The sequence below is a fragment of the Blennius ocellaris genome (assembly GCF_963422515.1).
Source record: "Blennius ocellaris genome assembly, chromosome: 4".
Classification (NCBI taxonomy): domain Eukaryota; kingdom Metazoa; phylum Chordata; class Actinopteri; order Blenniiformes; family Blenniidae; genus Blennius; species Blennius ocellaris.
The window spans coordinates 18,740,211-18,805,550 of NC_137653.1; the positions used below are offsets into that span (position 1 = coordinate 18,740,211).

Below are 65,340 nucleotides of genomic sequence, written 5' to 3' on the forward strand. Positions count from 1 at the left end.
GGTAATGGGTCTTTGCCCACAGCACTGACATTTGTGTTATTGTGGGGGATGTATCTGTTCCATTGGTGGGAGGAGATGGAGGAAAAAAACAACAGAGAGAGAGAGAGAGAGAGAGAGAGAGAGAGAGAGAGAGAGAGTGAAAGAAATAACAGTGAGGCCATTTTTTTTCTTTTATTGACATCAGCTGTTTCGCATTGTCTTGTCTGTTTTGTGAGATTTTCCCCGAAATACAGACGCTTGTGACGAGTTATTCAATGTGCCGATTGTCGAAAACTATTCGAGAGATGATTTCAAATGAAACCCAGATGGAAACCAAGCTGGTTTCAGGTCTTTGCATCGTTTTCAGTAAGCAGGGGATTCTGTTGACGCTCCGTGCCAGAAGGGAGACCCAGTCAGGACTCTCGATAAGCCCACTTCACCTTTCCATGTCTCTTTCAGGTGTGAGTCACACTCAAACACACCTGCATAGGCTTCCCTGTCTTAGTCATACAGGGGTTCTCCAATCTGAAATCTGCGAGTGTGTGTGAGTGTGTGTGTGTCGTGGGTGACCAGGGGGAAGCCAATGAGAAAACAAATATCGTGTACTGTTAAATTCCACAGCTTGACACCAAAAGGCAGTCACAGGACATGTTCTTATAACAGGAAAAAACAGCATTCTGACGACTTGTAAATCAGGAGGAGTGCTAATTCACGTTTTCCACCTGGCCACGATACGGGCCGTTTCAGGCATTATGGGATATGGAGTTGTAACATGGAAGCCAAGAACATCGAGACGGGTAAGTAAAATGAAGAGATCAGTAATGGAGGGGCTGAAGAGCCATTTTCTTTTTACATGTGAAACCTTATTACGTTTCATTAGGTGACATTTTGTAATTGCGTGCACTTCCGTGTGTGTGTGTGTGTGCGTGTGTTTTATCACATTAACTAATGACTTCAAAAGAAATATTAAAAATATAGTGATTCCTTTCAAATTCCTGTTCTTTACAAGATTTACAGTACCGTCATAAACACATGAACATGATAAGGTACCCTCATGAAAAACAAGTGGAGGAATCCGTGTCGTTTTCCCCCTTTTGTTCATGTAACTTGCCGTGAGATGACGATGTTGTAAACGGTGCAATGCAAGTGATACTCAACTGAATATTTATGTGTAATCCAATGTAATATATGATACAAACTCAATTTGTAGGTGTCCACATAATGCAGGGGAATTAACTCTGTATCAATTGTATTCATTAATTTTTTTAGAACCGAAAGATCAAAATAAAATCTTTATGGATACATAGTTGAACGCTGTCCATTATTGCTTTATTAAGCACATAAAATGTTTCTTGTACGTTCAACATAAAAGAAGATTCTATAACATATCAAGCATTGTATTTCTCTGAAGGGATCGGGTGTGCTGATTGCTGTGTATGAGAAACAAAGCAGGCAGACGTATCAGGTGTTATTCATTTTGTATACTTTTCATTTGGTAAAACTGAATTTACCAGTGTTAACTCACTTTACAGCTTGTATGTGTCTCTATCTTGCATTATTACTGCTATAGTTAGGAACTTATACAGAAAATCCACTTTTTTATCGTACAATAAAGCACAAAAATATATTGATATATTTCATCGTGTCCACTGTATATTTTCATGAATTTGTAATGAACAATATCCAATAAAACTCACTGCAATTCAAGCCTTTAAGAGTTTCATTGAATTTTTTTTATTCACTAATGTCCTCATTTCGCAGCACGACGACCAGGCTGTTTCTCCTTTTCTGTCCTTTCTTTTACCAACATGTCAGTGCTTGTGGTTCAGCCTGTGGTACATTTTGTGGTCTTTTTGTTTCAGAGACTCGATGGAGAGCTCAAAGCTACGCGAAGCGATAGCATCTCAGTATACACGGTTCCTTCTCTCCAGAACACAGGAAAGAGCTGCACACACTCCCTGAGAAACCAATAAACCTCCAACTCAGTCTTGCCTTCGCACTTCTCAGTCACACAGGTGTGAGCATGTGTGTGCGTGTGTGTGTGTGTGTGCAGTGCATAACCTTGTGTGTATGAAAAAGTGCCACAGTGAGTTTTTTCATAAAATGAGCCTGTTAGTTAGACTTAGAAAAGAAAAGATGACTTAGAGCGGCTGTGCAGAAACTGAATTTGATGCATGTTTACATATCAAAAGTGAAGTAAAAAAACCTAAACCCTGTTGCTCACCTACTCAACTTCCGCCAAACGATATTGACGATGGAAGTACAACACCCACTCCAGAGTCGTTCTTCCACCTCTTCAAACACAAACACGTACATCTTCAGATGTAGATTTTATTTCCTAAAAACCTCATGAACGAGTCACGATACAGACATCTGACACATGCACAGCGTGTTACCCATTGATTCAACTATTCGGTTTATCTGGGAGGTAGCGATGAGGTTTGGCAGTTTGATTTATGAATCATTAAGCACTGCAACCGATGAGAAATCCAAACATTTATTGAGCCAACAGAAATATCAACATGACCAAACTTTCTTCTTCAAGATGGGAAGATAAGCAATATACTGCAATACTAAAATAAACAACAACAAATAACAAAATACAACAGAAAACAAGCACAATATGTTGAAATAAATCAGTTCTGTATTTGTTTTAAACATTTTGATTGTAACTGTCAGCTGAATAAATTAATTGTTTAGTTACGTGACAAAATGTTTCTTTTGATGCATCCATGAGGAACAATATTTATACTTCTGAGTCTTTTTGATCCATTTTGATTTGTAATCAATCAAACTTTCACAAATGAGAAGTTACTGCAGGGGGGCTTTGAACTGAACTTAGTTTTACAAAAAAAGAAAAAAAAAGTCATAAAATTCTCTCAGTATATCACAATATCTTACAAAGTTCCTTCTGCTTGTAGCATAAAATTGCAATGTGGACGAGGACACAGTTCACTGCAATAGAAAGACGCCTTGCTGTTGCTGGAAGTGTCTTCACTGTGAGTTGTGTCCTTCAAAGTCGCTGAAATTACAAGAGCAGAACAGATTTCCTTCTAATAACTCATAAATTATGCAAATGAAATGAATCAATCTTTATTTGTAGAGCATTAAAGATAACACAGTACAAATTGCTTTCGTCAACAACAAGCAAAAACTGCAACACAAGCAAAGTAAATGATGTACTTACTATAAATGAGACACGAGTAAGTAAAGTAAATAACACTTTAGGTCATCGGCCGCTTCCTGAAGAAGAGAAGCAAAAGATAGATATGAATATATATTGCTTAAAATATGCTTTTTTTTTTATTTCTTCAAAAGCGCTTATTGACTCACTTCACAAAGTGGTGCCGACATTTCTTAGGAAGCCCTGTAAGGAGGAACACGTTCAAACTCAGGAGATAGACTTTGGAACAGTTTTTCATACTCTTAATACTAAAAAATGTTAAGTTTTACAATCAGTATGAGCATACTTTAAATAATTACTTATCTAATTTACTATAAAGTGTTTATGGCATCAAACAGGAAGAGTACTTACGACTAAAGTAGTACAGCACACAGAATAGAGCAAGAGTCAAGGCCGCAGCAAGTCCAACCAATGGCCACAGAACCAGTGATCCACAGCCATCTGGAGAGAAAAAAAACATGTCTTTTATCTTAATATATTGTGGCACGTTTCGTTGATACTATTGAAGGTGATCGGCATCTTTTGCCAGCGTCATTCATTACTTCGACATTTCTTCCATTGCATTTAAATCACTGCGATCTGCTTCAATGTTCGAGAGTTACACCAGCAACAACATCGACATGAAAACTAAAGAAAACTCTTAAACATTATAAGAAGCAGACGTCAGCGAGAGCGTCTTATGAGCTCCATGCTGCCGCAAGTTCATGATAGTTCTAATAGGACAAACCCTGCTGACGTTTGGTCCCAGAGCATGGACAGACTGGTTTGACTGGCGGCTTTGGTTTTATCTTCGGGGGTTCAGTTGGAGGCGTCACTGGAAAAGAAACACCAGACAACCTTGTATAAAAGAGGCAAACATGCATCAAACATCTATGATGACCATTTTTACAAACAGTTCCGAGGATTAAATCTTATTGTAGAAACACAATAAATTCACTTGTTGCAATTGTATCTAATTAATAACCTATGAAATTATTGTTCAGACCAACATTAACTTGTTACTCATAAACCCAACGTATCATAGGGCAGGCAGGAAAATTAGTGTGAAAACGGCATTTGTCGTTTACACGTTACAAGTCTTTAAACCGCAGCTGATCAGTTTCATACTTTTTTGTTTAAGTGAAGTGTCTCAAAAGTCTCTGAGGTCAAACTTTAACAACAGGTCAACAAGACAAGTGATATTTGTTTTGCTCAAATGCAAAGTAGAATTGTTTGTAAATGTATTCGTTTTTATTTTTGACAACCAGGAAACCATGAAGTGTTATGTAATGAAAAAAAAAAAAAAAGTTAACAAGCATTTGTACAAATATATAATAAGCTGATTAAAAGTGACCAGAGTGAAAGGTTAACTTCTGAAATCAAGCGGCGACCTGCCGTTCCGTGTGTTTGAAGTGTTTCGGGTATCAGCATACAAACCTCCTGGTCGGAGAAATGTCCCGGGCTTCCACATCTCATTGTTAGTCCTGTTCTTTAGGACACAAGAATAAATGCCTGCGTCTGCCTCTGTCAGCCCGGAGATGCGCAGCTGAAAAGAGTTGCTGCCCTTTTTGCCCAACGAAAACCGACTTTGGTCCACTTTCCCATAGACGACACGGTCAGCGTTGGTGCACTTGCCTATGAATTCTACTTTGTTAAAAACACTGCGGAACCAGAAGACAGTGTCACAGGCGAAGTTACCACAGTCGCATTCAACAGTTTCACCGCTGTTTAGTTTAGGATAAAGAACTTTGGCGCTTTCTTGGAGAAGTATCTGGCCCGAACCTGGAAGGACAAAAAAAAAAAAGAAGACATCATCTTCATACATCAATAGAACAGAACAATCATTTTTGAGTTGTAGATTAATAGCAGTTGTGAATTTGTTGAAGTCAAGCTTAACGTGATAAAGTCCTTCCCCATGAATTACAGACCATCATTATACTGTCGCAAGCCAACATGTTCATTTGGTGTCAAGACAGGTTTTATGAAGCACAATTTTCAACAACACGCGAGGCAACTTGTTTAAACCTTTTTACACTTATTGTGTGAAGAAGCACAAAAAAGTTCACGTAAGTTGGGAGAGTGTGCAGATGCAACTTTGGAAACGCAAAAATATGTCGTAAGACCAGAAATGAAGTCAAAATAGGTCTTAAATCGTTTTAACTCTGTGAAACTGACATTTAAATAATTTTTCAAAGACAGACAGAAGGCATTGACATCATGTTGAAAAAGGCCTTCAATGAATCTGAGAGCTTTTTTATCTAATTTTAGACAGAAAAAGATACATTTATTTAGAAAACACATTTTGTGTTTTTTCAAGACATCTATACTGACATGTTGCAATCACTAGTGTTATGAAATATGTGAATGTAAAAAGGTTAAAAATGATTTTGACAGTGAAATGCTCACATTGTGACATTTTACAGTACGAATCATCGCCAAACCTTCATCTGATGAGGTGCACTATTCAGTACATTTTTTTAAGGCCTGATGGAGCTTTGCAATAAATCAAAAATTAAGCAGATATGAATAATATGAAACAGACACATAAAACTAAGTCAACTGTACAGGGATGATAATGACATAATCGTTAAAAGTCGAGGGCAGATTGATTGTATTTAACATGGGAACAATATCGTAACAGTATCTGCACTAAATGACGGCAACATAGACTTTTTAAAAAGTTTGGGATGACCTTTCAAAAAAATCACCTTTTACCTTTTAGCACAAAGTATGGCAGACATTCTTGATTGTTGTAGAAATATTATCTAATGTATTCAGACTAAATCACTGACGACACAAGAGCACATCCCTCGCTATCGGCCCGTCATCGAGTTATGATGCAGAGTAAATTACAAGTTTTAAAAACAAGAGAAAGTGTAATCTTCTTACCACATGTCCAGACTGATACTGCCAACAGTGTCCATGTCAGGGGGATCATTTGTCCAGTTTCAAGTGTAAGTACGCGTATATGAGTAGTCGCTGAGGGAGAGTAATGTTGCTTTCTGTTCCTGCTGTCTGTCTTTCCGTCAAGAGAAGATGGGAGGAACTGCACGGCACGGCCCTGAGTCTTCAAGGTAACTCCCCGATGTGACACACAGGACCTGTCAGATTGGCCCAGCCTCCAGCCAACATAAAACAAAGACTAATATCAGCTTGGAGGAGAAAAAAATAAATACGCTGAAAAGTGTGTAACTCAAATATGACCATTTACAGACTGTTCTTCTAAAATACAGCGTAAGATTAATAGATGTTTTCACCACCGAGATCCAGGTCAAAGAAAAAACATGCAAACATATAATGTCTTTCTACTCGGGGATCATACAGAGAATTTGATGTTCATGTGAAAGCAGACATGGGACAATAAATTAAACAATAGAGGGTTGTGTGTTCTCAGAGAAGCAGGTTGCAGTGCTGTGGTCTCTGCCCAGGTGCATGATCTACAGCTGAGTCCTACATACATCACTTCTCTCCAAACTGCAAAGCACAAAGGGAATACAGCACCAACACAGAGGCTAAAAACCATGTTGAAATAACAGCTGGAAACAAGGTGAGATATGAAAATTGTGCCAGAAATTTCTCAATTAGTGTTAAATATTTCCACGGGGAGTGGGGTGCTACAGTTCTATCTCATGACTTCACGGGGTTCTGAACAAGGTGCATTCGGATACCACTTGAGAGAGCATGACGACAAAGTGAGGTTTGCTTCATGCATACAATCACGTTTTAGCTCCAAATATACATTTCCTCTTAACTCCCGTCAGTCAAAATAAAAGGCAATAAGAAATGTTGTATAACCGGTGATAAAATGTCAGTAAAGATGATCAGCAGTACCTTAAGTTCAGCTTGTATTCAAAATAATTGGCCTTACTTTCGTCTGCAAGAGACATTTGCTCTTGCTCAATCCTTTCTCCGTCTGTAATATTGATGATCAAACCACTGAAATAGCATGTGATCAGATCAGATCTTTTTTTTTTTTTAAATAAACAACTGAAGGTACGACAAAAACTAACTATATATACTGTCTAAATTCTGTCCAGTGTGAAACTCCTGGCATACTGGTTAAATTGTAGACTGACAAGTATAAAAAATGCTTCATTTCCATTCATGACCAATGTGTCAAATGATCAATATGATTCATAAAATAGAAGATTCTCCAGAGCTCCTGAAATTAAAGCATAAAATAATTGCCATCTATATATCACAATTAATCCAAAAGATAAACTAAAAAAAAATAAGCTACAAATTTACAAACCAAACCAATCTCTACTCGAGGGGCTACATTATAACTACATCTTGCAATGTTTTGGTACGACACATACAGGACACGCTAACGAACTTTGTCACACTCAGATCTGTTCTTGGAACATTGTATGAATAAATATACTTTATATATATATATACACAAAAATATGACAACTTCACAATTAGCATGACCTTTTTTCCCTTTTAAAACCAGTAAACTGTTTAAACGTCCATTAAACCACAGAACCTTTATTCTTCCTTAGAGTGCCGACTGCTCATCAGCTTTTCAACATGTATTTTGTGGATTTCTGTATGTCGTACATTGTTGAAGGTTTAGGGTGGAGCAAGAGCCTGGCGGGGGTCTGAAAGCGAGAGGATGTGGGAACCCGACAGCTTTACGGGGGTCGAACATTCATGCAAGACAAGGAAGGAGACCACAGGATTCTTTGAAAACAGGAGATCTCGGGGGGGCTTCGGAGCTGCACTCTACGCTCGCCGAGCTGAGGAGCCTTTGTTGGTTTCTCAGCTTCATCGCATCAAGTCGAATTTCTGTACAGTTGAAAAGTTCTTTGATTCTATTTGTCTGCTCTTCTCAGCCCTTTGTATCATTTTGTGACTTCGTCTGTGCATTCAAGAGAGCCGCGTTAGTTCTAGAGGATTATTTAGTGACAAAGTCAAGAATTTATTTTATCGTAATACTTCCAAGACTCCTGTGAGGCAATTAATGTTTGTACTTTTATTCAGACTTCTCCACCAGTAACATCACTTGTGTCAAAGTGATTTCAAAACACAGCAAGCTACTCATTGTCTTGATTTATATTTGAAATAAAGCATGGAAGTAATTCAAAGTATCTGTCCAGTGTCATAACCGACTCACCGATAACATATTGTAATGTGGGTCACAACCAGCAGGTTAACTTTCTAAAACACAATTCGAGGAATCTTATCATTGGATTCTATATTTTGATAGTAAATAAAGCATTGCTGACTTTGTGTCTTGATCCCAGATCAGAAGCTTTTTATTCAACTCATCCAACATGTAAGTCGAAACTTGAACTCTTGAGGTTTTGTGAAGAACTGTGCTCATTTTAACCTTCGCACCTGCATGACCCCAAATGTTTATTGTGCTCTGTGTAATACAATCATGGCACACGTGTGTGTCGACGCTTCTGATGTGCAAACTGAAAGCATTGGTACAAGTCTGTGTTTAATGTTCACCGTGCTGTTACGTCTGTCCACCTCCAGAACAGCCTTCTGCCAGAATCAGAACACCTGCAGACTGTTATCGGCCTCACTGGCGTTCTGAATGGAGCTCCACAGCATCAACCACAGGTTAGTGGAGGAATCACAGTCCACGTCTGCTGAGAAAAATCCATTGATAATCCAATTCTTTTCTTCACTGACGTGCCAACAGGTCAAGAAGACTTAAACATAGGTCTGTATGACATTTAGGAACATCAGAGCTCCAACATCACAGTGAGTGAATTACCTGAATACACAAGGTCAATTGAAAAGTAAACACACTGACTTCACGGTCAGATAAATATCAATTCTTTACAAATACTGACTAAACTCGGCTAGCCAGCTAGCGCGCCTCCAGAGGAACCCACTCCTCGGTCGTTTGGGGTGATTAATGAAAGCTTTAAATATTTTCCATGTTGACAATTTACAGCAGGTAGGAAAACTGAGTTTAACATCCCAAAATGGAGTCATCCCACAGCTTCTCCTCTTCTGTCCTGGTGTCCATCTTCTCTTTTGTCTTCTTCTTATCTCTCCTATATTTGGCTTTGGATGGCTCCTCCCTCTGCTCAACATCTGTTTCAGTCTGAATATGCACTGGAGTTTCTCTTCTGCCCTCCATTGTGTCTCCTGGTTTTGATTTGTCTGCCACCCTTTGAGGTTTTTCCAGGTCAAGGTTTTCTTCCTGGAATTTATTTTCTTTTCTTCTGTGTTTTCCATGTCTTGGTTTTTTTCTTCTCCTCTCCTCAGCTGACTCTACAGATTGCTCCCTCTTCCTCTCTGACTCACCCTCTCTCTCCCTCTTCTGATGCTTTCTGAACCTCTCTCTATCTGGCCCCGCATGTCTTTTGCCCCTACCTCTCTCTCTTCTCGCCCTTACAGTCTTCCTCTTTTCTCTGCGCCGTTTTCCACTGTCATCACTTTCACTGGTGCTACTGCTATCGGACGAATATGATGAAGATGAAGAGGTATACGAGGAGGAACTCGAGTCATTTGTTAGCATCTTCCTTTTTGCTGGCCGGTTTCCGAAATGTGGCGAGCTTGCGGATGCCAGACGTGACGGAGGGTAGGTGTATTCCCAGCCACACGTTGGCCAAGGTGGACCCTGATATGAAGGTTGCCAGGTTTCAGCAGGATAATAACAACCCGGGTGGGGCTGATAAAAAGGGTTGGAGATGGGAGGCTGTGTGCCCGACGGAATTTTCAACTCTGTTACATCTCTCTCATCTAAGCCTTGTTGATGTTCCTCTTCAGCTTCTCCGTCGTCTTTTAATACACCACCCCCAGGCAGGACGTCATTGGTCTTGACGGCGATACCTCGAGCCTTCTGAACCTGAATATAATCCGCCAGCTCATCTGCAAATGTGTCGTAGACTTTTTGTTGCGAGTTGCACAAGTCAACCACCTTCTTCTCTCTGGTGGAGGACATAGAAAGTGGAATTACTTCAATATTCAAGTTGCTAAATGAAATAACATGAGTTGGAATTTGGTCCATGTTGCAAACAGAAACATTTAGCCGGTGAGATCTATGATTGAAAGTGCCTGTTAGAAAATACTCGACCTTACCGGATCTGGTGTTTGTTTCCCTCCATGTGTGCCTGGTACATCTCCACTGAGTCAAATTGCAAATTACACGTCCGACACATCAGGGAACCGGCTGAAAATAATGGACATAATAATAAAGTCAATTTGGCCTGCGCCTAACTCGTGTCCAAATCGACCTGAACTTGAAATGTGTTTCTACATGCTGGTGCCAAAGAGCAAAGGACAAATTCACATTTTTAATATGGACAAAGTGAAGACCGTTTCAAATTTAAATACACTTTACTATGCCATTACTCAAAACACCTACTACTTATTAGGACCAACTGAAACACAAGTTTATAGTAACAATACATTCTACACAGAACTACCTCTCTACTGCGCTACAGACTTCAGGTGATATAAAATCTTATTGACAGAGGGGATTATCTGCTTGGAGCACCAGCGATGTTTTACAATGAATAGCAAATTTCTTAAGTGTTTGTCTTTGTGTCTCTGACGATACGGTGGATGAATGGGTTCTTTTTCTGTGAAATGTTCACATGAACTTGATTATTTTGGGGGGAGGTGACCTACAATATGCCCAACAGGGCAGTGGGGAAAAAAGGAGCAGCTCAAGACTAACGAAACGCATGATTAAATCTTGATTTACGTCATGAGATATCAGACATCTTTTGTAACGCTTTTCCACTGTAAAAAAAAAAAAAAAGAGACTGTGTGTTACCTTGTTGTGTCTCATCGCCTAACTCTTTGAGCAGCTCCTGTCTGGCCTGCTTCCTCTGGTGTTTGCGTCCATTGTAGTGCTGCAAGGCCATTAGTGGGTTGTTGAAGACCGCAGCACACAGGGCACAGTACTTGTTTCGGTCTTTCAGATCAACGTCAGTGAGCGGGGAAATTGTGGGAGCTGCAGGCTGTGTGGGATGCCCTGCGCCGGCTTCTGAGAGTGTTTTCGGGTCAGAATCTGGATCTTGAGTGACAGTTGGTAAAGCGTGTACTTCTGCACACTTCTCTGTAAAAGCAAAGACATTTGATTAATAACTGTGTTCATTCCCATGAGAATACACGATAAAACTGCATTTTGGTTTGTTAAGATACTTTTCCATTGCAAAGTCCACACTTGCCTGGTGGGTGAAGGCCTTGTTTGCGGCGATTTTTTGAATGGACTTTGCCTTCATAGTGTGATCTTGCCACCACGCTGGAGCTAAACACCATATTACACAACTCACAAAAATGGTCTTTATCACTAACCATGGCACACTGTGGAAAATAAACAAACACACACACACACACAAGAGATGGACTGATGAAGAAAGATATGTATAATTCTTGACAGAGCGCAAGAGAAAAATGGTTTGCAAAGAATACAAAAATCAATTTATGGAAATAGTTAAAGGTGACATCTTTAAATAAATAAATACTGACTTGGGGATTCTTGGAGTCTCTGTTCCTTTCTGCTCTCTTAGCCTGCAGGTACACCTTTAGTTTCTGAGCGTGTCTCTTTCCCTGTGGACAGCGGGGATTTCGGGCATCAAGGTAAAGGGTCATTTGAGATCAATGGAACGTTATTAAGGGTAGTAAAAAGCAAGGCACACACCTCATAGTGAGACACACGCTGAGATTCAAAACACAGCACAGCTTCACACAGATGACAATAACCGTCAGTGAGGATGCCCTTAAGAAGCTCCTCCTCATTCACATCTCCTGTGTAACACAACAAGACAACACATTTAAGATTCAAGCCAGATGCAACAAGGAAGCTTGTTTGTTAACCTGCTCCAATTCACACATTTGACCTTTTATTTGTGTAATCTATTGCAAATGTGAGCAAGAGCTGTACTTTCTTATTGTATGTTACTTTTGTAAACCATCATCGTTGTTTGGGATAGTGAATAATATCAAGATTTGTTTTTTTTTGGGGGGTGGGGTTTGTAATCCGTTTAAATACCATGAAAAAGGCACACAAAACAAGCCAGCAGCACACAACCAAACTCTCTCTGCTACACAAAGATCATTGGGTGAAAAAAAAGGTGACGTGCTTGACTCCTGATGCATCCTGTACCGATTCACTGGAACTGACTCATGCCGCCTCAGAAACCAGGAACATTCGTCACTTTGTACAGAAATTACATTTTGAGAAATGCACTGCCGAAAAATACTATTCTAACAAACAAAACTCTGCCCAAGTTGTTCAAATTATTTGATTAATAATTTTTTTGGGAAAGTATTTGGTGTTTTAAGAAAAATAAATGGAGTGGACAATAGCTGGAGTCTGTTATGTATTTCAAATCAAGACATGAGGCTGCCCTAAAAAAAATAAAAAAGAATTTAAGAATTTTTTTTCAACAAGTTCAAACCCATCAATAAGAATATAAAAACTATGGTGTTTATTCCAGATTATTATAATAAATACATTACACGTGTAGTTTAATGTATTTTATCCAGATACTACATATTGCGGTTTTGTGACTGATTATTAAAAAAAAAAAAAAAGTCTTTCAAAGCCTGAAGTGGTCACCATTGTTTGATCAAACTAGGTTTTAAGATAAATAATCAAGGGGTAAAAAAGTTAGAGCACTGTGTTCCAAATATTTTGAATCCCAAAACACACACTTCAGATGTTGTACTTACCAAATAAGTCACAGTAGCACTTAACAAGATGAGATTGTTTTGGTGTCGTGTTCAAAACTGTGTTAAGTTTAAATAATAATAAAATAAACAAAGAAAAGGTGACAGTTGAGCTGCTGTGATATTTCAAACGGCTCAGCTTTGTGTCTTTACTAAAACTTTGCATAGCTACAGGATCAGATTTAAATGGATGTAAAGAATGGCTCAGAAGTAGTCAGGCAGATTTAAAAAAAAAAAAATGTCAACAGCTATATTGTGACCTATACTAAAGAACTCTGTATCGGCAAAACGGCTGATCTGAAGAAACGTGAGCATATTTAATGTTTTGCAAACGCCCTTAGCTAAAATGCTATCATTAGCTCGGCAATGAGGGCGACGCACGACTGAATTTCTCACGCTCTAGACACAACTCACCTTTAACCTGGGTACTATCTGATTTAGTGTTTATTACTTTGTCAGGATCTGAGACAGAGGCCTCGTGAGGGGAACTAAAAGTATAGTTTGAAGCGTCTGACTCCGCGTTGAGCGGAGAGCAGACGTTCCTGTCGTCCATGTTTTCCCTAGCTCTGCGGTGCCTACGTGATGACGTCAGAGACCCGACGTCGTTCGCGCTGCAGCGCTGTGCAGATACTTTTAGAAAGTATATGTTTGTTTTATTTGAGTTTGTTGCTGCATCACGATACATACACCCTATTTGAAAGAGAGCACTTATTATTATTTTATGGAATATAAAGGGTATTATTTTGTTGGTCTAAGCCGCTTGAGGTCAAATTGGGACGTATGTGGCTCTGGATTATGAGATGGACTTTTCTACTCTTTACCGTTATGATGAATAGGACTGATCTTTGAATCATGACTTTTGATCTCTTAAAATAACATTGCATTCCATAAATCTGATGATTTATCTTATTTGTTTGCTATACTCTGTCTTCTTTTTGTTTTTTCAAGAGACACAAAAGGGCGTCTGAGTTGTTGGATCTAAAAAAAAATCATTCATCCATCTGCTATATGGCTTTTCCCAATCCAGGGTGAAGGCAGGATACACCCTGCACAGGTCACCAGTCCATCACAGGGTAAAGACAGAGAGACACCCAAACCTAAAAAGCATTTTTTTTGGAGTCTTATCTGATTTACACAAACATTACAGAGAAACCAAAAGATGCTGCACACATGCACTGTCTTTCTGTTTGTGTATGAACAATTTATTTTCTATTTGTGTAGGTTGATCATCCTTTTGCTTTTAATGCTGCCATTATAGTCAGGTCTTGCTTGCAAAAGATCATTTGATCTCAAACTCTCATCAACATGGCCTATCCTGTGATTTCTAGCACCACCTAAGGGCATCCTGCCGCTTCACTAGATTCACCCACCAGGAACTGTGGCGCTGGACATATTCAAATGTGGGATTCTAAATACTGTGAATCATCTCCACTCTGACCAAGAGCAAGCAGCAGCCCCTCCTCAAGAGACGGGCTACACACTCTGGCTTGCATCCTTGTAGTTACATATTCGTACTGCAGCATGAACATGAGCCTATCAGCCACATGCCCTCACACAGTGGATATTTCTGGAGGCTCTGGCTGATGTGAAGGCCAAACATTCCTCGCATATCACAGGAAGTGCTTTTGTACATAGCCAGACTGTGCTGGCAACGTATGACTCATCTGGTTTTGGAGGCTTTAGTGAACACAGCCATCGAAGTGAAAGGGCAAAGCTTTTTTTACATTTTTTTTAACCTTTCTCTCTGCTTGAGAGTATTTAAAGAAATAGAAAAAAATAAAAATCACTGTTAATGCAGTCGTTGCATCCTCCCTCCCTCCCTGCCTCCCTCCTTCTCTTGTGACCTCTTCTTACACACACACACACACACACACACACACACACACACACACACACACACACACACACACACACACACACACACACACACACACACACACACACACACACACACACAACACACGCACACACACACACCCTACCTCTGTGTGTATCTGTATTCACTGCAGAGCATATAGACTCTATATGCTGTATATTATAGAGCATGATATGTGTTCCCCCTCCTCCCCTTCTCCTGGGAGAGAAAGCGTGACTCCTCATGTCACCCCTTTCCACTGGGGGAAGAAAAAATAAAAACCCATCTGTGATGTAGCTGTATGTTGTGGTCAGTCTCTTTGATCGGTGGCGGTAATGATCGCTGAGAAGATGTTCAGCCGTTGTTTCTATGTGATGTGTTAAAAATTTCACACTGTTTTCTTCTGCTGCTTTTGAAATGGCTGTGATGTCGTCTCCCGCTGACGTTTTCCAAGTTGACAAATGATTTAATTAAACCAAGTGTCCAAAAAGAAGCATTTTTAGTCCTTATATATTTTTACTGTAAAGTATTGTAGTGGTTTTACTGTTCCCCTTCTCTGCAGTACTAAACACAAGCCTCATAGATATATCACATGTAACGCTTCCACACATTCAATCTCATTGCACCTTTGAACACAGTCTGAGTGTCAATGGAGGCAATTGTGACTCAGTAGGAGAGTTGATTGTCCAATAACCAAAGGGTTGGCAGTTTGAATCTCACTCTATCCAAGTCATTGTGTCATTGGGCAAGGCACTTCACCTACATTTTCTCTTATGAATGTTGGTGGTCGTCGGAGGGGCCATTGGTGCAATGTCAGCCTGCCCCAGGGCACCAGTGATAAGTTACAATGTCGATTATCACTGGTGTGAATGAATAATGGTTTTTGTACATTATTTGAGTCAGCCTGAAAAAAGCGCTGTATAATCTAAGCCATATATTATTACCGTATTATTATTATCAACAACAACAACAACAACAACAATAATAATAATAATAATGACATGGCCCACAAAGAACCGGTTCCAGACTGTGAGGTGGCACAATGTATACACATGAAATGTGTCACATGAAAAGTGGAAATTCTGAATCATGAAAAAAAATATTTTGAAAACGCTTTTTAACACTCCAGTACACAAAAAAAGAACCTTGAACATGAGCAAAAAAGCTTCGATATAGGTGCAATTAATTACCTGTGTCAGGTCTCTGTCTGCCTCTGTGTGTTTCACCTTGTGTTTCCAATTAACCAATGGCCTTCTCCTTCTGTGTGCTCCAATTGTTGTGTTCCACCTGTGTGCTTCCCTTGTGTATTTAAACCCTCTATCTCAGTTGTCTTTGACGGTTCGTCTCGTCAACGTGTCTCGCCTCTTGTCATTACGTCACCCCTCTCGTTGTGTTGCTCCTGTGTTCTGCTTGTGTTCCATGGACTTTTGCTGCAAGAAACCTGGTTTTTATGGAACTTCCCGATTCTGTGCTTGGGTCCATCCACACTCCACATGCATTCCCTGACCGAATGAACTGACCATCATGGACCGAGCGTACTCACCAGATCCACATCACCATTACTTCAAAGATCCCCATGTCCTGCTCCAGTCCGGCCTGTGTTCGCCTGTGACCCGTTTCCTTAGTTTCCCGTGTCCTTCTCTCGTCTCCTGTGTTGAAGCTCAGGTGTAATGTGCTCCAATACACACCTTTACAATAATCCAGCTCACTGAAAATCAATGCATAAACAAAGTTTCTCTGAGTTTTGTTTGGTCAGAAATCCTTTAATTCTTGCAATGTTTTTCAGATGGCATTAAGCTGATTCTGTTATTGTCTCAATGTGGTTTTTGAATTTCATGTTTGAGTCCATAATTACACCCATTATACATTTTTTGTTGTCTTGAGTGGGATGGAGTCAGTATTGGTGCTGACCTTTAACCTTTCCTCTTTGGGGCCAAAACAATTACATTGAGGACCGGCTGGGCCTTTTCACTGTGGACTTTGCATGTTGCGACTGAATGTCACTTTGTGATTGACTGGCGACCTCTTCAGGGTGTACCTTGTCTTTACTCATTCTTAGCGCCTCTGAAATCAGATAACAGGAATAACTCCCATTTAAGAGTTTCTATCACTGTATTTGGTGGTGCCTTCCTGCAACCTGGGAACTAAAATACCAATAGAAGCTGATAATTTCATGACATTTCACATCCCAAATATATTTCTTCCGAATGCTGCAGATAATTTTTTATGCCAAAAACATAAAGTGGTAATATCAAAATAGATACTTTATTTTGGAACATGAACATCTCCACAATGGATTTCCACAGAGGACAACAATGCAATGCTGGGAAAACAAGTTTACAAACATAACACACAAACACACACACACAAAAAAAAATTACATAACAAAAATCCCCCAAGAAGTTGGGATCAAAGAATCACAACAAATTTCCAGATAGTAAATCAAAGCGGGGTGAAGAACTGTCACTTTCTCTTCTGGAGTTCTCTTGCCAAGGCATCGAGCTGAGGAAAGAGTTATTTTGTTCAGGATTAGATGGCAGCACGTCATTTCAGTTAACATGCAATCGTAACACGTTTGAATATGTGGGAGGAAAATGTTATATTAACTGTTAAAACATTCTATTTATTTGGCTTTTAAACAATTTTACACACCTCACTGTTGATTTTGGTGTTCTTCTACTTACGAGAATGTTTCTCAGGATGCCCCTCCTCTGGGGTCTCAAATAGCTACACTCCCCTGCCTCGCACAGCTTTATCTCCTCTGAAATCTGATTTGGGGGGGTTGGGGGGGGGGGGGGGTGGGGGGGGGGGTGGGAAGAAAAGGAGTTCGGTGTGAAATCTTTACCCTCTCAAAATGTCACTAACTGATTAACATGGGCACACAAACGCTGAGGCCCACCTCTGATGTGCCAAAGGAGTCCAGCTCCCTCTTTCCTCCGGGGTACCAACCATGGGACCAATGCTGAGCATGAGCCACCTGAGCCCCCACACAGAGAAGCACGCCCAGCAGCAAAACCAGCCGGAATGCACACATGATAGTCCCACCTAAGAGTTAACATGGGCCCACATTCACTTTGATTTAGTCGTGAAATACTCGAATGCAAGTTATTTTGAACAGATGACTTATGTCAATAGAAAAACACATGTACCAGCCAAACATTTGAACGTGTTTTTTTGTACCGACTTACAAAAGAAAAAAAGAAAACAGTAAAGGATGAAGAATGTCTTGTAACTACATAGATACACAGTATAATAACTTATATAAATGGAACATATGATAAAGGAAAAAAAACATACTCTCCACTTGACTTTCCCTTCCCAGAAATGTATAAAAGCAAACTATTATTCTTTGGGGGTTTTTTGTTTTTATGTACATGCATGCATGTGATGACAAAAAAAAAACTTGCAATAAAAATAAAGTAAAAAATAAAGGACATGTAATTTTTACATCATAATAATTGGGATATTCTCAACAACATTCAACTTCCAATTTCCATATACAGCTCTCGTAGTTAAAACTTCTCCGATAAACACTACTAGCTAAAGTCAGATTGCACTGATTCGCAAAAAGGATTAATACAGACTTTGTAGTGTAAATTTTGTTTATGCAAAGGCTCAGCAGTAAAGTGAAGTAGTTTTTATAATAAGGCATCCTTACCGTAGTCACAGCGATCAAAACTTTGGCGGTAAAGGTGTCCTGTGATGGCCACTCAGAAGCTGACTCTTCTTCTCCTTTAGTGTATCAGGAGCTTTTCTATTCTCATCAGCGTTTCACTGCAGAACTCCTCCGAGTTTTCTTTCTCCTCCTCATTATAAGTGCTGGTCTAAAAGCTCCACCCAATGTACAGTTGCATCATGATTCCCTTTGGGCCCTGCCAATATTGATCCCTCTTGAAATGACTGTTCCCCTGGGACAAGAGGTGTAGAAGCCCCATCCAATTCCAATTACCAACTGTAAACAGTAGCGATGTTCCTGAGATTTCCCTCAGCTCACATCCGTCACTTAGATCCACTCACTAACACTGCCACACTGGTGCAATAATCAATTCAAGCATTTATTTCACTCAATATACTAAATGTTCTAAAAGAGGTAAAAATTCTAAAGAGGGTTAATTTGCATCAAATTCTGGCTTATTGAGCGGTCTGCTGTATTAAAGTCACCACATTGACCCATCACACATCCTCCCTCAGCCTCTCTTGACCTCTCAGGGGGAAATTAGGTGCATCTGATGACACGGTGACCAAACATAGATTCCTGACCAGGTCACCGATAAATATTGCTCTCAATTAGAGGGGCAAAAAAGGAATATCCTTTTTCAAATTTAAAATGTGTAAACTGGTCTGACCCAGGAAATGACACGTTGTCACATGGTGTTTAGAACAAGTTGAGCCGCTTCCTCGAACCACTCGGTACAGCACTTTTCAGAACGAGGCACTGGGCCTTCCCTGATCGTTACTTAATCATCCACTTGGAATCTTATCGTGGTCATAATGTTAATCTTCTTACATGTCCAAATACAATAATTGTTTGAGCTATTTACGCGCCAGTCAAAATGATATACCTTGCAAAACAAATTAAAAGTATATACATGTTTTTTTTTTATACATTTCCAGTCAAAGTAGCTTTATTGTTGAGAAGATATGCTCCAAAGTTGATTGCCCTTTGAGTAGCCAATGGTGCGATGCGCAGGACCCAAACCAACCCGTTTGAGCCATTATGAGTAGATATGCATCAATGGTTGTAATAAATTCAAACAAATGTTAAAATCTCAAGCACTTTATTAGGTTTGAACAGTATCTTGCTTAGAAAGGCCATTTCGCATGATATAATTATATATAATTTGATCATATATAATTATATATACATATATTCAAATATTGAATAACAAAAACACTAGAAATAAACATAGGCAAATTAAAAAATAGGATTTGCTTAAGACAATGATACCAAATTAAAAATGGCCAAAACAGAACATCTCTAGTACATTTCAAAATGGTCCCGATACAGTTCAATATACATCCTTTTTATTCTTTTTTTGTTTTTTGAGAAAAAAGGAGGGGAGAAAAAAAAAAGGGGGGGGGGGGGGGAGGGGTGGAATATAAATAACCTTACATTATGTACAAAATAAGAGCGGACACTGACAAGTGGGGAAAGTTATTTCAAGACAAAGTGAAGCAAGGATAGAAAGAATTAAGTGGGCAGTAATGAACGGAGCTGGATTAGAGACACGAAAGACACCCAGGTGGCAAGAGGAGGGGAAAAGTTAACCTCGAATGCTTTACTTTCGATGGATTTTCTGTGTGTGAAACTTTTCAAAATGGCCAATTGTGACCAAACGTGTCTTTCTTGATGCTGGAAATGTCTGAATGTTTGCTCAATATTCAGGAATCCACGAATGATTACTTGTCGTGCATCCCTCATTCGGCTGATATGGAATGAGAAGAAGCTGTAAAAGTACAAAATGGAATTAATCTAAAATGCAAAGGAGGGCTTTTCGTGTTAGTTTGACCTGCATGACTGAGGAACTGGAGAGATGTGAACAAAAGGATGACTGATGCAGTCGTGGTTCCTTCAAAAAGTGAACCGTCATTGGTCTGAGTGAGATGCGAGGTAAATGCTGAGGGCAAAAAAAACCAAACCAAAACATGTTGAGTATTAAGTTTGGAGAATTCATTTGCTCTGAACACCTTCCAGTGAGGCACTTTCTTTAGTTGTATTTTTTCCTTTTTTTCTTTAAAGAGGACTAAAAACAGCGGGTCTCATGGGTTGGCACAGGGTTGTGTTTTGCCGGCTGATTTCAGCGAGACGTTGTGACATAATTCAAATGAAAAACAACAAAGCTGCTAGATTGAAGCACATTCAGAACAACTTTGCATCCACTCCTCGAACACCCGACATATGACAATGTAAATTCAGAACGCAATGGCACCTAAACTCATAGTGTGGGCACTTGTGACGCTTTGGAACGAAAGCGAACCTGAAATGAAGACGGGGATGCGTGGATGATTTCAGTGAGCGGTCGATCAAACTATCTGCTACTTCAAGCCTGCGTCGGAGGCCTGACAGATGGCTTCACTTGGGGGACTCAGAGAGAAAGAGCTTCTCAAGAGTTCAGATAAAATTCCGATTCTCTAAAATAAAGGCTGTATTGTCTCTCTGGCCTCTCCTTTCATTTGGTTCAGATTTTGTTTTTGTTTTTTGTTTGTAAGGGCTTTGCTTTTGGTGCAAATAGTGCATGAGTGTTCAAGCAATCGACATTGATGCAATCACCCTTACTCAAAAATTCAGCGTGAACTTTTTAAATCAATAAATTAAATTTGATTGTGCTCCTTTCGTCAATGAAAGCAAGTACACATGCGTGTTGCTGTAAAGAAGGTTATGCACAAATCTGAGGCTGTGTACAGTTTATGTAAAACACTTTAAAATAATCAGCAACAGTTTTTACAGTTTCTATATTTCTACACTGAATCATTGTTAACAAAAAAAAAGATCTAGCTGAAGAAAAGAAACTCCTCCACTTTGGTGGGAACTAAGCCGATCAGCTGTGGAGACCAGCTCAGATTGTACGCGTTTCATTTGTAAATTTAAACAATCGTGGTAGAAGTAATTTCCTGAGCTGACCAAGCTGAAGTCAACCTAAAGCCACACGGTTAGCTGACATCATTCATCTTTCATTACAATCACTGAAGGCCACGGCCTCAATAGTAACCTCGGATAAAACAAGTACACTGTAATTCAAGTCTGTGTGTCCTCACAGGACCTTCCTTATTAAAAAAAAAAAAAAAGTTCTGAGCAAATATCCCGTGGCACACCTCTTCTAACAAAGTAACAAGGCATCCATATCCATTTCTGATGAATATGTTTGCAACAGCATTCGAAAAACCAAAAAAACCCCCAAAACATTCTTCTGCATCATTAATGAAAAACAACAAAGACGTCTTCATCCTTTTAAAATGAGCGATGGTACGGTGCAATGACTCCAAAAATAAAAGGTAAATGACAGTTAAACTGAGCAGATTAAAAGGAAACCAATTAAGGAATGAATCGCTGAATACAATTTATAAGAAATACTGACATGTGTCTGTAAACAAGCATTGGGATAGAAACTAAACATACTGGACACATGGGATGTGAAAATAAAAATAAAAAATCATCATCATAAATACAAGTGTTAAAAAAAAAAAATCCCAAAGTTTGGTCAGTTATTACAAGACTCATAATATCATAAAGATTGTGATGATTATGGAATCAATTAAAAAAACAACCCAAGTCAAATCTGATCTTAAGAAATATGCCAATATTATAGAAGCTGTATTTTTAGATTTCAATGACTTCAACAAAACAATTCAGTTGATGTGGAATTGATCTAGAATACACTTAAGCTTCACTGTTTAAATCAAATTGGGGGATAAAAATAATTTCAGATGTACCCGACTGCTGCTGATACTGTAACAGACCATGACTATTGTAAAATATATTTAGAGAAGCCAAACAGTGGAAGGCATGGGGTGCAAAAGAAGAGAACATTTTGGGCTGCAGTCCAATTCCTGACGATTGGCCAATGAAACAGCTTTTTAATCTGATGGTCCAAACAGAATTGGTGTTTTTGACTGCAGAGCTAATAAACCAAATGACTGAATGTCTTTGGCACCGAGCGAGTGAACACAGACGGTCTCATTTGCCAGTTTCCTCTCCAGTTCAAACACGTGCACATAGATGCTCCAGAATAATTAATGGCTCCTGGTATTTAGTGTGTGTGATAAATCCTGAGGCAATGAGCTACATCACAGAAGTTCTGATCGACAATCAAATATTCCCTCTGAACCTGTGAAAATGAATTACTTCGAAAATAAAACCTTTTGACTGTGAAATGCGTGTGAAGGTGTGTGTGTGAATGTATTTAAGCATGATGAGGGTACTGAAATGTGAGGGTTAGTGTAGAAACTTGTCCAAACACACATGTTGCTACAGCATGGCTCAGGCAAAATCAGAAATGTTGCAAGCCTCAGTCCCCAACAACAAGGATTAAAATAAAAAAAAAAACTACAAAAAAAAAACCCAACCAAACAAAGATAAAAGAAATCCAAAGATCATTACTTGAATCCGAATGTTGTACATTTGCCAACCAAAGAATTTGATTTATATTCATATATATATTTTTTTATATTTATATATTTATATATATATATATATATATATATACCAATAAAATACATTACAGGTGCCACCCGAAAATGCAGCCAAACTCAAAACTGTGTTGAAAACCAAAGTAATAAAATGCAACACAGTAAGTATATATATACATATTGGGAGTGAAGATAAAAAGCAAAATTGGGGTGAGGGGCCGTATTAACAACATTACAAAATATTCAAGAAGGCATCTCAGTTATTTTACGCATCCCGACTGCGCTGTCCCGTCCTTCGGGCGGAGACCTCTGTTCCCTTTTCCTGTGGGCAGTTCCTCCCGTCCACAGATCGAGTCGTGAAGAGTCTTTCCGAAAGAAAGAAAAAAAAAAAAAAAATCCCCCCCCGATGGGGAGAACGCAGCTCTCTGCATGGCAACATTATGTGTGTGTTCTGGTGCGTGCATATGCTTGTATGACGTGTATGCAGAAATCCTTTCAACCATTGCCCCCCGCCCCCCCCCCCCCCATCCAGCCACGACCAGGTCCCTACTTGAAGTTGGCGTAGTCAGAAAACGCGTCGATGTATTCCTGCACCACTTTGTAGCAGAACTCGTACTGCTCCTGAACAAGAGAACGGAGACCACAGATATTGACTGTTACATCATTTCACTCATTCCAAGAATAAACACCATCAAACAGCAGTCCTTTGTGCATCAATATTTTAGAAAACTTCCTGTCAAACACACAAAAAAAAAGCCTTTATGATATCTAAACAACTAATCAAGGGGGTGAAAAAAAACAACTTCGTCAACTATCCCAATTTTAACTTTCGATGAGGAATGAGAGATAAAACTTAGATCCATCTTATAAAACAACATTATAGATGTTTAGATTTAAACTATAAAATAGGCTTTAATGTAACAGGTAAGACAATCGCACCTTGATACACAGGTCTGAATATAAGACTTTTTTTTTTTTTTTTAAACAATGAAAAGCACTGAAAATGTGGGATTGTCTGATATTTGACTCTCGGTATGAGCGCCTCTGAATCGAGAGGAACGGGCTGGATGTTATCGAAACGTCAGGTATGAGTGACGCCACGGATATGAACGGTAACTTCAGGATCCTACTGGAGGTGAAAAGTCCGTTCCAGGTGCTGGATGTTGTGAACAAGCCGTTCACAGGCTTTAACTTGCCGCATCTCAAATGTTTTGGAAGGAGAGGTTCAGTGACAGCATGAGACACTGGAGTCTGTTGGAAAACTATATTTAACAAGGAAACATCCCTTGTGTGCGTGTCCCTGTGTGCACCCATATTCCACTTACCAGTATCTAAAACGGTTTAATTCAATGCGCTTTTATCTTTATCTTAAGCACATTTGCTTCATACCGTTAAACCAGAGGACTTTATGTCAGGATATATAATACGATTATTGTATAAGGCAAGTTCCCAGTAGCAAAAGTGAGCGTCAAACAAATCCTGTCAGCTTTAGATGTGCTTGTATTTGGATTTAGTCGACTGTGAACAAGAAAAAGTGAGCCATCTTCTGATATAATTATGCACAGATCAGCAACCAGGAAAATGGAGAGAAAGAAAATGGGAACAACATGACAATATTAGGATTGACTCGCTTAAGCAAAATAAGCAACCTGTGTTTGTTTGTGAAATTGGTTTGATGGATCCTCACCAGTGTCTGCACCATGTGGGGTCTCTGCAGTCTGAGGCTCTTCACTGTCTGAAAGACATCCAGGATGCCCTCTGCCTTCACCCGCTCTAGGACTGTACTCAACGCACAGAAGGTCCCCGTTCGGCCGGCACCGGCACTGTGGACGCACAGGCACAACATTGCAGCTTCAATGCACCTGGTGCATAGTTTCAATGAGAGTTCCTGGGAGATATGGAACATAACGTATGTCCATAAAGACTCATTATTGTCGCTATGTTGTATTGACTGGTTGCCAGGGAGGAAGGGGGAGCCCATCCGGTCCAAGATGATGCCAGGGAAGGTTGGCTGGTGGTCAGGAAATAACGCTACGGAGAATGGAACCTTTATGTACAATACATACTTCTATAAACATAGGAGATTGAAAGAATAAGCCCTCCAATTAAGGAAAGGCCTCCTCCCATAGTGTTGGGAGGAATTGTCTAGTGCTCTCCCCTGGGCCTGTGTGGAAAGACATTTCCATCCTAACCTTAAAGAGGGAAAGAAGAAAATATAAAGAATCCTGCTCTTATTTTGACAAGCCAACCTTTACACAGGGTATTGTGCTTCATTTGTGGTTATTAATCACTCCAATGATGCGTGACTTTGGGTATTTTGATTTGGGAATATTAATTAATACATATTCAGTTTGATCTACTACTACTACTAGTACTACTACTACTAATAATAATAATAATCACGGTGGATAAATTAAGTCAGAAAAGAATAAAACATCACGAGGAAGAAAAACATTCTATACAACTGCTGTTTCTTATGATTTAACACAACGTTCTCACATGTAGCTTCAACCCAGAGTATTTTTATGGCATTCATTTTCTTAGATTTATTTTAATTGACACATACACTAAAAATGTATGTGCGTGTGTGTGCGTGTTACCTGCAGTGAACCGTGATGGGATGGTTGCCAGACTGCTGCTGCTGTTTCTGCACTGCAGCAATAATGTTGATCATGCCTTTCCCATCGGTGGGGATGCCCACCTCTGGCCAGCCGTGGAAATGGAACTGACGCACCGCTCGAGCCTTGTTCTCCTGAAAAAAAAAAAAAAAAAAAAAAAACACAGAATGAACGGGAGGTGTCAGTTGTTACTCTGGCTTATAACCCCAACCCTGCAGGAAGAACTGAAGTTTCTATGGCCTGCTCAAACGGAGCAACACAGAGGCTCTTACCCTGTTGTTGGTGACCAGGAGGTCACGCACAGTGTAGCTCTCGCTCTCCTCCTCCCGTTTGATCTCGATGGAGATATCTCCAGAGACCACCACTCCATCACTCGGCCAGTACTGAGCACACTTCTCCTGGAGGCCAAAAGGCGAGAACAGTAAACGTTCAATAAGTGAAGTCAAGAAAATCCCCTAAAACAATGTGTCATTGATGTGCTACATCTCGAGTTATTTCTATTGTGTGTGTTCAGGTCAAGTATCTAAATGTGTAAACAGTGATTGTGCTCCTCAATCATTGATTTTATGAGCTAATTTAGGAATCAAAATCATCATCAAATTAGTCATACAAACTTCCAGCTCTGGTCATTATAAAACTTTACCGTCATTGTTTCCGAGCATTATTAAACCATCAACAATCGTTCCACTGATATTCCATCGTATCTGAATGAGGATAGTGACTCTAATGAAACACTACATCAAGATCAAGTTGTTTTGTTCTGACAGTCAACAGGTTATACTCGACTGTTTGCATCAAGTTAGCATTGACCCCAAACATCAATGTGCTTATTTTGGCCTCCAGTCATCAAACTGATATTTAATACTGGTGTTGGTGTATGTGTACGCGGTGGCGCACACACCTGCCCTCTCTCCTCCAGCTCAGTGAGCATGACTATAGAGCAGCTTCTCCACTCCCAGATCATCCTCCAGAAGTCCTCTATGGTGTGCTGCAGGGGCCCCTGGCTTGCCATGTACGCATCCTTCTGACGGTAGCCCTGTGTGGAGGGGAGGCAGGGTCCGAAAAGGAAGGGACGGCAGATCCGATGTTACAGGATAAAAAAGAAAGGAAAGGAGCAAAGCAGACTTTTAAAAACCTGATCGATGGCTGGCATTAATAAAATGATTCACTGAAACCAAGCCACCGTTGCACTCACATCAATGAAAGAGGCATTGACGTAGTCGGTGTTTTCCTCTCCCCTTTTGACTGGAATGATCACTCTGTTGAACTCATCTGTCACAAGTGAGGGGAAACATTTCGTCATGTATGGAAAAAGCTTCTCAAGTTGACATTAGGAGTCATACATCAACAATTTGCACTCCGACACCGTTACAAAAAGAAGCACGCACACCTCCGGCTGCATTACTCACATGGAATGATCTGTAGGACTCTGTTCTTCTTCATGTTAACAGGCAGGTTACCTGTTCTCATCTTGTCATTCTGAATCTTGATTGACGTCAGTTTCTGAAAGTCAGTGGATAATAAATAAAAACTTAGTTTGTCTGCAAATAATAATAATAAAAAATGATTTTAATGACCTTCTGGTCACACTTCATATATGAAGGGTTTGAAGATTGATGGGAAAACACAGTGAATAATGAAAGAGACACAAACAGACCTTGAATTCAGCCTCCAGCCCACTGCAGCCAGCTCCAGGTGACGGGGCGTACAGCTTGGCCAAGTGAGACTCCAGAGAGGTCACTTCAAGCTCTGTGTCTCCGTACAAGTAGTGCTCTAACAACGCCTGGAAGATGAATACATACTGCATCTATGGGAGAGAGAGAGAGAGAGAAATGTGAAGAGAAATATAATAAATAACTGATCAATTTGTCCATCAAAAAAAAAAAAAAAAAAAAATCAGTGTTGGACTTTTAAAACGACTTTACATGAACACTTTCATCACCACTGTGTTCTGTGACTTACATCTGTTTGAACCATCTGACTGCGCTGGGCTCTTATCCTGGTGACGAAGCCGAACACGTCAACCTTCCTCTCCGCGATCATCATGTCCAACATGGCATCGATCACGATGAAGGTCCCCGTCCTGCCCACACCCGCACTGACACACACACAACGGAGAGGTGAGTGGAAACCTAATGAGGATGTTGAAGATGAGAGAGAACGGCCAACACTATTACCTGCAGTGAACAACAATGGGCCCAGCGTACTGCGGGTTGCAGGCCTTCACTTTCTTAAGAAACTTCAGCATGCCGATCGGGGTGAAGGGAACCCCAAAATCAGGCCAGCTGGTGAAGTGGAACTGGGTAATGAGCCTTTGAGGTTTCTTCCCCGAGACATCCCCCACCTGGCACACAAACGAGCCCGACCATGAGTTAGTTCCGCATAATCCGACAAGTGGCTCTTTTGTACCATTTCTAACATGATGCTCGTGGTACCTGCTGAATGCAGAACTTGCGGATGGTGTAGTCCACCAAAACCATCGTGTCCTCTACAGACACGCGGATGTTCCCATATGTCCAACAGCCCTGGTCCGGCCAGTACTGGGCACACTTGCACTACAAATAAACAAATACACGGATTTGAAATCAAATATTCTTAAAAACACTCTTTATCAACATTGGAGTATCTATGACAGACTGGCTACTACAATATTCATACTAAATGAAGATTTTTAAAAGGTGCCTTTAAAGTGATTATTTCAACTGTGCATTAAAGTACAAAATGTGAGCCTTTCAATAGATGAAGCAAGTTTTTACGAACCCTGCCTCAAAGCAATATCCAGCTCCTTTACCTCTTTTCTCTCCTTTAGATTCGTCACCATGACAATGGTGGCTGTGTTCTGCTCCCAGATCATCCGCCAGTAGTCGTTTACCGTCTCCTCCTTTGGCCCTGAGAAAAACAATTAAGAGCTTCAATAATCCTGCTTCTTTTTTTGGACAACTAAGTTTATTACTGTTACGATTAAGGCTGCTACTTTACCTTGAGCTGCGATAAACTTATTCTTCTCTTGGTAGCCCTGCGGAAGAACAGAGTGAGCGAAAGTGAGACATGAGGATGACTCTAAAAAGAAAACAACATTAAAGCACAACAATTGTTGTAAAGAGGATTTGAGGCAAATACAAACATTTATGAAGGAAGCGTTGATGAAGTCTGAGTCAGGGACTCCCTCCAAGGATGAGAGGTGAACCCGGGAGTGATCATCTGAGAGAGAAACGGGGGACAATGCAGACTCATGACAAGATGGACGCTGAACTACTCACCCAGATTGTAACCGGCCTTTAAGTATCAAAGGTCTGATGTTACAATCAACCCAGTGGAAGGTTTGCCATGTGCTGCGATGTTTGCATGAGCAGAGCATAACTTGGCTACATTCAGAGCAGTTGAGGGTTTAATCATCACTCACATGGTAGGATGTTAACATATCTGTTCTTTTCTTTATTCTCCTCCTTGGATGCAGCGTCACACGATGCCTGAATGGGGCAGACCGGCAGCGCCTAAATAGGAGGAAAAAAAAATGCATTGAGGCAACAAGGCAGATGTGCGTCATGTATGCATGTGTCCCGCTACAGAAAAAATTTGTTTGGGCTTAATTTTTGTTGCCTCCTGTATGTCACATCAATCGCTATGAATGAGCGATGGCAATAACTGTGCAATTCATTTCACAATCATTAAAAACTGTTTTTTTCTTACTTTAACTTGGTAGAACCAATAAATCTTGTTCAGACGGTTGTTTTTCTAAAATATCAGCACAACTATACATGTGATTGAAACAAACCCTCTGAAGTTTCTATGACATACGTTGGACTTGAGTCATTCTACGTGTGCCACCATGAACTGAGGCCACAGAGATGCAGAGTGGAAGTACGTTTTAGGCCCAGTGTGCTATCCTGAGTGTGCCATACATTAAACTCCTCTCTGAAGAGCTTGTTGTCATCAGCCATGCGACGGTTCATTTCTTCCTCAAGTTTGTCGACAGGAAGGGGCGGGTACTTCCTGTTTGTGCTGGGCGAACGGGCCAATAGCGGCACACTCTGGAGTTCTGGGCCGACGAGCAGGAAGGGAGGAGGCAAGAGCAAAGAGGGAAGGAATGGGAGGGGAACAGGTAGAGATTTAAAAAAAACCCAAACCAAAACAACACAAGGGATTCAGGGAAAGAACATGAGAGTGGAACAACTTTACATCACGCAACGCTGACTTTATCTGTCATTACGATGAACTCCCAGCAGAGGGCAATGTGTGTCAACACTATAAAATGAGGTTGGTGACTGCAGCTCTGTTTGATTAGGTAATCACAATGAACAAATGTGGTCTGCTAACAATCAACCAGTGAAATTTTATCACTTAGTGAAGCATAATCAATGCAGTGTTATCGGGAAAAATACTCAGAGGACCAAGTTTGTCTCAGCAGTCTGAGTATATTTGACCGTAGAACTAAAAGGAAATGCATTTAGAAAGCTGCTGTATCTGCTGACAAATCCCAAGTGAATGCAAATACCCAGAATAATGCACGCTTGGGCATTTTACCTGTATCGTCTGATCTGCCGTTGGTCAGTCTGAAGGAGTTTGAGTGGCTTCCTGCCTGTTTGTACTTCTTAAACCTGTCAATCAGCAGAGATCAAAGTGCATATTAAAACAGAGTTGAACACGCGCCGTCTTGCACAAAACCACGTGCGCTACTTTTTCTCTCACTGCAGAATGCCAATCGGGCTTCGTCATGGCAACAGCAGTTTCACTGACCTGAGCATGTAGAGGACAATGATGATGAAGATGATGACCAGCAGGGAGGACAGGGCCACCATCACAGCGATGATTGGCATGTCATCAGATTGGCTGTCGCCTACACGAGAGACAGAAAACAGAGACGGATTGGAAAGGTACATCAATGGCTGGTTTGACATGGAGTCGAACATCCTGCACATCATAGAGATCCTTGATATCCTGCAAAAACAACTTCAAGAATTTAAGCTTAAAACATTTTGCTTATTTATTACTTATGACGTCATTTACAGCCCCAAATATGGTTCAAATTTGAGTGTCTGCGAAAGTTTTGTACGCCATAGTTTATGAAACTCACTTATCTCAAACTCGATGATGAGATGATGTTACATTCATACCAGCGCATAAACAGCTAGTGTGGTTCCATTGAGAAGGTCATTCCCTCTCCCTGCACCCTTGTTTGAAAGAGGTACAGGCCGTGGTGGCAGAGAGGTGAGGGAAAGCAAGTTTCTATCCGCGAGTTCAATGGTTTGAAACTGTGGGCTCTCAACTGCTGGCTGCTCAAGTTGTGTCATGAAAAGCATCTGGCATGAAACGTGCGCCAAATCAAACATGCGCATCACGTGATGATCACCAGAAGAGAGCAGCCAACGCACAAAACGGATCTTTCTCGGGGGAAATACTACAATGAAACTAGTGTGAAATACATTTCTTGTTGTTTTATCTTTTGCAGGCGTCATCGTTTTCAATAAACTCAAAAGATTTGATCATTAAAGCAAAATCACTTTAAAATATGGAATTTGATTAAACATGAAATCTGGTGGGTTTTCCTGCCACGGTAAGCATTTTCTAATTGGAAACAATTTATCAGTAACAATACAGAGGTGAGGGATTTTGGATTCCAAGGAAGTATTCAAATAACGGAATCAGAACATTTGCATAGGTTTTCTGCATATTCCGTCTTGATGATTAGGCAAGGCTTGCGATGGCAAAAATAGCTTTGAAGCACAGGATTTAGACAAACGTAAGGGAAAACAATGAAACAAATATTTAACATAACATCGCTACTCATTTCCATTAAAGAATATGTCTGATTACTTGTTTTAACAATAATAATTTAAAAGAAAAATACAAAGGTGACAGTGAGTGCAGCAGCAGATGAGTAGAAATAGTTCAAAAGCACCCCCCCACTCAGAAAAGCTACTTTCATTCCAAGTCACACAAGACTAAAACCTTTGCATTGTTAAAGATTGCAAAGTGACCTCAGTCTCGTTCAACACCAGCCTGTATCTGAGTGTCCATTTTAATATTTCAACAGCTTTGGGGGGGAAAAGAATCACAAACGGAGAGTGCAACAGGCGCAGCAAAAAAAAAAAAAAAAAAATCACAGTTTAACAGAGGTTGATAAATGGTTACCTGAGATGACAGCAGACAGGGTGATGGTAGAAAACTCTGCAACATTTAAGTGTTTGCCGTGAAGCCACTATGAATTATTGAGAGTGTAAATGTGAAAAAAAAAACACTTTCTACATGTCAAAAACCACAGAGCATGTGGGCCTGCAGCGATGCAGGGAGGGGAAGGACTGTGATCACAGGACAAGTTATCTATTCCTCATGATGCCGCCACCGGAGATTACAATGGCTGATCAATTTGTACACGTTTCCACTGTACGCATGGGTTCCTGGTTGAAGGCAAAGCATGTAGTCTTCCTGGTGACCTTTCACTGAAACAGCTGGAACAAAAGACCTATGAGATTTGCCCGAACAACAACAACAAAAAAACTAGCTGTTGTTTGTGTGCTGATGACCAGTCAGTAAGACACGTCAGGACACAACAAAACAAGAGATTTTTCTAGAAAACACCACGGCAGAGGTGACAATAGAAAGAGCAAGTCGGCTGTTCTGGGCATCGCCTCAGAATTCAAGAGAGTTCTTAATGTTGTGGACACATTTTGCTGCAAAGAATGCACCGTTTCACTCCGTGCTGCATCTGCACTTTCTGGGAAAAGTATTTTGGAACGCAGCCCAGTTATGTTGGATTTCCACGCGCAATTCCCAGGACTTTTCAGCGTTCCCCTCGGACAATGTGTACATTGAATAGAGCAATGTGGGTATCATGTGGAACTGACACAGCCTTGACGGATCTAATGCCACTTAGAGCACACGAGGCTGCCAGACGCCCCGCAGGGAGACAATGGAGCAATTACATAACACCTCCAAACCAAAAGTGATGGTTATATAATAGTATATAGTGCTGTGCAGCCACATCTGTTGCATTTATGTTGACCACACGCTTTCCGTCTTCGTTCTGAAACATTTTGACCTCTTGCAGGACGATTCGAAAAGCCCTGCTGTTTCTACGCTTAGAATACATCCGTCTCCCCAAATCAATCAGTGACATTTGATAGTAATATGTGTATTTCTTCATAATCATGTTATATGAATAATTGATGTCCAAGAAAAAGGGTGGTCAATGGAGGAGTCGTGTTTCACTAGCAAGGACATTACAGGGAGGGTTGCTCAGTAAACAGTCACAAAGCAGCTGAGCATAATGGTTGAAATGTTCTCTTTGACTTAGAAAAGCTAAAGTGACTTCCACTTAAACAGCCTGCTTTATTTATTAAGACGCTGCATCGATAGACGTTTAAATATCTACGACCAAATGATTTTGAGAGCAAAACATAGCAAAGCCTGCATATAGATTACAAAAACAAGTGACCTCTTCCTCCTGCAGTATGCAGCTGACCTTAAAGCAGAAAATCTGTTTGTACCTAAAAGTAAAGCTCTTCACAGTGTCTGGGTCTTCTGCTTTGGTGGTAATGCTGATTCTCGTGGATGGCTGGTCAAATGCAGGTATGTCACATAAGGATATTTCCAGCGCCGTTACAATGGAACCTAAAAGCAGAAAAATGTCCGAACATCTAAAATATTCAAAGGTTGACTCTCGGAAAGAAGGCCTGCTTTTAGTTTTTAGCTGTAGCCGCCCCACGAATAACGCGCAGCTCAGAAGAGGAAGAAAGCCTATTTTTAAAACGTTGATTTGCAAGGTTTACTGTCCAAGAACTTATTCAAATTAAGTATCACATTCTCTCCGTTTCAAAACCTCCGCCGACCGTGATGTGCTTGCACGTTATACAAAGTAGCACTCATGAGCACATTTTATGCCTGAATAAGTAATAGACTCTACGTGCGGCAGGAAGACACCCCAAAAAGACGCCATTGTGATTAGTGATGAAATCAAACACAAAATCAGTTGATTTTAGAAATGTGTCGAAATGACTGAACAACAGTAAAATAACTGCGTATAAATAAAAGTCTCAGAATTGATTCAACTATGACTCCAACATAAAGTGATTCAGAATTGCGATGCTACAAAATCGTCCGCATGAAACTTCACGGAACTAAATTCTCCGACTGCAGCTACGCTGCCTCATGCTAGAAAGTGTGGGAAAACTTTTTTTATATAACGTCAACAGCTACTTGGATCCGTAGTGAACTAAAGAAACTAAAACGTTTACATAAATCTGTATATAAGAATCTGCAACAATTTAATAAAAAGGATTTTTATTACTGCAATTAAATAACATTGAAGTGTGTTTCAATAAATCAAACATTAAGTTTATACTGCACTTGTTTATGTATTATCTCAATTAGCACTCAGAAACGCGCCACTTTCTCATTAAAAGCGGTCATTTCATGTGAGGAAAAGAAAGAGCCTGGGTCAAGATCTCATCTAAGCCTGGGCAATGAATAAAACACAAGTGGTGTATAAGTCTATAGCGTTCAGACTTAACAGATCACTCAGTCACTGATGTTTAGGTGCGTCGATAGGTGCGTCCTTTTTTGTTTTAGGAAAGAGTGATAGCAATAGCCACAAGCATCCATATTTCCCAGTCACACTGGATGCCGTCTTATCACAAAAGCATACTGAGACTTTGTCAGCTTCCAGAAAAGTATCTGATTAAGTACTGGTGCTAAAAAAACAAACAAAAAAAAACCGAGTTTCTCAATTGGGCGAATAGTAGTGACAAATATGTGTCTCTTACAGTTTGGGGCCTTTTCTGTCATTCGAGCTTATAAAAAAGCTGAGATCTCCAACCAAGGCAATAGAGCAAACAGCGACGTACATTTGTTATTTGCCTTTATTAAGTGCCGACTAAAACCTGATTCTGCATTTACAGACTGCTGACCTACACGTTGTTGTCGTTTCCTCACTCCCAGATGTCAGCGTGGGCCATTTGAACAGATTTGTTTTGGTGTTGGTGGCACGGAGGTGCAGTGGTGACCGCTGCTGCCTATAAGAGCAGCCCGAGCCCCAATGGAGCTTTTCAATGTGGCATTTACATGTTCAGCCTGTTCTCTGGTTGTCCTCCCGCAATCCATTCATTGGTGACTCTAAATTGACAGTAGATGTGAGTGTGTGTGGGTGGATGTGTCTCTCAGAGTTTGGCCTGTGATGGATTTTTCAGCCCGTCTGAGATTTGTATTTTTTTTTTTAATCCTACAAGCATAAGCTCCAGTTTTCCACAACTTTGGCTCGGTCTAATGGATGAATGAAGGAGACAAAGAAAAAGAGGTCACACACACTCACCATGAGGGGTGGTGTGTGATGTGAAGTCCCTCTCTGGTTCCGTGGTGGCGTCGCCATACATACGGAATACGTCATCATCCATATCATCATAGGTCTCCGGAGACGGGGTTTCTGGACCTGAAGCAGCCGTGGTGCCATTGTCTCCCCCTGCGGGGGTGGGGGGAGGGGGAGGAGGCTGGGTGCTTGGCGGTGGCTGCGGGGCATCGGTGGGACCTGGAGGTGGGGGTGATGGGATTGGTAATCCCCGCCCCGCGGCACTGGAATCAGTGGGCTGTGCGTCTTCAGCGACTACGGCCGGGATCGTGGCTGTGGACGAGGCTGGTGCTGCGGTCGGTGTTGTCGCGACAGTCATGAGTGGGATGGCCACAGGGGGGGGCGTTGTGGGCGGTTCCGTAAGGGGCGGAGCAAGCGTGACGGTGAGGTTGAGAAAGGGCGCCGTTGGGGGCTCTGTCGGTTTGGCAGTGATATTTGAAGGACCTGGTGAAGAAGAAGACAAAATAAAGTTTGGTGGGTTTTTTTTTTTTTTTAATTGCTGAAGGACATGTGAAGATGTGCGTGGTAAATACTTGTACCTGTGATGGGGACATGATCCTGGGCTGAAGCCCTGAGGGCGACACAGAGCAACAGGAGCAGGGGACACACACCCATTCTGCCCTGCATCACGAAAAAAACAAAGTTTTTGTTTTTATTTTTAAACAAACAACTTAAAATCTCCCAAAACTCAATAATATCAGATATACTGAACCCAAATCTGCTTAAATTAAAGGTCAAGAGATTGAATACTCATTTACGTATAATCTCCTGTCCTAATCCCACGCGCCCATTTTTCTGGGAACATGTGGAGAGGAACTTGAGGTAAAACTACCCCTCATGACGGCGGCACAGTGTGTGAAAAATGTTTACCTCAAGAAGCGAAGTTGGCATCAATCACTCATTCGCACAGCGTGGTCCTGAAAACAAACACAGACGACGATATTTAGTGATGACCCAGAGGATTTCAGCAACACCCTGCTTATCTGCAGATTTTACCTAAAAATGCTTTAATTGCATTTTCTATAACCAAATGTCCTGTGCTGCTGAACGAAAACTTTAAATAAATAAATATACAAACAAACAAATAAATAAAAATAAGAAGCAAAATAGTGTTTCTATTCAAAAACACAGTTTAAAGGAATACAGTCATTTATTCCAATGGTTAAAACCACTGGTGTCCTTTTATTAGGAACTTCAAGGACGAAAAGTATTACGAAGAAGGGCAGCGCAAAATATATTGCAGAATGATCATAATCACGAAAAAAAGTAAAAAAAATATCAAAAAGTTAAAGCTCCCTTTCTTTCATATTCAATTTAATCACATTTATTTATTTTGAACAAACTGAAATATTTCAAACTATCTTTTAGTTCTTATGCACAATTTTGGTTTTAACTCATGAAAATCACAAATACAGCAGCACAATGCTTTTTATTTCAGAAGATCTGATGTTTTTCTATTTGTATAACCAAAAACCAGTTAAAACTGTCAAAACATTTAATACCATTGAATGGTTTTAGTTTGTATGTCATGGGAATTGAAATAATAACAAAAATAAAGTATGAAAATCACTTTGTTAACATTAACATTAAGAAATACACATTGCGCATAAACTTGTGAACTTTCAGCATTAGATGTTTTGACCTTTAGATGGTTCATTTATGAACACATTTTCATGCACATTTATTCGTTTTCTTGTTATCACAATCAATATCTTAAAAAATACCAATATTCACAATTTAAGATTGAAACACTTAACTTAACACTAATTTTCAGTTAGTTATAGCAGTTGAAAGCCATTAAACTTGATTATGATTATTTTGTATATTCCCTTGCGTGATAGTTTCTAAAATAACTAGCGCATTTATGGTATTTTGCTCAAAACAAGCTTTTAGATTTTTGATCCCTCTTTGTTGATGGTACCTTAGTAAGGGTACAACTCACAAGATCAAGCCATCCTTGTACAGATGAGTAATTTTTTAAACATTCCCTGCTTGATCATTGACAAAATATGTTACAAGAAGTCTAAACTTTAATGTCAAGCAGCATGTGCAGCAAAGTTCACCGCAGCACGTGTTTTAAATGAATTTAAGACAGAATATGTCGCAGTTCAGCCTCATATTTCATCCACATTGTCATTGTTTGCCAAAAAGTGTCATCGAAAATGTGTGTGTGTGTGTGTGTGTGTGTGTGTGTGTGTGTGTGTGTGTGTGTGTGTGTGTGTGTGTGTGTGTGTGTGTGTGTGTGTGTGTGTGTGGAGAAAGCATGTCGGAGGCCAGGTGATCGGTCCGGCTGGCTGTCACTCTGCTGAATAATCCCAGAGCAGCTGACTGAGCTGTGATAATCCCTGGACCTAATCCCAAGGCCCCGACCCTGGAATAATCCAGCTGGTCTGCCTCAGTTTACGCAGCGAGCCACACGCCGCGGCGCTCGCCAACACAAACTGATGCTTTACATCACGGATTATTGCATCGGTGAGCAGAGGTTAAATTGGGCGCTAAAAGCTTTAACAGTGCCAGTTGCCAATCTTTGGCTGTTTTGGACTGAGCTCATTTATGCTAATACTTACATTTTGGTTTGAGCACCAGACTGTTTGGCTGTGACTGGAGCCTGAAATGGGGCATGATGAGCAAGTTATGTGGTCAATGAGGATGCTATTAACCTAAAAATCCAATTCTTGCTCTCCCTCTCCCCCCCTCACCCAGCCACGCTTCTACTTCAGCGAACAATTGTGTTGTTCTCGAAAAACAGTTCCACCCATTGAAAAATGACACATTTCAAACCAAGTTAAGACATTTTCTGTGTGATAATCCCAAATGGTTCGCTCAAACACCACAATTACAAACTTCCTCTCGAGCAGAGCAATTTTCTAAATGAGTGAAAATAAATATAATGTGAAAATTGCATTTGTTCAAATACAGTGCACAACTCCACAACAATAAAATACATTTTAGAGATAATGAGTCTAAACACATCTTAACTTCTGGATAAAGGCTCACTTTCATCCCGATATTCAACTGAAGGCCCCATGTTTTCCCCTCAAGTGAGAAAACTGAGCTCTTGCTTATCTTGCCAAGATTTTAAACCTGAGATGAAATGGAGTCAGAACTATTCTCATGACACATGTGGAGGTGCTCATTGGTGAGCCTCGAACGATGTTTAGTTTTAATCCTGTTCATCGTGGAGAAAGCTGTCAAACATGGTCAAGATGTGTCGGACTACTTTCCTCAGACCTGGAAAAGTGTCTCGGGGACCATTTGGAGTCAGAAGGTGGAAGCGTTCGTTCTGACAAACTGCTCCTTCAGGGCCACAAATCTGCTTGGAGATCTACAATTTGCATGTGGAGAGGCCCAGCATTTACCCCGTTAAAGTTCTGTGAGACTTCCTTTGAGAACCTCCTGACATCTGTGAAGAGAAATGGCTTCTGAGTGAACATGATGAGCTGATGTACAAAGCCCAAGCTGTCATAGCGGCTTGCTGAAGTTTACGATCGGCGTACTTATAAAGTCAAAAGAAGAAGACGGGTGAATGAATGTGAATGTGTCTTAGGATCCTCTGGACTGGTCATACTGGACTCGGAGTACTTATTTTCTATGATCTGACTTCTGATATGAGTGGGTTAGTCAGTTCACCATTTCACATTGGTACTTTTCACAAGTGTGACAGTTTCTGAGCATATGAGACCCCCGGGTTTAGTGCCAAAAGCAGAACATATGAAAAGAAATGGCTGTCCATTGCAGATTAAACGCTGTAGTTTCACCATCAATGTTTTTTTTCTGGAGAGCACCATTTGGTCCATATTTTTCCTCAAACTTTCTCCATCTCACTCGATTATCACCTTCCTCTCACTCTTCTCATTTATGTTAACTCTCACGTGTACAATTTCGATTTTTAGCCTTTGAAATACAAAGATTTGATTGGCTCCACGGCATCACATGTGACGGCTTGACTCGCACGCAGCTGAGCTGTGTGTTTCCTTATCCACTAAACCATTACTGTAAAGACTACCAAAGCCGTGCGTGTTCAAAAAGAAGTGCTGCCTCAGGTTTTAAATCGCCACATTCTGCATAGGCTGCTGGTCGGTCCGAGTCTGTGCGAGACAGCGTCTGGGTCCGGACGCCAACCCTGGTCCGCCTGCTTTTCTAAACAATAGTAGTGATTCTTCAGTGAAAGTGCAGGTTATAAATATACTGCAAATGTGAAAATAAACCAATTTATAGAAAACAACATTTTATGAATATTCATTATTTGCTTGACTTACTACCTATCATGACAATAGCTCGATTAACACATGTGTCTAATCACTAATTATTCAAATGAGAAGTACTCACACTACATGGAAACTACCAGTCAGCTACAACAATATAAACAGTCCTCTACACATTGCGAAAATAATGGAATAATATCAGATTCAGCAAATCTGGCACCTTCCTGTTGACAAACACGATGTTTTACAATAATATCAAAAGTTACAGTTATCATGAATAACATGGCAGATATTTCATTTCATGTTGTATTCACATTCATTTGAAGCGTTGAGCTAAGTTACTACTAAGTATGTCAACATTGAGATGTTTCTCTTTTAAAGTGACCTTTTTGTTAATGAAACCTGACTCATTGTCTTGTGTGCACCACACAGTGAGGCTGGATGACGTGTCCCGGTATTGTTGTAAGTGATATAAGCCCATCCTGTTGCTAACCTTCACTTCACAAATGCTGCAGGAGCCCGGAAGGTTTTTCTTTTCTTTTTCTTTTTTTTTTTAAAATGGAGAAACAGTGTTACGCCGAGAGTACAAGTCCCCAGAGATGCATCTTTAATTCGCCTCTTGAGATGCAAGTTGTCTTCCACTGGGTGGGTGTATGTGTGTGTATAAATGCATATGATCCTGTTTTTAACCGCCATATGTGTTGGGAGAGGACATCATTAATTTAGGAGACACTGGGCAGGAGTGTCTACTGGGCCACTTTTAGCTTCAACACATTGCTTTCTATTTAAAACAGGGTCTCAGTGATGGATTGTTGTAATTCACAGATGAAAGACAAAGGAATTAAACTAAAACGTCTTCCATTGCGTATTTATCTGTCCACTTAATAATATGCGGACAGCGACTGAGAAACAACTTTTTTTTAATGTCTTCCTACTGCAAAACCAATGTCTCACTCCTCATAAACACCAAGAGCTCATTACCTCCTCTCACTGATTTCATATTAGGCTTGACAAACTGGTTGAATGGATGAATTCCACTTTTATTCTCGAGTCGGTTTCGTCTCAATCCAGCCTCCTGGTCTGCAGAGCGATGGAGGAAAAAAAAAAAAAAAGAGGTGTTAAATCTTTCCAACAGTTTCATCATGCTATTCCTTGCAGAGGAAACATGTACATGCCCATCTATTAATGAATGGATGTACTCAAAAGATAAGTCATGCAGCTCACACAGTCCTGACTTCGGGCTTGTGTTGTGCAGCGATGTGAATATTTTTCAGACAAGACCGAGCACTTAGAGCGAGTCCTTTTCACAGTCACTGTTGAAGGAAGCTGTCCTACAGCAATGTGCAAGACTGCCACGGCCCTCTTAACGCTGTCACGTCAATCGTTTGTTTGGTAGGCTTCAAACATGCACAGGTGACAGGGCCGATTTTTTCCCCCCTTTTAAATGAAAACCAAGAGGCAGCTGTTACTTATTTGTCCTAAAATACCCTTTATTTCCTCTTTTGCTCTTGAACTGCACTCGCTTGAAAGATGCAACAATCACAACAATAACAAGGGATTAAATGTTCATCATTATAAATCTGGAAATTAATTGAAGACTTTAATTACACAGAGATCCAGTTAAATGTTCCTGGACTGAATGTTTTCTAATCTAGAATATGTTATGCTTAACAACAACAACCTTTAGATGTTCGGACCTGCTCTACTGAGTAAGGACATTCAACATGATGATAGTGCAGGATAATGAGGTTAGCCCCATGTTTCCACAACTAGACCAGCCAACATTGCCTCACCACAGATTTCTTTATGTGGTCAATGTTCGTCCAGTCCAGACAAAGCTAAGAAAATGAGGTCGGTGTCAAATTACAAGGACTTGTTGCTAAATGTTAACACAGTGTGCATTGAAGCTCCAGCAAGACAAAGTAGCGACAAGTATGAACACAAGATGAATGTTTTTTTTTTTTAAAGCTGTAAGAAAGAATTGAAAATAATGAAAACACATTGAACCAGAGTAGAGTTTTTGGAATAACTTCTGCATTTTTTTTTGTCAACTTTGTGTTGCAATTCTTTAACTGGAGTTACAGATGTTTATCAATCCCAAATGGTTTTTGTGCTCATTTTATTGGAACCTATTTTATCTGATTGAATGTCAGTCATGCCATTGAGCTGAATCCCCTTCACAAGAAACCAGGAAATCCTGCCAGACGTTTCCTTGTCACAAATAGAAAAACAAAACAATACAAAATAAAAGGATGGATTTGGACTCTGTCGACACGAACAATCTTGGATACACAGTACATGGTCAACGATCTAATCACTCAAACAAACTTTTGAATTACTAAATGTTTTTTTTTAAATAATGTCTGTCCAAGTCAAAACCACTGTGTAGGACTTGAGGCCTAATGGGCATTCAAGCTGTGAGCTGAACTAACTAATGAAGACAGTTGCCGCTCTGCCTGTGGCCAAATGCAGACCTCATAGGAGTGCAATCACACAGTAGTGAAAGGGCTGGGCTGTTCCCATGCCATTTCATTCACAACGTGAAAGGAACACTTATAGGTGGAATATAAAGGAAGTCCAATTACGTCTCCATAACAACCACAGCCCAAGACGCAAGATCAATGCAAGGTGGTCATTTAATATGGCGAGTTCCCACTCAAGTCTGTGGTTTTCAGCGATACATTTGTATTTACCTGTGACCCTCATTGCAGGAATAACAGTCTTTTCTCACAATAGCAACATCAATTTATGAATATCTTCAGATTGGTTCATCAGTACTCTTTCAGGGGCTGGAAGTATTCAAGCCTGTCAAAGAAATCCTGAGTAGCCCAGGCAGGTTTTAGTAAATGTACCTAAAAGACAATGTTATCCATGCCCATAACCCCACAATAACTCAAACTGTAAGACCTTATGCTTAGAGCTCATTAAAAAAAGAAATCTACACTTCCTCCAGGAAGACCGGAGGGATAAAGGTGGGGCAGAATTCTGACAGACTCAAAGCCTGCAGGCCTCACTGATAAGACACCAGCAGAGGTGGTCCCGTGGACTTCGGCGTTCATGGGGGGATTTTTTTTTGGGATATCTTACGAGACATCCTGGTTCACTAGTCCCTGCAGCAGTGGAGAATGCTTGTCTGTCTCTCTCCATTCATGGCATATTAATACTGTTTCTATGTCTTGAGAGGGAGGGGGTGGGCTGGGGTGACAGAATACTGTGAATGCTTCTCTTCACAGGAGACTGAACGAGGCCTAGCTCGGAGCCGCTATGACTCTTGCTCCGTAACAGACCACAGATTATATGTCCCTCGTGCCACATACAACAGCCACAATCCTCTGGACTTCCCTTTCTGAGGGCTACTACTCCCCGCTGATGTGGTTTGTGTTCCTGTTGGCTTCATTCATGAGCTGGTGAGTTGATGAAAAGACGTGGAGATGCAAGGGATTACTATTCTGGCTAATCATCAAGGCAAGAGTGACCACTGTGCCTGTTATTAAGCCCGTAATGATGATTTGGTTCCATCAGGCTGGAGGGATCAAGAAAACTCACTCGTTTGAATGAGTGAAAGCGGCGAGCCGGTGAAGCTCTACTCCCCGTCTGTCCCGTTGTGGGGTTTCTCACAGAGCATGCCAGGGGCCTCTTGAGCTTTCCCACATTGGACACAGAGAGGATGTAGAGGCGCAAAGCATGGCCGACCCACAAAAGCCACAGCGACCTTGAAGCGTGGTGTGGGGCCAAACGGGCAGCTCAAGGGCCACAATGAAACTTGATTCACTCATGCCGCTGCCCTTTGAAACCAAAACACTAAAACTGATTTCCTGATCAAGCGTGCAGCTGAGGCCGGACGTGAAACCATAATGCGTTTCTGGCAATGACGAAGATGTGTCCTTCGCATTGCATGCCAAAGACCACCATCCCCCTAAAGCTGAGAACAAGAGAAAACTTTAAATGTTGCGGTCATACATGCCTTGATTTTGATCATTTCAGACTTACCACTGAGGAAAGTTCAACTTAAATCTGTGCAACAATATTGAAACCAAATGTTAGTGCAGCTGAACATTTCCAAGCAAAAACCCTATTTTACAAACGTTACCACACTGCTAAAGTTTACTGTTCAAATGTTAAAATTCTGCTTTATTTAGATCATTTTGATTGGTTTCTATACAAAGAGTACGATCTGATTAGAGTTCCCAACTGTTAACCGAAACATTACCAAGTTTGCACATATAGGCGTGTGTGTTTTTATGCTCCTAGGAGAACCAGTGACCAGCGCCTACCATCACTTCAAACATACATCAACTATAAACAGTCGTAGATTGTCACCCACAAACGACACACTTGTTGCAACAACATTGGTAAACAGCACAAACTCCAATTTATAACTAACATAACAATGTCAATGGACAAGATCAACTTAACATTCATCAAATTAAAAGCTTTTCAGTGTCCTCCTTGCTCAGCCCCGACTTGGAATGATGTCATTTTTTTGGGAAAAACCAAGAAACCATTTGAGGCATTTGAGTTCTTCGCAACGCTGGAATTCAGAAAACAGTATGGACTTGTGAAGTTCTTTTGTGTTGGCTCATCCAGAACACAAACAAAACTAATGTATCACAATGTCACACTGGAGCAGAGCTGTAGGGATGAGTCAAAAAAAAGAAACCACCACAAAAACGATGTTCACACTAACATATCCCAGTTTGTGCAGCCATCTTGAAAACTGAAATCAGTATCTTTAAAGCCGCCCAGAGTTTACCCTCGGGATACTGACTGACAGCGAGAAGGTCTTTTATTACTCCTGCTTTGCAACACACACAAAAAAGCTTGGATCTTTTTTTTTTTTTTTTTTTTTTTTTTAAGAGTCCAAGGTATCTGGAAAGAAGCTTTTATCTACTGGCAATACAGTGGTGCGAGGATGAAAACTTCAAGCAGCAGGAAAATGGATGGGTTCTGCTACCAAACACTAACGCTATTAATCTTTATATGCCACAGCTACAGTACATCCAGCCATCTATGACCTACGCTACTTAAGCCAATCCAGGGGGCGCTGGAGTCAATCTCTGATGACTGGATGCGTCTCCAGTTAGTCACATTGACCAACGTTTACATTCTGGTAATTTAGAGACCAATAAACCTCAAAGACATATTTTAGGAGCGAACATGCCAGCTTCATGTCAAGACGCAAAGCAGAGATAACCACTACACCACTAAAGAAGCCCCCCCCCCGACTCTAATATGGTATTATGCAGATACAAGAATTTGGCTCATCCAACTCCTCCGACTCTTTGATCATTAGGTTCAAGACAAAAATGTGCCCACAGCAATGCTGTGCTGTTTGGCATGACAACTGAACCCATCTTGTTATTATCAGTAGGTGCTCACTGACATGCAGTCGTTCTAATATTAGAAAGTAACTACACCGAGATAAACGGTTGGTGACGCTAATTCAGCACTCGTGTGTGATTAAAGCACAGCAGTCGGACGGGGTGGAATGAGACCCCGTCATGAAACCAGCACAAATGGTGCAAATGAGCCTGGAAACGGTGTTAAAAATAAGGCATTTCTATTAATATCCTCTCGTTGCTTTTATGCAGATGAATGGAAACTACCCTGATTATTAACAATTGTTCCAATGGCTTCAAATAACTGAAATCAAGTAATTATGCAATAGTAGTAACAGGACTGGTGACAATTACAAGGAAAGCAGCAGCCCTGCTATCTGAAGTGACCATCCCCTGACACCCACCCCCTCCTTTTACTGTGAAAGATAAGAACGCCATCTAGGATGACAAGACAATAATCAGAGGCTTGACTTCGGAGCAATGTCATGACAGTGTCTCTGCATAATCCACTTTCTCCTGCATCCATTTTTGGGTGGTGCATTGAATGACTTCTCAAGCTAGCTTACGTGTGTTTGGGCATTTTTTTTCCAAGCAGGGCAAGAAAGGTCTTGCCGGCTGGCCGATGCCAAAGGCAAATATGAATATTTATAAATCCTGCTCTCAACTGGTTTTGAATCTGACTTGTGCTTGGCCTCAACTGTGAAGACATTGAATGGAAAAGTATATCAAAGTATTCTTCCTCCATAAGCAGAACAAATTGACTTAAAGACAACATACTATGAAAATATCACTTTACCTCAAGTTTCTTTAAACTTCAAGAACAGAAATACGCCATAAAAGTCAAATGATTTATTTTGCCTTATTGATGGTGAGGAGGTGCAGTTAACTGTAAATCTTTATGTGAGGAAGTGTTAATATGCTGCGTATGCCAAACCCACTTTCCCTACATCTACTTAGTGCTATTATCCAAGAGAATTGTAAAGGCAAACGGCGTCTGAACCTGAAAGAAGGCTGCTAGATTTGGACAGATCTGGATCCCATGTGAGCTTGGAAGATCAAAAGAATGCACACGTATCATGAATCTTAATGTCAGAACTTCAAGTCCACCGAAAAAAAGAAGACCATTACCTATATTCCCAGCAGCGAACCAGAAACATAATTTACTCCATATAAAGAGGACTTACTCCACAATTTGAAGGGGTTGCATAATTACTGCCCCACAGCAACAGAGGGTAATCATCTCAGATGACGTACTTCCAGTCAGGGGATGCGTTTGATTCAGGAATCATTAGTAGTCACACAGATTCATTTCCTGCATTGTGAAGTAAATGATCATTGAGGTCGAATGACATATCGCATGTAGCTGCAATCAGGGTTCATAATCCTCTAAATGGAGCTGTGGTGAATTACAGTGCTCCTCCAAAGAAATCACAGAGGCCTACAGGTGGAAACAAAAATATACCTCCTGCCACACCCAAAGAGAGAACTCATAATATTGTGTCAGAGAACCTGAAATTGTGAAATATCCCAACACAGAAGCAATCTTTCAACCATCCACTCAGTGAACCGTCACGCAAAGTCCCCACAGGGGCATGTGAAGCTATTCTTACTTATATCTTTAGAAACTAGGCCAATCATGAAAAGTGTTGTGTGAAGATCACTCAAGACCCTCTGCTAAAAACCCTCTCCGCTTCCTCAAAGACCGAAATAACTCCCTTTATTCTTAAAATAGGTTGCCTGCAATATGGGCAGAATGAGCGTGCTTTGTCGGATCGGCGAAGCACGCTTTTTCTTCCTCACCGTCCCCTCCACTATTTGTCTCCAACGAGATAGTGCTTCTTGACAGCCAGACAAGGTGCGACAAGTTTTTTTTCTTTTCTTTTTTTCCCCCAAAGAAAGGAGTCAGGCATGTTCAGGCCTGACAAAACGGAGGTCAACCTGGGCCTGACACAGGAGTAAAGATGAGAGTGCAACTCCAAATTTCACACTCAAAAGATCTTAACATGAGGCGACAATCTCGGTGGAGCTGAGGCCATGTCGTGGAGAGGCACACGGTGGGAGATGAGGCATGTGATGCGCGTCAATGAGTCGGTCCAGACATTGTGAATCCAGCTTCACACATTGACAAAGGAGGATTTTTCACATACGACAAGCTTTGGCTACTTCGATGCCTCGTCAGCCCGAGGATGCGTCTCTCTCCTGAGACTTATGAGCATTATAACACTTCCCTTTGCATTTTCTCCCTGGGCATAGGTGGGTTTTCTGTCTGTACTCCATCTTCCTCCCACAGTTGGCAAACACGCAATCGAGGTTGATTATAGAGTGTAAGATGTCTGTAGGTGTGAATGTGAGTGACCATCCGGGGTGTGCTCTGTATTTTCCCAGCTGGGATTGTCTCCAAACTCTATGCAATCATAAGTTTGATAAAGCTGAATTATATATGAATAGGCATTTTAGTTGGTAGGTTTTGAGAGGGTCCTTTAAACATTAGAGTTGTAAACCATTCTCCCTATCATGTTTCAAGTGCAAAAAAAAAAAAAAAGATCAGCAAAGGAAAATGATAGAAAACAATCTGGATGATCTGAGGAACAAGTGAACGTAAACTATAAATAAGAAAAAGAGAAACCCCTCAAGACTGAAATGGTATGCTTGGTTACACCCAACACCCAGAGAGACAGAGGAGAATATTAATCATTAGAAAAACTTTGGGAGAGGTTGCTCACAGGAGGGAGGAGGGGGGAAAAAAAGTTACAATCTCGGAGAGAAAACACAAAGCAGTCGCTGTGATTTGACAGAGCATACATGTTAAAGTCAGGGGCGACCCGAACCCGACCGACCCCCCCCCCCCCCCCCCCCCCTCCTCCCTCCACCCTCTCTGGACGTGTAATAACAAAGCATTGATCAATAAAGTGTACTTTCCAGTGAGCCAGCCCAGACCTGGACGCCCCCCTTCCTCATCCTCCTCCTCCTTTGTTCCAGTGCCAGCGCAACAGCATCTGTGTTGGCACAACAAACCTCAGCTCTGACTTCTAAAAATGTTGCCCCCCCCCTCCTTTTTTTCTTCTTCTTCAGGACCCCTTTGCGCACCCAAAATTAAAAAAAAATAAAAAATAAATCCTCTCTGCCTCCGGGCGAGTTCTTAAATGTTGGCGAAGGTTTGTAAGTATGAGTAAACACCGTGTTTGCCCGGGGTCTGTACCCTGGCATCATGTCGGGGGGAGTGTGTGTGTGTGTGTGTGTGTGTTTGGGGGACTGCTGGGGGGGGGGGGGGGGGGGGGGGGGGGGTGACGGGTGACACAATGTTTCAGCAGTGAGAGGAAACATGCTTGTACAGCGACATTGTAACAAATGTGATTTGGCTTTGCGCAACAAAAACAAGAAAACTCACCACAACTCCTGTAGCGCCCAGAGGAAACCCGAGAGGACGGAGGAGGGGAGAGAAGAGAATCCAGGGGGAGAAAAAAACCCAACAAAAAAACAAGGCCAAATAGGAATTTATACTCTCTTTTCCTTCCACGTTTTCCAGCCCCGGCCCCGGTCTCCACACCCCAGGAACCGAGAGTGTGAGCGGGGTAGGGGGGGGTGGAGGGGGGGGACCTGGTGATAGCAGAGGAGGGAAGCACGATCCGGGACACACTCCGCAGTTCGTTCCCCCCGGTTAAATCCAGATAAAGATAAAGTCCCGGCTGCCGCAGGAACCAGGGCTCCGTCCCGGCGTGTCGCCCCCTCGGCGGGTGCCTTTCTTAAGTCCCACAGTTTATCCGCTGTATCCGGGCGCGTCGGCCGACTATTCTAGTCCGCCATGTTGTGTGTCTGTCTGCAGGAAGAATGGGAAGCGAGCGGCGGATTCCCAGGCCAGGCCCCGCCGCCGCTCCGCTTCTATACGGCCCGCAGCGCCCCCTGCTGGACGCAGCGTGGCCTGCGTCGCGCACACTGCAGGGCCTTTTTTTAGCTACTGCCTTTATTCAACTATCTCCTAAATCTGTGGTTTAGAACCGTTTTTCCTTTGAAACCCCACAGAATGGCCCCTAAATGCTCCTCTGATTTGCCGTTAAGCATTTTAGGTGACTCCAAACACAGACACAAATGGAGAAAAATGACAAAGGTAGGGCTATTCATGTGCAGTTTCACAGGCGCTCTCCAGATTCTAAATGTACCAGTATGTATTATTCTTTTTAATCTCAAGTTAGTGAGTCTAATATTAACACCCTAAGAGCAGCACACCTTCAGAACCAAGCACTCAATTATTTCAAATAGTTTAAAAGTGATTGCTGAATACAAGTCTAAGCATGGGATGGCCCCACCTCCCCTGGGGGATTGAATGAAAAAGAGAAATGGTCTTACTAATACAAGGTCAGCCACTAGGGGTGATTGTGAAGTAAAATTTAGAAAGTCCTCCCTTGCACAAAACACTTTATTAACGGGTGCAAACACTGGAATACTATACCTACAGCTATCAGAGTAACTCCACCGTAATTTTGTTACAGTGTAAGGCTTGGCTGACTGAGAACCAAACCTTTAAACATTGAGACATACAGGCACTTTAAAAAAAAGACACTTTAACCGTTTGCATGACAGGCTCTGCCGAGAAAGCACTTTACTTAAATAATAGCACTTTAGAGTATAGGCTTAACCCAGGTGGAATTAACCATAATTGCCTTTGTTTTAATATACTGCTTTTATACCCCTGTAGCACTGTATGTTTTTTCAACCTCACTGAAATGCAATTGAGTATTTTCATTTCAATGTACCTGTATGAAACTTTCAAAGACCAAATAAGAAAGTATATAGACGAGAGAAATTACAAAATTACACTATTACTAAGAAGATTAGGGCATACCCTACTTAAAATCAGACTTGAGTCACTAAAATGTCAGATTAAAGTAAGTCTTCTGACAAAAACAAATTCTGAATAATTCTTAAAAGTTAATTTCTTTTCGGGAGTGACCCTTATCCTCATGCTTAATTACAATATGGGAAAGAGATGTAATCACAGTACACATTTGCATCTGAAAATGTTTGATAATTGAATTTTGTGCATACTCTTCAGTAATTTATATATTTTTTTAAAGTAGGCAAGTATGGTACAAATCAAAGGTACAAGCCAGTTTGCCACTCAAAGGACAATTTAATTTTAACTCGGCCAGACCATTAAAAGGAAGCATCATGAAGTGAAAAAGTGCAAAGCAAAGGGAAAATGTTCACATTTAATGTACTTCTCACAGAGAAATAAATGTGCGAACTACATCTTAAAAATATTCCATTGTGTCTGTTCAGACTAATATTGGTAAAAGCCTGTTGCTTCTCAGGATGCAGTTTTTCTACAATGTCTCCCATACGTTTTTTCTTTTCTTTTCACAAAGCTGACACCATGACATGGCCTTGATTTGGGTAGCAGTGAGGTCGTTCTCAGTGCAGCATCACTGATCTCTCAGCTGCGAGCCTTGCTGTGATCTGGCGTGTGGTTTTTGATGTCAGTGTTGCATTACAAACTCTTATTACGGAAACTGATAAGACAAGGGAACAAACCAGGAACTGCAGTTACTTAGATTCCATCTCATCCTGCAGGATGAAATAAAACTTATGTCAGGCTAATTTTGTTTTGGTTAGACACCCCTCATCTAAATTGTTCTGAAGCATTTCCAAATTCATAGCAACTGGATGAGACTTTAATATCCAACCATTGGTCCTTTTCCCCCACAGCACCCATGGCAGGTTGCTTATATTAGGCTTTGTTTAACAAAATGCTAAATTGTGAACACTGTCAGGGTGAATTCAAACTTCATTGTACAGTATTTGATACAGAGATTCATTCCTAGCTGCTTTAATGAGCCACCAAGACCTGGGAGAACACTTAATAATACTTAAAACTCTATTCTCTTGTAACATTCAAGCAACAATAATTATGCACACACAAAGTCACTTTGCTTTTATTACTCTGATCATAAAGAAGCAATAAGCTAGAATGTAATAAATAATATTGAATAAATACATCATGTTTTTGTTTCCTCTGGTTAATCTCCTCACATTAACAAAACATTAGAGAAAATACAGACCCTATGAACAGAATACACATGGCTTGAAACGTTTAAATACTTAACCTTGTTTTGGTCTTATGTGTTATGTTAAGAGTTTCATTTCTATAATTCGTTTGCATTTACCTGCATTCATCCGTCGTTAAGGAGGGACAATGTGCGTGGTGAGCTTTTTGTTGGAATACAATGAGTGTTGTGTGTACGGTCTGCATGACCAGAGGTAAATATGAGCATACACACAAAAAAAAAAGGGTGTGTGTGCACGCCTCAGCAGCTGACAGATTTGCAAACGCAATACTCAGACTGCCAGGTTAGCAATGACAGCCCGGGTGAACTCGTCACTTGTAGCATAGCCCCCCAAGTCTCCGGTGCGCACCTGTTGCAAACATAAGGACAGCGTGTTACTATATGCACAGCTGCAGCAACACATGTTCACATCCAGCACCGTGGCCTGCGTGTGAGAGAGCCTTTGAAAACCGCACTGACAGATCCAACAGTGTGGTCAGCGAGACACCTTGTTTCAACCCATATTTTTAGTGTTACTTGAGACGGGAAATTAAAACGTACCCATTAGAAATGGTTAATCTGCACTCAAGCAAGCATGTTAACCACGCAAGAAACAAAGCTGTTCAGCATGTGCAAGGGATAAAACAAAGAGCTCTAAACTGCAGAGTGCCGATACTCGACATTGTGATGAATGTGATTGTGCTGAAGGTCAAAACAAATACAAATACAGTTCCTGGAATATTTAATTGAATTCTTTTTAAGAAGTTACCATTGAATACCAGTGAATTCATTGTGAATGATTACAAAAAAAAAAAAAAAACAAGGTTAAAATGACAATTCTTTTAAAGGATCAGTGTGTCAGATTTAGTATGCATTAGCATACCATTTATGCATACATCAAAGTATCAAAAGGTTTTTCTCAAAGAGAAACACCATCATACAGAGTGAGATTGCATCCACTGATTGTTGGAGCATCAGCAGGTTCTCCCAGATGCTTGTTAGTAGAGGACGACGGGAACCTTGTTTACAGAGAGTCCCTTAAATCCTACACACGGATCCTTTACCTTCACAGTCAATGCAAGTAATGATGGATTTTGTATTGTGAAATGATTGAGCAACTCACAGCTCTACTTTGGTTGTGTGGTTGAGTTTCAAGCACTGCGATAGTTTTATTAAGTACATTAAAGCACACTGGCAAAACAGAAATGTTATATTAGTATGTTCATGTGTGACAGTGTTACTGCATCTTGGAGTACAGTTATATTCAGTCTTTGGTTAGCTGGTAACACGACCAAACAACAGTGGTGAATTGTAAAACAACAGAAATGGGACAATATAAGCAGTGAGGATTGTTTATAATGTGTGACAACATGTAATTGAGCAAAATGTAATCGAGCAAAAGCAGATAAATAAGGTAACTCAACAAGTGCATTACACAATGGGAGGAAAACAAAGGAGATGGATAAAGCCAGGAAAAAACAGAGGGGGTCTGTGAAGGGAGGAGAACCAGTTGAATAATGAAATAATTAATGGTAGTTGAATTCAACAACTCAAGTAGTTGCTGAATCCAGTGGATCCATCAAACATTACACTGCATCTAAAGTCTGTTTAAGCTGCTTGGTGCAGCAGTCTGCACTGGGAGGGAGGCTGACTCTTGACATGCATTCAGGTCATGTGATAAACAATATCCGAGTTTAAAATACACCAAATGGGGGGGGGGGGTTGGGGGGGTGTTTACATCTTAGTAAACAGGTTTGTGATGCAGGTTTTCCACAACAGCATGCACAAAGTCGCCCGTGGTGCAGTAACCGCCAAGGTCTCGTGTCCGCACCTGTGGTTTGACAAACACACACGTGTACACATGAAACGAAAACACACACACATACAGAGTGTCCGGGAAGTATTAAAGAGAACAAAACGGGGAGAGTGGAGAAGAGAGGCATCCAAATAAAGTGCAGATAAGTCTTGCATTCTTAGATAAAGATGATTTAAGAATAGAACAATCCCATAAAACGATGTTTATTGACCTCCATATGAAACTCAAGGTGATAGATTTTGTGTTAGCACATGTCACTATACGTTAGTGTCAGCGGGGAGCGGATGCAGAGGGGGCAGTTAGTCAAAGGCACTTTAGAGGTGATTAAATGTCGTGTTGTTAAATTCATACAACTTCTACATTTGTGCAACAAAGTAGGAAGACATGGGGGAAAAAAAACAAAACAAGAAAGGAGATGTGACACAAGTTTAACTTTGCTATTTTAAGAAATCAGAGGCTCTCGTACACACCACAGTGCAGGATGCAGGTTGTCAGATCGGATTTGTTTGTGGGTCAAGAATTGCTGATGGTTCACCTCATGTGTCAGCACCATAATCACAAGATCACTGATCTAAATGACAGCTAAGAGGTGGTGTGTGCAGGGTTGCAAATACATTTGTATTTTCGTTGATTTTTACTTCCTGAGGTGCTGCAGCTTTTGACTCTTCGCTTATAAGAGGTTGCAGTTAATGACCCACAAAGCAAAACATTTAGGCACCAAATGACAGAAAAAAAAAAAAAGAATTAAAAATGTTGCAGAACCACCAGATGTGAATGGTTATCGCCGGTATTAAACGATGGAAAAACAGTTTCTTCAGTATTTAATTGTTAATGCTTCAGCCACGTCTCCAGAGTTAAGACGTGCATGCACCATTATGCACTGAGCAGTTTTCAAGAATAAGTAACACAAACATCCATACTAACCTTGCCCTGCTTGATGACCCTTTTGACAGCATCTGACACCATATGGGAGTGATATTCCAGGCTGAAACGCAAGGCAGCGACCGTAAGTGATGGGCAGAGCTGTCTGGCACACATGTCCACACTCAGTCAACCACTTCCGGCAGTTTCTTTTCTTTCTTTTTTTTTTAATGCTTATGGTGGATCAGGACAAACAGATCTGGAAGGTAATTTGTGAAGTGTGGTGTGCTTGTCACAACAAATCTGCAGGACTTGACTCACTTGAGGTGTCTGAGCATGTTGGCAGCACTGAGCAGCATTGCTGTGGGATTGGCAATGTTCCTTCCAACGGCTTGTGCGAAGGGGTGGCGTGCACCCTTGACATAGAAAGAAAAAAAAGAAATTAGAAAAAACCCCAACATAAAACCAACCAACAAACAATCTAATGGAATTAATAGTTGGATTCGCCAAGCAAATTTTAGTAGTTGCTATTTGAACTTAAAAAGGTAAAAAAAGATACAACACATATCGATCTGTGAAAGAGATGAATGGAAACTCACGGTCTCAAAAACGGCATACTCTGCACTGTAGCTTTCTCCAGGGACAACTCCGGCCCCTCCCACCAGTCCCGCTGCCAGGTTATCAATAATGTTCCCATACAGGTTGGGCATCACCAGCACGTCAAACTGGTATGGGTTTTGAACCAGCTGCATCAAATGATACAAAAAAGGATGAGTATAAAACAAATTTTTTTTAAAAAGTCAAGCGTCAGTGATGATTGTTATTCATAATCATTACTTCTAAATCAAATAGTGAGGCTCAATCCTTAAAATCAAGGACAACTACTAAATTAGGACATAACATGCATTTCATCTTATTTGTCATGTATTGAAATGATGTCAGGGAGCAGAAGTGTTGGGTTGTTTGTACCTGCATGCAACAGTTATCAATGATTATGTTCTCATATTTGATTTTGGGATACAGCTGCGCCACCTCGGCACAGCTCTGCAGAAACAGGCCGTCACCCAGTTTCCTGCAATAAAGCATTGGTCTCAGTGACTGCCACACAACGCATGACCCAAATTACCGACAACTGTAAGAATTACTGGCTAAATACAAATTCAAAATACACGCCAGAAGAGGCGAGGGAGGTTTTGTCGGTAATTTATTTTGAATACTCACATGATGTTGGCTTTGTGGACAGCAGTGACCTTATTTCGGCCTTTCTTGGTGGCGTAATCAAAGGCAAACTTGGCGATTCTCCGGGACTTCACTCTGGTGATGATCTTTAAGCATTCGATTACACCCGTCACGCTCTAAACACAGAGAGGAAGGAAAATACAATTTAATGGAGTCGTTTGTTATCATCGACAGAGCTAAAGTATAATAGATGTTCTCTTCATACAATTCAACAGTCTTTTCTCGTGAGTGATGGTAAATATAGAGTTCCTATTTCACACAACTGACATATTTGTCTAAATGGTTTCGCTGCCTTTCATACTGAATCAGTTTCCAGGAACTGTAAACATTAACTCATGAACTCGAACATGAATGTGTAGTTCATTCCCCATCACAGAGAGAGCAAACGCTGCAGTCAGACCAATCTATTCTTCTTTGATAAGCAGTTTAAAGCGAGTTTTGACTGTTCAGTGGACAAACTGTTTGACGCCACTCATCTTGCGCTGACTGCAGTGAGGGAGAAGATTTACCTCGTGCTCCAGGGAGCTGTATTCCCCCTCTGTCTGTTCACGAATGATGACGAGGTCCAGGTTGTTGTGACGAGTGCTGTAGCCTGGCAGGCTGTTGACATGAACCACGTTCGCAAACAGGTCCAGTTTACGCCTGAGAGACGAACACAGAGGAAAGAGCTCTTTGTAAACAAGCTGCGCACCGAGAAATACACAACTGTGTCTCTTTATTAGGCTTACCTCAGCCTCATCTCATAGGAAGCCAGCTCTCCTTTGAACTCCATAGGTGTGTGAATCTTCCCTGCATGAACAAATATGCGCAAAACAATGTTACAGCAACTTTATAACACAGACATGTCAAGCGTTTCATTTTAGTCAAACCATAGTGCATCATTGCACACTTTTAAGCCATATTGTGCATCACTATTACATAAAAATAAAAATATATGTGAATGAGTGACGATTAACCTTTCATGGCCACTTTGTTGGTCTTCATAGAGGTCAACACCTGCTCCAGTTTCTCCTCACTGGCCATGTTCTGCACTTCACTCAGATGGAACTCCTCAAATTCCACTGGGACATCACCGGCCTTTAGGTCATAACACAAACAACTCAAATTTACATTAGATAAGACATTCCTTCATTAGTCCCACAGCAAGGGAAATTCTGGGTGTTGCAGCAGTAAATACTAGACATGTTTAAATATAGATAAACGATATCAGATATTATGTAAACAACATGGAATAGTGTATACACAGTATAACAATATAGACACAGAAAATGAGGTAGTACATACACAATACATTGTATTGTGATTTAACAACATTTTACATCCAAAACAGACAAATAAATTAAGAGTAATAACTATGATAGGACTGTTTTTTGTAATTTTGTTATGTGGAAGAATATACACCAAATATATGTGTGTGAAAACTAAAGTGATAAAACTCTCCCACATCAATGCAAGAAGCCTAGAATATAATATTTAGGTTTTGCGATGTCACTTTTTAATTAACTTCCCCCCCCCAATGTCATAAATATGTACTGCAACTTGATTAAGCCGTCGTGAGCCGGAATAGCTCAGGTTTTGACGCTTTACAGCATCAATACTGACCTGGATGTATTGCATACAAAGTATTATGCAGAAGAATTAACAAAATGTACCTTAAAGACGTCCTTGACCGCAGTCATGAGTTCAGGTCCAACTCCATCCCCTGGTACCATTGTGACCTTGAAGACCGCATCAGCACGAGCTGGAGGGGATTCTGGACCACAGAGACCAGCGGACAGGCTCAGCGGTCGAGAGGCCAGCTGCTGCCATCTGGGCCCACCCAGGCCCTAGAGGATTGGAACAAAGTCACAATCATTACTGACAAATGGTGATTTGTTTCACACTCAAAGAGGAAAAAACTCCCGGGCCCAGTTATTCAAAACCCGGTTATCGTTTAACCAGCCGCTAAATACACTTAACCGACCGTTAACTTTAACGGCACTGTTATCGTGTTGCTCAAAACTCTGTTGACTTTAACCAGGTGTTATCTTGACGTTAAAGTTAACACATCTCCGGACCTCCGCTAACTTTTTAACATTGTGATTCACTCTCACCATGGCGTTCACTGGCAGCGCTGCGTTCATGACGCCAATTCAACAAAGGAAGGATAGGATGTACCGCAGACTTAACTTTGATATAAGTCAATACTGTAATGAAGAGTTACACCTTTATGGAGCCCCGCAGAGGCCATATATATACAGAAATTAGATGATAATTATTAACCTCAAATGAATAACTCAATACATCGAGTTACTATCGCGTTCTCTTGCATGATAGTTTTTCACCAATGCCGTTTCCATCACATCATATTTCCTGTTATGGATGCTTTGAGATCAAATGATGTGGACCACATTAGGTAGTGCAGAAAGATAGTGGGAAGAAAGGTAATTAAAAATGCATGAAATGTGACATGGCTATTGGCGAAAGATGGGTTGATTGGAGTACTTTAGAAAACGCTGATCTACTTTACAGAGAAGGGTTCAAAAAAGAATAAATATCCAGCAAGTTCATACTTCTCTGGCGAAAATGCCTCATTGATGCCAGAAGTCAGAGGTGAATGGCAAAATTGATTTGAGATCATTGAAAGGCAACAGTAACTGGATCATTTATCGAGGTTGTGGGTGCTGGTGGCGGAGTATTCATGTGGGGGATATTGTCTTGCTACACTTTGGGCCCCAGTCACAGCTGAAAGCTAGTTTAAAATACATTAACATCTTCCACTTCAGCATTTGTGTTCTTTAAACTCATATTGTTATACCAATACCCAAATATTATCACTGTACCATCACTAAGCCTGGTTCAGCAGGTTTATTTCAGGTCAGTAGGGATTTTGTTTCCCTCCCAGCAACCTATAGTTGTTTTTCTTTTGTGTAAAAGTTACATGGTATTTGCATTATATAAATTAATTCAATTTAGCTTGTTTATCTAATACACCTCAACCTGTCTTCTGATGACTACTTCCACCAGGATAATGCACCGTGTCTCAAAAACCAAGTCATCTCAGTCTGATTTACTGCCAATAGGAAAATCCACGACACATGACAATGAGTTCAATATCGTCCAACGGGCTTCACAGTCATCAGATCTCAATAGGAGAGAGCAACCTTGGAATGAGGTAGAACGGAACATTTGTATCATAGATTCTTTTTTTTAAAATATTTTGCAGCAACTGCATGATGCCATCACGTCAAAAAGGCCTAAAAGGGAATAAAGAATGATTCATGCACTTTTTTAGTTTTATGCTACAAAGAATCAAGACAGTTCTTGAGGTGAAATTGGTCCAACCCAGAACGAGCAAGGTCCGTATATATAAATCTAACTCACATGCGACACCCTCCAATACCCTCCTCTTTCCTTCACTTTGGTTTACTGTGAATATATATATCATATAATTTGACTACTGCAATAGTAAATGAGACCAATGTCAACCATTTACTGCATTTCGTTTACTAATTTCATTAACAAAGTAAATTCATTATTAATCCATTTCCTGTTAGGTAAAGAGAGACAGAAACATTCAACAATAATATCTCTGCAGTACGTTTGTTATATTGCATACCTATGGCATGGGACAAACATGGCGATGGATGAATGACTTTTTATATACATGAGTTACAAGATGATAATGAATAAGAAAAATCACTGATCCAGTCTCAACAACAGTGATGTTTAATTTTTATTTTATTTTTTTAAAGGATAATGTAGACAACTAAATAAGATTGGATAGAAATGCTAACAAAAAATAATTTAAAATCCTTCGCCTATGGCTCACAGTGTTTGTTGATCAAGAGCCATCGTGTCTGTACTAGTATAGTGTCATGTAAGCCCAGCAAAACAGCTCACTCTCAGACTGCTAGAGATTCCTAACAGATTCTCAAAATACCACAAGCACAATGAGAGGCAAAGCTGTCAGCTATCAAGTCCCTCTCTTCTGGAAACAGTTCGGTTTAAGTGCAGACAGAAAAAGTTGCACATTTCAGGCATATCGTCACAAATCCTGTTCTCTGTGTTTGAGTCTTTCCCCTGCTGCAGACGCCACTGTCCATTTTGTAGGAGACAGAAGAGGCTGGTGTTTGTTTCTAGGGCTGTAAAACTCCTCAATAAATATAATCACCTGGTGAACTCGATATGTGGTTGTAATAGAGGACAGACATGTTTCCCCCTTGATCTCCCTGCATGTGTGCATATACAGAGATACAACTACATCTTACAATAATGACTTTGCTTTTCATATTCTTTTTAATTAACTTGTGTTTATGAGGTTGCTTTTATCCATCTTGTTGTCCATGTTGCATGTCTTGATGCTGCTAATTGTGCTTTAAATTGCCCCTTGGGAACAAATAAAATAATGGAACTTATCCTGAGCGGTACCAATTAGATACATCTCATAACTACCGCATAACAGGAACATGCACAATTTCTTAAGTATGTTTGTATAGGTTGAGTGAGCCGAGGGACCTTCTTTAACTTCCATTCCTAATATGCACTTGCCATGTCTCTGTAGTGGTAAGAAGTGAGTGACTGCTCGCAGAGGGCAGGGAGGCTTTTAAGACATTGCCCACAGAAAGAATTAAGGGTTAACGCTTTCAGATTTCAGTTTTAGATGGTGGGGTTGGTTTGTTAGACGGATGATATGAACAGCGGATAAAGACCTTTAATCAACGTCCAGGAATAACTCATTAATCTTTTGTCATAAACATCAACGACCTGAAGAATGATTGTGGTTACCCCCCACTCATGGTAGCTGTTAGAATATCGGGCTGTTTCTCAATGCAGTTGTCAAAAACAACCTATTTACATTGGCCAAGATAGCTGTTAAAACACGGCAACCTATTCCCTCTCAATGTGTTAACACCACAAGTTTTAAAAGGTCTTTTCTTGACTCACCTTGACCAATGTTACTAAGCTTCCTCTCAGAGCGGCCGCCATCTTTACCACCATGCAGGGACTGAAACGCTACTTCTTCTTCTGCTTCTTCTTCTGAGTCGCTGCAGCGCTGACCACAGACCAACAGCGCCCTTACAGGTACATGAATGACATTACACTGACTGTGGCAATACAAGTCAAAGTGGGACATTTTTGCAAAGCATATCTTACAAAACAGCCCAGAAGGACATTATACTTACTTCATGAGGAAAACATTCATAGTTGTCTGAAAAATAAAGACAACGTGTTTATTTTTGTATCCTTTAACTACTCCACAAAATAATTCCCCCTTTAATGTAAAACATAAAAAGTGAACCTATCTTCTGTACTGTTTTATTCTGTTCATGGGTGTAGAGTATATGTAAAGAAGACTTGTAAACACACCCCTTTCATATTTCCAGCAGGATCATGAATACATTAAGTGACCAGAACACCAACAAGATGTTTCTGAAGCCACATGTTTATGAATGTCATGATTTGGAAAGACATCTCAGATTATGTTAATTTAGCAGACAAATTTACCCCTTAAATAAACAGTTACGTGGACTGCCTAATATATTAAATGTGCTATGATGGTGTCATAACAGGGTAGGGATACAGAGCTGCCTTGATGTGATGCGGCCCTGAAATAAAAGTGTAAAATAAGATAATGGATGCTCATCTTAAAAATTCAGCTGACCAGGCTTCAAAGTGTGCTTTGATCAATAGGAATACTACACCATAACAATTCATCCACTAAACTGCAACTCTGGAAAACTCATCCATGGATGAGATTCCTGAATTTTTTGGGAGAAAATACAAATCCATGTCCTTTTACGTGTTGTTATTTCTAATTACTATTTTATATATTTTTCATATATCTACTATATGTCCATATATATTTAATATAGTATCATATGGTTTTGTTTCTCATGAGACTTGTTCAAAGTTAGCTTATCACACCTACACTGGCCTAGTCACACTTCTGATCTAACCCTATTCCTAGCCCTAACCCAAACTCTGAAGACTGCTTCATAATGAAATATAGAGCTTGTGTTTTTTGTGTCAAATATACAGAATAATACTTCCAAATGTGTCAAATATGCTCAGAAATCCTTTAAATCAATGATGCTGAAAAAATTAGTCATGGACGAGACGCTTGGAACCACACGGATGAGTTGTCCAGGTTTACAGTTTTGTGAATGAGTTGTCCGTGCACCCTCCACCATCCATCCCTGAATTCATAGCTCCTTGCTCCATAATATCATACCATGTCCCTTCAAATATGTAATGTGGAAAATCAGCAGCGCTCAGTCTTTAAATGTAGGTGGTGGACAAGCTGTTATTGGAGCTGCCTGTGCAGAATTATAACACTATATTTTCTGCTGCAAAGGTCCACTATTTGAATTGAGTCCAACCCGAGTAGGCCTGGGGATTCCCAGTCCTATTCCAGGCTGGTGATGCTCTCTGGTGACATGCAGGGTGACAGAGGACTTTAAAACCACTATGAAAGAGGAGGTTCTCAGATTTAAAAGTCGTCTTTACCTAATATGGGCGAGTACATTTGATTATTAAACTGTCACAATAATCCAAGGGCCACACCGAAAAATATGAATACTTTGGGCATTTTTGCCCTGAGGCTAGTCTGTCAGGACACCAATCAAGGTTGTGCAGAATCCAGAATGAAGGCATCTGGGTGTAGTTTACATGGTCTATCATATATAGCCATAAAAAAAAATTGTATTCGTCAAATAGGTTGTTGTAATCAAACATTTGTGTATTGATTTATTCTGACTTGAACTTCGTTGTTGTCTCAAGTAAAAGTAGCAATTTACAACAACCACAATAACACTGGCTAGTATGATTGGTGATTGGTCAGATGCCGTAGCCTGACAGACCTAATTTAGGTGAGATTTAGCCCAACAGGCCGCCGCGGCCCGCTACTGGCTGACAGCCGCGGCGTGCTAACTGAGTTTACCATATATGGGCAAAGCCAGGCAGCGCGAGCGCCACGGACGCTTCCGTGTTTGTGTGATCAGGGAGTGTAGCCGCAGCCAGAAGCTCCTCTGTCTCCCCACAATTCATTCATTTGGAAGAAAGCAAGCAAGCGTCAATCAGGAACAATGTCCTACGACCTGAGTAAGTCCGATTGTATTCTATGTCTGTGGATTAAACAGATTAAAACCTATGTTAATAAAGAGAGATCCAGAGCAGAGCAGTCAGCATATCCGGGCTCGTCATCCAGGTAGCCTGCAGCTAGCTGAGCCTCGCCCATAGCCGCATGATCTGACAGCTCGTCCCACGTAAAGACCACATCTCAACTTGTACTAGATTTGTGTCAAATTGGTCACAGATTATGAGTATGATCAGCACAGGTTAATGAAGATGCTTCGTGTTCGGGCTGCTCTTTCATGCTAGCATAAGCTGGGCGAGCTAACGTCAGCCATGGGAAATAGTTGCGCTCACATTGCATTGTTATGACACGTCCAGACAGGCAGTCTGACAGGAGGGAGCTGTAAAGGGAAGTAGCTGCAGAGGGCCTGTGCCTTTCTGCTGAAACATGCACATATATGCCAAAGCTGCGAGTCTGGCATGCGATGACCTGGTTAAAAGCACACGCGTTAAGTCGTATCAAACGGTGTTAAAGTTGCATATGCAAATTAAAGTTACTGTCCCAAATATTGAGTCTAATCGTCAAAGTAAAAATAAAGTGTTTAGTTGAGTAGAATTGTATTTTCTATCAGCCAGATCTCAGTTTTAGAGCTGACAGTTTAAAACCTTTAGTCCACCATGGTCATATGATGTGATTTCTTTATTGTATTGTCAGGCCCCTCAACACAGAACCCATTCAGGAAGTTAGTGATGCATTGATTATGACGTTAAAACTGTCAAATACGTTTTTGTAAGAATTATGAATCGTGCTTTGAGAATTCAATCGTTCTGGCTCATCGTGCCTTGTGATCTTAACATGTTAAGCATAAAAGAGTGAATGTATTGATGATTGTCAATTGGGAAGATAAAACCATTCCATCTAAAATGTATATTCTTTCTTTTATTTGGTTTACTGAGGTTGTAAAACACCGTCCAAACCCAACAATAGACTGGCACTCATCTCTCTTGTTGTGTTTGCATTGTTTTCAGAACATGTATTCGCCAGTCTCCCACAAATGGAGAGGGGAGTTGCAAAGGTGATTGGTGGTGACCCAAAAGGCAACAATTTCCTCTACACCAATGGGAAGTGTGTCATCATCAGGAACATTGAGGTAATTTAGTCCTGATGTGAAATCAGCAACCATTGTTTCTAAATTAAAAATTAACCACAATGACATTTTGTTGCTAATCACACTAATTTTTTTTGGGGGGGGGGAAAGACTTGGTAAATAATTGGTCTCGTTGGCTCTCTTTTATTAGCACTTTCTGTGCTCCTTCCCCCTTACAACATATGACGTCCTCATGAAACCAAAGAGGTGAGGTTACCCGGGCATAAAAAGACTGCATTGCTCGGATGACATCAGCTATACTGACCAGAGTGTACACTAACCAGGCGTGAACTTTCACTTTGAGTACTTGTATATCGTCGCTCTCTTTTAACTATCTAGAATGTTGTTGCTATATCATTGCAGGATTTTTGCAACTATATCATATTGGTGATGACTCTTTTTGCAGAACCCTGCTATTGCAGACATTTACACCGAGCATGCCCATACAGTCACTGTTGCCAAGTATGCCCCAAGTGGATTCTACATTGCATCAGGAGGTACTATACATGTGAGATGATATGTGTGCTTATACTTTCAACTTTAATGTCAAATCAACTGACAGTTTTGCTTGTTTGTTTGTTTTTTGTGGTCTTTTTTTCCCATGAATTCTGTAGATGTGTCAGGAAAGATTCGAATCTGGGACACCACCCAAAAGGAGCACTTGCTCAAGTACGAGTACACTCCAATTTCAGGGACGGTTAAGGATATCGCGTGGACGGAGGACAGCAAAAGGATGGCTGTTGTTGGTGATGGACGAGAAAAGTGGGTGCCAGGTTTTGTTTTTATTACATTCCTGAGTTTGTACGGTTTAGTATTTTTTGAACAAGACTTAAATCTGTATATGTTCAACCAAAAGCTTTTTGATGACATGTTCTTCGGAGAATGACTTGCTGTTATTAAATGTAGTGATATATTGTTTGTGAATCCATCCCAGTAAAAAGTTATTGAGTTTGCAAGTCGGTTACCCTAAAATACATAAACTCAACACTCGGGTTGTTTGAAGTCAACTTGTGCTCTAAAGTGCATTTTTTATTATAAAAACCTTCATATACTGGATTCTTTTATTTATATATATATACATACATCTGCCATGCCTTAACCAAAGGTTAATTATTATTAATTAGGAATTCCTAAGAAGTTCACTGGTTGGCGGAAGGAGTATAGTCACTTGTAGCTTGCGTTCTGTTACTTTAGACCTGACCGTGTAAGTTTGTGTAAAGACACACAAACTGACTTGACTGTGTGCGTTTTGACTCGTCATTGTAGGTTTGCGTCTGTGTTTCTGTGGGACACTGGCTCGTCTGTTGGAGAGATTATTGGCCATGCAAAGTTGATCAACAGTGTCGATATACGACAGACACGTCCTTACCGTCTTGCAACCGCCAGTGATGACATGTCTGTGGGCTTCTTCGAGGGCCCACCCTTTAAGTTCCAATTCACAATCAGGGTGAGTCACACGCGTTCAAATAAAAGCTTCTCGCCTCGTAAATTAATGGTGAGCATGGTTCTGCGCCACATTTCTGAAAGCTTCTTTGTTTAAAATGCAATTCAGTTTGCGTGGGTGGCATCTTGTTCTGTAAAAAAGCTCATACTGACACATTCTGCATCATTCTATGGAGTGTGTAATTAAATTGCATGAAACGCATTGTTAGTTGGGGAACGTCAAGTCTGGAGGCACACTCATTCCTTTGTCTTTTCTTTCGAATTTAACTTTTGGACCCTGATGTCTGTACAGTTCACCACATGCTCCTGTAAGTTGTGGCTTCAGAGAGGCCACTTCGTGCAATTATCTTATCAGGACAATTTAGCTTTGGGACATTTGCAGGAAACTGTTTGATTACAATAATCTGTTGGCCTCAGGCTGTCCCTTGCTGTGTAAACATGACCATTTTGGTGCTTCGTCATTACTTGTAATGTAAATCTTGTTCTTGGGAAGCGGTGATTGTTTCTGTCATCAGGATGTGAAAATAAAACGACGAATATTTCAGATCTTTATTGTGTGGAGATGGACAATTCAATCCTCACTGTTCAAGGACATCTTTGTAAACTGAAATCAATGTCATTTCAATAATTTCCACTGACCTTGTTCCCTCCCGTCTCTTTTGCGATGACCAAAGGACCACACTCAGTTTGTCAACTGTGTTCGTTTCTCGCCTGATGGAAAAAGGCTCGTCACAGCGGGTGCTGACGGTCAGGTGTGTATCCAAATACTGTGTGTGCGTGTCTGTGTGAACATTTCAGAGTACAGTTTCACTTATTCAGCTTGATCTCCAAATGTCTTAATCTAATTATGAAGAGTTTACTGGAAAGAAAAGGCATAAGTTTTACTTTTTGTCTCAACATTTTCTGCAGATATTGGTCTGTGATGGAAAAACCGGTGAGCGCATTTCCTCACTGGGTGGTGAGAAGGCTCACAAAGGAGGAATCTATGCTGTAAGTGTGTTTATGTTAAAAAAAACAAAAAAAACTTGAATTATCCTCTGACCTTTAACATTGAGTCTGGTTAAATGAATATCTGATAACTGGGACAGTACAGATGTTTACAAATATTTGATCTAATGTGTTTCTTATGCATTTCAGAAATGCGATAGTTGAAAACTTTGGTTCACATTGTTATTGGATTTTTTTTTGGAGTTTGTTTGTAGTGAAATAAGTCTTAATTTCCCAAATGCCTGGTCTGAACAGAAATTAGTCTTCTTCACTTCAGAAGTGGCTCTTTATAGAATTTCCATGGAATGTTGGAAATGAGATTATTTATTTTTGCACACACATATACAAATGTAATGGAACAAATAAATCTGTATACTTCACAAACACATCTGGGTATTTTGGATAAATCTAAGTGTAGTCAGATTTCTCATTTTCCGATGTCCGTCTGAAAGCATTTTGCATTATGCTGTTTATT

At 40.6% G+C, this 65,340-nt stretch overlaps 5 protein-coding genes and 1 long non-coding RNA gene across 8 annotated transcripts in view; 1 reads left to right on the forward strand and 5 right to left on the reverse strand.

Annotated features, from left to right (window-relative positions):
* Positions 1 to 2,513: 2,513 nt before the first annotated feature.
* Positions 2,514 to 3,597, reverse strand: LOC308129607. The gene is made up of 4 exons (XR_013936607.1): positions 3,515 to 3,597; positions 3,313 to 3,346; positions 3,167 to 3,222; positions 2,514 to 3,001 (listed from the first exon to the last, which is right to left on the reverse strand). It is a non-coding gene; the product is annotated as an uncharacterized lncRNA (long non-coding RNA).
* A 301-nt stretch (positions 3,598 to 3,898) lies between these two features.
* On the reverse strand, positions 3,899 to 13,343 carry zmat1 (zinc finger matrin-type 1; the record flags this gene model as incomplete). 2 transcript variants are annotated; one of them, XR_013936602.1, is made up of 10 exons in its annotated part: positions 3,899 to 3,977; positions 4,580 to 4,924; positions 6,032 to 6,261; positions 8,603 to 10,038; positions 10,190 to 10,280; positions 10,890 to 11,174; positions 11,287 to 11,422; positions 11,588 to 11,668; positions 11,760 to 11,866; positions 13,205 to 13,343. XR_013936602.1 is itself a non-coding variant. In XM_080495307.1 (7 exons), 7 exons carry the CDS (start codon positions 13,341 to 13,343, stop codon positions 9,075 to 9,077), a joined length of 1,803 nt encoding a protein of 600 aa, XP_080351433.1. In that variant the 3' UTR covers positions 8,584 to 9,074. The 2 variants fall into 2 exon arrangements, 1 of the variants encoding a protein (XP_080351433.1); XM_080495307.1 differs by lacking the exons at positions 3,899 to 3,977; positions 4,580 to 4,924; positions 6,032 to 6,261 and having other exon boundaries at positions 8,584 to 10,038.
* A 3,663-nt stretch (positions 13,344 to 17,006) lies between these two features.
* On the reverse strand, positions 17,007 to 17,679 carry gnrh2 (gonadotropin-releasing hormone 2; the record flags this gene model as incomplete). Its single annotated transcript, XM_080494678.1, has 3 exons — positions 17,007 to 17,147; positions 17,330 to 17,413; positions 17,545 to 17,679. The coding sequence occupies 3 exons, from the start codon at positions 17,677 to 17,679 to the stop codon at positions 17,109 to 17,111; spliced, it is 258 nt and encodes an 85-aa protein (XP_080350804.1). The 3' UTR covers positions 17,007 to 17,108.
* Positions 17,680 to 23,278: 5,599 nt separating this feature from the next.
* ptpra (protein tyrosine phosphatase receptor type A) lies at positions 23,279 to 47,866 on the reverse strand. The gene is made up of 22 exons (XM_080494821.1): positions 47,663 to 47,866; positions 35,601 to 35,647; positions 35,270 to 35,351; positions 34,698 to 35,174; positions 30,128 to 30,227; positions 29,915 to 29,988; positions 29,293 to 29,429; positions 28,794 to 28,884; positions 28,515 to 28,591; positions 28,370 to 28,406; positions 28,182 to 28,279; positions 27,826 to 27,945; positions 27,568 to 27,734; positions 27,353 to 27,488; positions 27,048 to 27,197; positions 26,800 to 26,893; positions 26,586 to 26,662; positions 26,292 to 26,426; positions 25,663 to 25,788; positions 25,373 to 25,524; positions 24,460 to 24,595; positions 23,279 to 23,393 (listed from the first exon to the last, which is right to left on the reverse strand). Exons 2-22 carry the CDS (start codon positions 35,619 to 35,621, stop codon positions 23,319 to 23,321), a joined length of 2,562 nt encoding a protein of 853 aa, XP_080350947.1. The 5' UTR covers positions 35,622 to 35,647; positions 47,663 to 47,866; the 3' UTR covers positions 23,279 to 23,318.
* A 2,322-nt stretch (positions 47,867 to 50,188) lies between these two features.
* idh3b (isocitrate dehydrogenase (NAD(+)) 3 non-catalytic subunit beta) lies at positions 50,189 to 59,238 on the reverse strand. 2 transcript variants are annotated; one of them, XM_080495564.1, is made up of 11 exons: positions 59,158 to 59,238; positions 55,884 to 56,057; positions 55,188 to 55,308; positions 54,960 to 55,020; positions 54,741 to 54,873; positions 54,214 to 54,347; positions 53,962 to 54,064; positions 53,592 to 53,738; positions 53,314 to 53,408; positions 53,056 to 53,116; positions 50,189 to 50,685 (listed from the first exon to the last, which is right to left on the reverse strand). In XM_080495564.1, the coding sequence occupies exons 1-11, from the start codon at positions 59,209 to 59,211 to the stop codon at positions 50,608 to 50,610; spliced, it is 1,161 nt and encodes a 386-aa protein (XP_080351690.1). In that variant the 5' UTR covers positions 59,212 to 59,238; the 3' UTR covers positions 50,189 to 50,607. The 2 variants fall into 2 exon arrangements, with proteins under 2 accessions (XP_080351690.1, XP_080351691.1); XM_080495565.1 differs by lacking the exon at positions 50,189 to 50,685 and adding an exon at positions 50,701 to 52,146.
* A 1,969-nt stretch (positions 59,239 to 61,207) lies between these two features.
* Positions 61,208 to 65,340, forward strand: part of wdr1 (WD repeat domain 1) — an 8,920-nt gene continuing 4,787 nt past the window's right edge. The window contains exons 1-7 of the mRNA XM_080494911.1: positions 61,208 to 61,314; positions 62,317 to 62,438; positions 62,842 to 62,932; positions 63,050 to 63,197; positions 63,702 to 63,882; positions 64,553 to 64,630; positions 64,788 to 64,868. Of these exons, the coding sequence (XP_080351037.1) occupies positions 61,299 to 61,314; positions 62,317 to 62,438; positions 62,842 to 62,932; positions 63,050 to 63,197; positions 63,702 to 63,882; positions 64,553 to 64,630; positions 64,788 to 64,868 (717 nt within the window). The 5' untranslated portion in view covers positions 61,208 to 61,298. The remainder of the gene's footprint in view (positions 61,315 to 62,316; positions 62,439 to 62,841; positions 62,933 to 63,049; positions 63,198 to 63,701; positions 63,883 to 64,552; positions 64,631 to 64,787; positions 64,869 to 65,340) is intronic.

Excerpts from the sequence above, each read along its gene's own strand:
- ptpra (XM_080494821.1), bottom strand. The coding sequence starts at position 35,621 with ATGCCAACTTCGCTTCTTGAG. Across the intron at positions 35,352-35,600 it reads TGCCAACTTCGCTTCTTGAG|GGCAGAATGGGTGTGTGTCC; the intron begins GTAAACATTTTT and ends TTCGTGATGCAG. Across the intron at positions 30,228-34,697 it reads ATCACACACCACCCCTCATG|GCGACAGCCAATCTGATGAC; the intron begins GTGAGTGTGTGT and ends TCTCTCGTGTAG.
- idh3b (XM_080495565.1), bottom strand. The coding sequence starts at position 59,211 with ATGGTGGTAAAGATGGCGGCCGCTCTGAGAGGAAGCTTAGTAACATTG. Across the intron at positions 53,739-53,961 it reads TTGATAACTGTTGCATGCAG|CTGGTTCAAAACCCATACCA; the intron begins GTACAAACAACC and ends CATTTGATGCAG. Across the intron at positions 53,117-53,313 it reads AACATGCTCAGACACCTCAA|CCTGGAATATCACTCCCATA; the intron begins GTGAGTCAAGTC and ends CTTGCGTTTCAG.